This window comes from Anomaloglossus baeobatrachus, chromosome 10, assembly GCF_048569485.1.
Source record: "Anomaloglossus baeobatrachus isolate aAnoBae1 chromosome 10, aAnoBae1.hap1, whole genome shotgun sequence".
NCBI lineage: Eukaryota > Metazoa > Chordata > Amphibia > Anura > Aromobatidae > Anomaloglossus > Anomaloglossus baeobatrachus.
This window is the reverse complement of record NC_134362.1, coordinates 169,950,542-170,022,630: the sequence shown is the minus strand read 5'-3', so window position 1 is coordinate 170,022,630 and position 72,089 is coordinate 169,950,542. Positions and strand designations below refer to the sequence as shown.

General features: G+C 45.8%; 2 protein-coding genes across 3 annotated transcripts in view; both read left to right on the top strand.

Annotated features, from left to right (window-relative positions):
• NUP93 (nucleoporin 93) overlaps window positions 1–4,467 on the top strand; it is a 124,188-nt gene extending 119,721 nt beyond the window's left edge. The window contains exons 20-22 of the mRNA XM_075326897.1: window positions 3,492–3,575; window positions 4,085–4,213; window positions 4,291–4,467. Of these exons, the coding sequence (XP_075183012.1) occupies window positions 3,492–3,575; window positions 4,085–4,213; window positions 4,291–4,401 (324 nt within the window). The 3' untranslated portion in view covers window positions 4,402–4,467. The remainder of the gene's footprint in view (window positions 1–3,491; window positions 3,576–4,084; window positions 4,214–4,290) is intronic.
• A 23,524-nt stretch (window positions 4,468–27,991) lies between these two features.
• On the top strand, window positions 27,992–71,842 carry SLC12A3 (solute carrier family 12 member 3). Of its 2 annotated transcripts, XM_075326892.1 has the most exons (26): window positions 27,992–28,358; window positions 35,522–35,644; window positions 35,749–35,824; window positions 35,901–35,996; window positions 37,606–37,745; window positions 37,825–37,935; window positions 40,903–41,014; window positions 41,101–41,231; window positions 42,567–42,651; window positions 42,835–42,989; window positions 43,211–43,318; window positions 45,455–45,578; window positions 47,117–47,218; window positions 47,471–47,626; window positions 48,754–48,853; window positions 49,159–49,270; window positions 54,040–54,174; window positions 54,606–54,712; window positions 60,901–60,983; window positions 61,063–61,146; window positions 61,679–61,780; window positions 63,058–63,169; window positions 64,437–64,523; window positions 65,063–65,198; window positions 66,836–66,903; window positions 71,423–71,842. In XM_075326892.1, the coding sequence occupies exons 1-26, from the start codon at window positions 28,062–28,064 to the stop codon at window positions 71,562–71,564; spliced, it is 3,084 nt and encodes a 1,027-aa protein (XP_075183007.1). In that variant the 5' UTR covers window positions 27,992–28,061; the 3' UTR covers window positions 71,565–71,842. The 2 variants fall into 2 exon arrangements, with proteins under 2 accessions (XP_075183007.1, XP_075183008.1); XM_075326893.1 differs by lacking the exon at window positions 61,063–61,146.
• Window positions 71,843–72,089: the final 247 nt, after the last annotated feature.

Below are 72,089 nucleotides of genomic sequence, written 5' to 3'. Positions count from 1 at the left end.
CTCCTCATGACTCTCAGCTCTCTCATCTCTCCGCATCCGCAGTTGATGGCAGACTCGCTCGCCTTTGGCGACATTTAGCTGCCACAGGTCACAGACCGGTGGGTGAGGGACATTGTGCCCACGTGCACAGGACAGAGTTCTGTTCTCGTCCTCCGACTCGATTCTTCAGAACGTCCCCACCTCCCCACCGAGCCGATGCTCTTCTGCAGGCAGAAGGAGTGGTAATCCCTGTTCCTCTTCAGGAACAAGACACGGTTTTCCTCCAATCTGGTTGTGGTGCCAAAAAAGGATGGCTCTTTCCGTTCCGTTCTGGACCTAAAACTGCTCAACAAGCACGTGGAGGCCAGGCGGTTCCGGATGAAACCCTCCGCTCCGTCATTGCCTCAATGTCTCAAGGATATTTCCTAGCATCAATAGACATCAAAGATGCCTATCTCCACGTGCCGCTTGCTACAGAGCACCAATGTTTTCTACGTTTCGTGATGGGAGACGACCATCTTCAGTTCGTAGCTCTGCCATTCGGTCTGGCGACAACCCCACGGGTGTTCACCAAGGTCATGGCGGCAGTGGTAGCAGTCTTGCACTCACAGGGACACTCTGTGATCCCTTACTTGGACGATCTACTTGTCAAGGCACCCTCTCAAGAGGCATGCCAACTCAGCCTGAATGTTGCGCTGGAGACTCTCCAGACGTTCGGGTGGATCATCGACTTCTCAAAGTCAAACCTGTCACCGACCCAATCACTAACGTATCTTGGCATGGAGTTTCATACCCTGTCAGCGCTAGTGAAGCTTCCGCTGGACAAGCAGCGGTCACTACAGACTGGGGTGCAGACTCTCCGTCAAGGTCAGTCGCACTCCTTAAGACGCCTCATGCACTTCCTCGGGAAGATGGTGGCGGCAATGGAGGCGGTTCCGTTTGCGCAGTTTCATCTGCGTCCTCTTATTGGGACATTCTCCGCCAATGGGACGGGAAGTCAACATCCCTGAACAGGAAAGTATCCTTTTCGGAAGGACTCTCTGCAATGGTGGCTTCTTCCCACCTCATTATCACAGGGAAGATCCTTCCAACCACCGTCTTGGGCGGTAGTCACGACAGACGCGAGTCTGTCAGGGTGGGGAGCAGTTTTTCTCCACCACAGGGCTCAGGGTACGTGGACTCAGCAGGAGTCCACCCTTCAGATCCATGTTCTGGAAATCAGAGCAGTGTATCTTGCCCTACTAGCCTTCCAGCAGTGGCTGGAAGGAAAGCAGATCCGAATTCAGTCGGACAACTCCACAGCGGTGGCATACATCAATCACCAAGGAGGGACACGCAGTCGGCAAGCCTTCCAGGCAGTCCGGCGGATTCTGACGTGGGTGGAAGCCACGGCCTCCACCGTATCCGCAGTTCACATCCCCGGCGTAGAAAACTGGGAAGCAGACTTCCTCAGCCGCCAGGGCATGGACGCAGGGGAATGGTCCCTTCACCCGGACATGTTTCAGGAAATCTGTAGCCGCTGGGGAAGGCCGGACGTCGACCTAATGGCGTCCAGGCACAAAAACAAGGTCCCAACCTTCATAGCACGGTCTCGCGATCACAGAACTCTGGCGGCAGACGCCTTAGTGCAAGATTGGTCGCAGTTCCGGCTCCCTTATGTGTTTCCACCTCTGGCACTCTTGCCCAGAGTGCTACGCAAGATCAGATCCGACTGCAGCCGCGTCATACTCGTCGCCCCAGACTGGCCAAGGAGGGCGTGGTATCCGGATCTGTGGCATCTCACGGTCGGCCAACCGTCGGCACTACCAGACCGACCAGACTTACTGTCCCAAGGGCCGTTTTTCCATCGGAATTCTGCGGCCCTGAACCTGACTGTGTGGCCATTGAGTCCTGGATCCTAGGGTCTTCAGGATTATCCCAAGGGGTCGTTGCCACCATGAGACAGGCTAGGAAGCCCACGTCCGCTAAGATCTACCACAGAACGTGGAAGATATTCTTATCCTGGTGCTCTGCTCAGGGAGTGTCTCCCTGGCCTTTTGCATTGCCTACCTTTCTTTCTTTCCTGCAATCTGGGTTAGAAAAAGGTTTGTCGCTCGGCTCCCTTAAAGGGCAAGTCTCGGCGCTATCCGTCTTTTTTCAAAAGCGTCTAGCACGGCTTCCTAAGGTGCGCACGTTCCTGCAGGGGGTTTGTCATATTGTACCCCCATACAAGCGGCCGTTAGATCCATGGGATCTGAACAGGGTACTAGTTGCCCTCCAGAAGCCGCCCTTCGAGCCTCTGAGGGAGGTTTCACTTTCTAGACTATCACAGAAAGTGGCTTTTCTGGTAGCGATCACATCTCTTCGGAGAGTGTCTGAGCTAGCAGCGCTGTCATCCAAGGCTCCTTTCCTGGTCTTCCACCAGGACAAGGTAGTGCTGCGCCCCATTCAGGAGTTTCTCCCGAAGGTGGTATCCTCTTTTCATCTTAATCAGGATATCTCTTTGCCTTCTTTTTGTCCTCATGCAGTTCATCGGTATGAGAAGAATTTACATTTGTTAGATCTGGTGAGAGCACTCAGAATCTACATTTCCCGCACGGCGCCCCTGCGCCGCTCCGATGCACTCTTTGTCCTTGTCGCTGGTAAGCGCAAAGGGTCGCAGGCTTCCAAAGCCACCCTGGCTCGATGGATCAAAGAACCAATTCTTGAAGCCTACCGTTCTGCTGGGCTTCCGGTTCCATCAGGGCTGAAGGCCCATTCTACCAGAGCCGTGGGTGCGTCCTGGGCATTGCGACACCAGGCTACGGCTCAACAGGTGTGCCAGGCAGCTACCTGGTCGAGTCTGCACACTTTCACCAAACATTATCAGGTGCATACCTACGCTTCGGCGGACGCCAGCCTAGGTAGAAGAGTCCTGCAGGCGGCGGTTGCCTCCTCGTAGGGGAGAGCTGTTTTGCAGCTCTAACTTGAGGTATTAATTTACCCACCCAGGGACAGCTTTTGGACGTCCCAATCGTCTGGGTCTCCCAATGGAGCGACGAAGAAGAAGGGAATTTTGTTACTTACCGTAAATTCCTTTTCTTCTAGCTCCTATTGGGAGACCCAGCACCCGCCCTGTTGTCCTTCGGGATTTTTGGGTTTTTTCGGGTACACATGTTGTTCATGTTGAACGGTTTTTCAGTTCTCCGATGTTACTCGGAGTGAATTTGTTTAACCGAGTTATTGGCTTTCCTCCTTCTTGCTTTTGCACTAAAACTGGTGAGCCAGTGATCCCACTGGGGGTGTATAGCCAGAAGGGGAGGGGCCTTACACTTTTTAGTGTAATGCTTTGTGTGGCCTCCGGAGGCAGTAGCTATACACCCAATCGTCTGGGTCTCCCAATAGGAGCTAGAAGAAAAGGAATTTACGGTAAGTAACAAAATTCCCTTCTTTTCCCTGTCCGTCTCTCTGAGCGTTCTTCAGTGCCGATTCAGAGCTTTGTCCTCTTTATTAACCTATACTTTTGGATCCTAATATCTTTATCTCATTCATAGATTATTGAGAGATTGAAAATTGTGCCCCTGAGCCAGGAGACGGTGGAAGAGAGAGTGGCTGCATTCAGGAACTTTAACGATGAGGTAAGAAAGCTCAGACTGGAGATTATAGCTTTTTTTTTTTCTTTTCAGTTCCTTCAAGCAAATGTTTTACTTTTCAAGTGGTTTTCCTGAAATCTAGAGTGATGACTAGGGATGAGCGAACTGCTCTGTGCTCAGTATGCCTAACGAGCATCTTGGTGCTCAGTACAGAGTATAATGCAAGTCGATGGGGAATTTGACCATTTTTCCTGAAGTATTCCAGAGATGCTCAAATTCCCCATTGACTTCCATTACATGAGTACCGAACAAGTTCGCTCATCCCTAGCGATGACCCTTTTGTCTAGACCTCCCACCGACACAGCAGCTCCTGTGTTCTCTATGAGAAAGCCATCACTGCTGACGACTTGTCTCTGGGAAGACGGACATGCGTGATCGACCCTCTCGACAATCAGTCTGCCGGCGCCCCCATACACATTGAGCCCGTTGATATCCATGGATGCGGCTAACATTAGTGTATTGAGGGTCTTTACGCCTGCACGTTCTCTCTCCAGGTTAGACATAATCTGTCCGAAGTTCTTCTTGCGACTATGAACATATTATACACCAAATACAAGAGGCTGAAGAGCAGCGGCCCCTCCGGTCTTGGAAAACTGCAGCGAGTATTGGAGGAAAAGGACTCGGTGGGTTTCGCCTGGTTATCCTATATGGGATGGTCTACCTTGTCTACCTGTGTCACTAATTATCCTGTCTCCTGTAGGTGCTACGCAGTCAGGCCAGAGCGCTCATCACCTTTGCTGGAATGATCCCATTCAGAATGTCCGGAGACACAAACGCTCGACTTGTACAGATGGAAGTCTTAATGAACTGACGCAGACACCTGCTTAAACATCCTATTAGTACCAATGTCCCAAATACAACTTGTTTTGTTTGTTTATTCAAGGTCCTGACTGATTTATTTAATGGGTACATTTTTTTGAAGCTATAACCATGGATCTGCAAGATTCCGTCTGTGTAGACTCCGTAGGCTTCTTCATCTGACTAGATAATAGCCTTGGACAACCACAAAGAAAAGCAAAACCTTTAAGCTAGCCATCACAGAAGCTTAAAGGGAACCTGTCAGGTGCAATATGTACCAGGACCACGAGCAGTTCTGGGTGTATATTGCTAATCCCTGCCTAACCGTCCCTATATACACTAGTATAGATAAAGAGATCTTTAGAAAAAGTATTTCTAAAGATCCTTTATGATATGCTAATGAGGCCTGGGACTAGTCACAAGGGCGTTAGTTCCTGTGCTCATTCCACAGGGGCATGCTAACATGTTATTCATTGCCCAGTGTCGTCAGCGGTTATGTCGTATGTCACCGCCTCAGAGGACGGGTTTAGGGTCAGTGCGCATAATCAGAAGTCTCGGCACTTCCAGTCATGTGCACTATGAAGCCAGATGTACATGTCCAGACTTCAGCGAGGTCTTGTGCGCATGACCGGAAATGCCGGAACTCCTAATCATGTGCACTGACCCTAAACCTGGCGTCTAAGGCGGTGATAACAGGCACAGAGATGCGCGTCACCGCTGATTGACGCTGGGCAATGAATAGCACGTTGGCACACCCCTGTGGGTATGCTACCATGCTAAGAGGGCTGACTAGTCGGAGGAAAAAAACACCCTTGTGACTAGTCCCTGGCCTCATTATCATATCATAAAGGATCTTTAGAAATACTTTTTCTATAGATCGTTTTATCTATACTACTAAATACAGGCACAGTTAGGCAGGGATTAGCAATATACACCCAGAACTGCTCATAATCCTGGGTGCATATTGCACCTGACAGGTTAATTTTAACCCTTTCCCGACATAAGACGTTATAGTACTTCTCATTTGGTCCAGTCCCCATGTGTAGAATGGGCTGAGGAGCTGAGCCAGCGCCGTACCAGGCAGTTCCCGGCTGTAGTACACAGCTGGCATCTGCTTGTAACTACAGTGGCAGAGAACGCTCCGATCTCTGTCGTTTAATCACTTAGACGTCACTGTCAGTTTCTTGGTACAACTACTACCTGCTGACAGTTTATTTTTTATTACTTTTTTTTTTCTTTGCCGTGGGGTATATTCGTTGACCGTTTCGGCCAGTTAATGTTCCGATTTTTATCTACCCTTCATCTCTGTAAACAATTCCACATCTAGGTTTAATGCGAGTTTTTCGGAGCTGCAGAGAAGCATTCCTTGACCAGCAAGCGTGATTTCCAGACCTGCAAGTAGATTTGTGATTAAGTACAAAGTGCACAGGTCATTGGTTTTCTATTAGGAGTCCAAGACTTTGCAAAAATAAAAAAAAGCATCAAAATGCTGTCTTGTAAATTGTCTTTTACCTTCAGTCCTGGGGTAAGGATATAATCAACTTCAAGATGCAAAATACAACCCTGGCTACATAACATTCACATTCAAATAAAGTAAAGTTTAATTCCTTCTTTCCCCATACACATTGTATTGGGGCCCTGGAGTATAAATTGTTGAGTGTGTTAAAGGGGTATTCCCATTTCGAAGATCCTATCCCAATATATAGTAGGTGTAGTAATAATAATATTAGCAAATACCTCCAATTAGAAATGTTGTATAATACTGTTATCAAATAGAATATTTTTCGCTTTATAAGACGCACCTGATTATAAGACGCACCCCAAATTTGGTGAAGGAAAAGAGGAAAAAATGTTTGTTTTTTTTAATGTTAAATGGGGTCCGTCTTATGCCAATGTACGTCTAACAAATCATATAGAGTATATGTCCCTCATAGCCCCCCCATCCTAAAATTAGCCCACTTAATCTGGATATGGCCCCCTTATATTGAATATAGCCCCCTTGTGCTGGCACACGTCCCCCATTGATGGCACATGTCCCCTTTTGATGGCACACGTCCCTTATTTATGGCATACGTCCCCCTGTGCTGGCACACGTCCCCTACAGCTGGCACACGTCCCCTACAGCTGGCACAGGTCTCCTATGGATGGCACAGGTCTACAGCTGGCACAGGTCTCCTATAGATGGCACAGGTCTCCTATGGATGGCACAGGTCTACAGCTGGCACACGTCCCCCTGTGCTGCCCATGGCCCTCTATGGATGGCACACGTCCCCCTGTGCTGCCCATGGCCCTCTATGGATGGCACACGTCCCCTTGTGCTGCCCATGGCCCTCTACGGATGGCACACGTCCCCTTGTACTGCCCATGGCCCTCTATGGTTGGCACACGTCCCCCTGTGCTGCCCATGGCCCCATATGGATGGCACACATCTCTCTGCTGCCCATGGCCCCCTATGGATGGCACACGTCCCCCGGTGCTGCCCATGGCCCCCTATGGATGGCACACGGCCCCCTGTGTTTGATATGGCCCCCCAGCAGGGAGACATCGGGAGATCAGCGCTGGAGGCGGTTAGTAAAGCTTTTTTATTTAAGGACTGGCAGCAGTATGGGGGCCATATTTTACACAGGGGGGTCATGTGCCAACAAAGGGCGGGGGGGGGGGGGGTGCAGGCACATATAATATTCACCGCTCCCCCAGCCCATGACCGCGGAGCGATTTTAGCACCTCGGTGATGGACAGCGGCAGTGCATATTATATGAGTGGGAGCAGGAGATCTCCTGCAGCCTGCCTCAGCCCCTAGCACCGCTCCAGAGCTGCGCCCACCTCCCCTGGGCCCTGCAGTATGTAATCCGTATATTAGGATTATAAGATGCACCCCTTACTCCCCCCCCCCCCCCCCAAAAAAAAACTTGGGGGAACAAAAGTGCATCTTATAATGCAAAAAATACGGTAACTCTGTAGATTTATATATAGAGAATGTGAGCCGAAAATAAATGTAATGTCGTAATGTCGCCATTTCCCCCTACTCCCTCCCCTCATAATAATGTGCTGATCGTTAAGAATTTATTGTCAATATGATGTAATATTTGACACATTTTGTAAATAAAAATCTTATGGTTTAAAAAAAAAAAAAAAAAATGTAGTATAGTTCTCCTGATTAGGTATGTCTTGGCATTGCAGCTTAGTTATCCTAGGTTATGTGCACTCATATAGAGATAGTTAGTTCTAGTTTATAACCATAAATACCTCCAATGAGAAATGTAGTATAGTTCTCCTGCTATAGCCACGTCTCTTACCTCATGTGCAGGGCTTTGCAGCTTAGACATCCCTGGTTATGACCACTCATAATGACAGTCAGTTAGTTGCTCGTGGTTACGACCCAGAACAACTAACTGTCACTATATGAGTGGATGTAACCATTTTAAAAAAAGACTTAAAGGGGTATTCCCATCTCAATGATCCTAATACAATGTGTAGTGGGTATAATAATAATAATAATATTAGCAAATATCTCCAATTACAAATGTAGTATAGCTCTCCTGATTAGCTATGACTTAACTCATGTGCAGGGCATTGCAGCTTAGGTATTTATGGTTACGACCACGCACAACTAACTGTCACTATATGAATGGATGTAACCATGGATACCGAAGCTGCAATGCCCTGCACATGAGGTAAGAGACATGGCTTTAGCAGGAGAACTATACTACATTTCTTATTGGAGGTATTCATGGTTATGATGACCTAGAACAGTGATGGCGAACCTATGGCACGCTAAGCCCATTCTGGTGGCACGCGTGCTGTCGCCCGATGCTGCAGGTTTGATCTGCTAGTGCAGTGGCGCCGGCAGATCAAATCTGTGTTGGAGCGGAGACATTTCTCCTCCGCTCTGACACTCCTCCCCCCCAGGCTGCAGTGTGTTGCCTAGGAGACGGAGGAGCGTCAGAGAGCAGCGCCGTCTGCTGGCCGTGTGGGAATTGAGGACCCAGCAGCGCGCAGCGGGGGAGCGTGTGCAGGTAAGTTGTGTGTTGCTTTTTTTTTTTTTTTTTTTTTTTATAACTCGTGTGTGGCAGCGCCAGCATGGGGTGGGAGAGGGGGAACGCACATGGCAGCGTGGGGTGGGGTGGGAGAGGGGGAACGCACATGGCAGCGTGGGGTGGGGTGGGAGAGGGGGAACGCACATGGCAGCGTGGGGTGGGAGAGGGGGAACGCACATGGCAGCGTGGGGTGGGAGAGGGGGAACGCACATGGCAGCGTGGGGTGGGGGTGGGGGAATGCACATGGCAGGGTGGGGGAACGCACATGCCAGCGTGGGGTGGAGGTGGGGGAACACAAATGCCAGCATGGGGGGGAGAACATGCATGCCAGCATGGGGGGATGACATGCATGCCAGGATGGGGGGGGAAACATGCATGGCAGGATAGAGGAAACATGCATGGCAGGATAGAGGAAACATGCATGGCAGGATAGAGGAAACATGCATGGCAGGATAGAGGAAACATGCATGGCAGGATGGAGGAAACATGCATGGCAGGATGGAGGAAACATGCATGGCAGGATGGAGGAAACATGCATGCCAGGATGGAGGAAACATGCATGGCAGGATGGAGGAAACATGCATGGCAGGATGGAGGAAACATGCATGGCAGGATGGAGGAAACATGCATGGCAGGATGGAGGAAACATGCATGGCAGGATGGAGGAAACATGCATGGCAGGATGGGGAAACATGCATGCCAGGATGGAGGAAACATGCATGCCAGGATGGAGGAAACATGCATGGCAGGATGGAGGAAACATGCATGGCAGGATGGAGGAAACATGCATGCCAAGATGGAGGAAACATGCATGCCAGGATGGGGAAAACATGCATGGCAGGATGGAGGAAACATGCATGGCAGGATGGAGGAAACATGCATGGCAGGATGGAGGAAACATGCATGGCAGGATGGGGAAACATGCATGCCAGGATGGGGGAAACATGCATGGCAGGATGGGGAAACATGCATGCCAGGATGGAGGAAACATGCATGCCAGGATGGAGGAAACATGCATGCCAGGATGGGGGAAACATGCATGCCAGGATGGGGGGAAACATGCATGCCAGGATGGAGGAAACATGCATGCCAGGATGGGGGAAACATGCATGCCAGGATGGGGGAAACATGCATGCCAGGATGGGGAAACATGCATGCAAGGATGGGGAAACATGCATGCCAGGATGGGGGGGAAACATGCATGCCAGGATAGAGGAAACATGCATGGCAGGATGGAGGAAACATGCATGGCAGGATGGAGGAAACATGCATGGCAGGATGGAGGAAACATGCATGCCAGGATGGAGGAAACATGCATGGCAGGATGGAGGAAACATGCATGGCAGGATGGAGGAAACATGCATGGCAGGATGGAGGAAACATGCATGGCAGGATGGAGGAAACATGCATGGCAGGATGGAGGAAACATGCATGGCAGGATGGGGAAACATGCATGCCAGGATGGAGGAAACATGCATGCCAGGATGGAGGAAACATGCATGGCAGGATGGAGGAAACATGCATGGCAGGATGGAGGAAACATGCATGCCAAGATGGAGGAAACATGCATGCCAGGATGGGGAAAACATGCATGGCAGGATGGAGGAAACATGCATGGCAGGATGGAGGAAACATGCATGGCAGGATGGAGGAAACATGCATGGCAGGATGGGGAAACATGCATGCCAGGATGGGGGAAACATGCATGGCAGGATGGGGAAACATGCATGCCAGGATGGAGGAAACATGCATGCCAGGATGGAGGAAACATGCATGCCAGGATGGGGGAAACATGCATGCCAGGATGGGGGAAACATGCATGCCAGGATGGAGGAAACATGCATGCCAGGATGGGGGAAACATGCATGCCAGGATGGGGGAAACATGCATGCCAGGATGGGGAAACATGCATGCAAGGATGGGGAAACATGCATGCCAGGATGGGGGGGAAACATGCATGCCAGGATGGAGGAAACATGCATGCCAGGATGGGGAAACATGCATGCCAGGATGGGGGGGAAACATGCATGCCAGGATGGGGGGGAAACATGCATGCCAGGATGGAGGAAACATGCATGCCAGGATGGGGAAACATGCATGCCAGGATGGGGGGGAAACATGCATGCCAGGATGGGGAAACATGCATGCCAGGATGGGGGGGAAACATGCATGCCAGGATGGGGAAACATGCATGGCAGGATGGAGGAAACATGCATGCCAGGATGGGGGAAACATGCATGGGAGGATGGGGAAACATGCATGGCAGGATGGGGGAAACCTGCATGCCAGGATGGGGGAAACCTGCATGCCAGGATGGAGGAAACATGCATGCCAGGATGGAGGAAACATGCATGCCAGGATGGGGGAAACATGCATGCCAGGATGGGGGAAACATGCATGCCAGGATGGAGGAAACATGCATGCCAGGATGGGGGAAACATGCATGCCAGGATGGGGGAAACATGCATGCCAGGATGGGGGAAACATGCATGCCAGGATGGGGAAACATGCATGCCAGGATGGGGAAACATGCATGCCAGGATGGGGGGGGAAACATGCATGCCAGGATGGGGAAACATGCATGCCAGGATGGGGGGGAAACATGCATGCCAGGATGGGGAAACATGCATGCCAGGATGGGGGGGAAACATGCATGCCAGGATGGGGAAACATGCATGGCAGGATGGAGGAAACATGCATGCCAGGATGGGGGAAACATGCATGGCAGGATGGGGAAACATGCATGGCAGGATGGGGGAAACCTGCATGCCAGGATGGGGGAAACCTGCATGCCAGGATGGAGGAAACATGCATGCCAGGATGGAGGAAACATGCATGGCAGGATGGAGGAAACATGCATGCCAGGATGGGGGAAACATGCATGCCAGGATGGGGGGAAACATGCATGCCAGGATGGAGGAAACATGCATGCCAGGATGGGGGAAACATGCATGGCAGGATGGAGGAAACATGCATGCCAGGATGGGGGAAACATGCATGCCAGGATGGGGGAAACATGCATGCCAGGATGGGGGAAACATGCATGCCAGGATGGGGGAAACATGCATGCCAGGATGGAGGAAACATGCATGCCAGGATGGGGGAAACATGCATGCCAGGATGGGGGAAACATGCATGCCAGGATGGGGGAAACATGCATGCCAGGATGGAGGAAACCTGCATGCCAGGATGGGGGAAACATGCATGGCAGGATGGAGGAAACATGCATGCCAGGATGGGGGAAACATGCATGCCAGGATGGGGGAAACATGCATGCCAGGATGGAGGAAACATGCATGCCAGGATGGGGGAAACATGCATGCCAGGATGGGGGAAACATGCATGCCAGGATGGGGGAAACATGCATGCCAGGATGGGGAAACATGCATGCCAGGATGGAGGAAACATACATGTCAGGATGGATGGAGGAAACATGCATGCCAGGATGGGGGAAACATGCATGCCAGGATGGGGGAAACATGCATGCCAGGATGGGGAAACATGCATGGCAGGATGGAGGAAACATGCATGCCAGGATGGGGGAAACATGCATGCCAGGATGGGGGAAACATGCATGCCAGGATGGGGGAAACATGCATGCCAGGATGGGGGAAACATGCATGCCAGGATGGAGGAAACATACATGTCAGGATGGATGGAGGAAACATGCATGCCAGGATGGGGGAAACATGCATGCCAGGATGGGGGAAACATGCATGCCAGGATGGAGGAAACATGCATGCCAGGATGGGGGAAACATGCATGCCAGGATGGGGGAAACATGCATGCCAGGATGGGGAAACATGCATGCCAGGATGGAGGAAACATACATGTCAGGATGGATGGAGGAAACATGCATGCCAGGATGGGGAAACATGCATGGCAGGATGGGGAAACCTGCATGCCAGGATGGAGGAAACATGCATGCCAGGATGGGGGAAACATGCATGCCAGGATGGAGGAAACATGCATGCCAGGATGGGGGAAACATGCATGCCAGGATGGGGGAAACATGCATGCCAGGATGGGGGAAACATGCATGCCAGGATGGGGAAACATGCATGCCAGGATGGAGGAAACATACATGTCAGGATGGATGGAGGAAACATGCATGCCAGGATGGGGGAAACATGCATGCCAGGATGGGGAAACATGCATGGCAGGATGGAGGAAACATGCATGCCAGGATGGGGGAAACATGCATGCCAGGATGGGGGAAACATGCATGCCAGGATGGGGGAAACATGCATGCCAGGATGGGGGAAACATGCATGCCAGGATGGAGGAAACATACATGTCAGGATGGATGGAGGAAACATGCATGCCAGGATGGGGGAAACATGCATGCCAGGATGGGGGAAACATGCATGCCAGGATGGAGGAAACATGCATGCCAGGATGGGGGAAACATGCATGCCAGGATGGGGGAAACATGCATGCCAGGATGGGGAAACATGCATGCCAGGATGGAGGAAACATACATGTCAGGATGGATGGAGGAAACATGCATGCCAGGATGGGGAAACATGCATGGCAGGATGGGGAAACCTGCATGCCAGGATGGAGGAAACATACATGTCAGGATGGGGGAAACATAGATGCCAGGATGGAGGAAACCTGCCACGATAGGGTACATTTACCTGGATGGGGTAAATTAACCAGGATTGGGAACATTTACCAGGAATGGGGTACATGCCGGGATGGGGGAACATTTACAAGGATGGGCAATATGTCAGGATGGGGTACATTTACCAGCATGGGGGAACATGCAAGAATGGGTAACATTTACCAGGATGGAGGACATTTACCAGGATGGGGCCATGATGTGGACAAATATACCAGAATGTAGGAAATCTATATCAGGCTGGGGGACATGTATACCAGGAAGTGGCCGAGGAAGGGGACAGAACTACACAATGAAGGGGAGGGGAGCCACTCGTGCGTCTTTATGGGATTTCGAGATGTTCAGACTTTGAAATGTAGATGTTGATTACAGGGTGACATCTGATTGCATTCCAGGCTAAAATCTCTGTCTAATATGCCTCAATTTTTTTCCAGAAAGATCAATCCAACTGCTGTGTCTGGAAAGGGCAGGGGCTCAGCTTCAATGTGTGGTAAGCATGAGCGTGATGCCCCCTGCTGAAGAGAAGACGGCAAAGGTAAGGTTACAATCAATTCTTTACATAATAGGATTGGTTGGCACTTCGGAAAAAAAAATGGGTTTAGGGCTACAGTTTGGGCACTCGGCCTGTAAAAGGTTCACCATGACTGACCTAGAACAACTAATTGTCACTATATTAGTGTACATAACCATGGATACCTACGCTGCAATGCCCTGCACATGAGGTAAGAGACATGGCTAATCAGGAGAACTATACCACATTCTTAACTGGAGGTATTCATGGTTATGACCAAGAACAACTGTCACTATATGAGTGGATGTAACCATGGATACCTACGCTGCAATGCCCTGCACATAATGTAAGAGATGTTGCTATAGCAGGAGAACTATACTACATTCCTAATTGGAGGTTTTTATGGTTATGACCAAGAACAACTAACTATCATTATATGAGTGTACATAACCATGGATAACTAAGCTGCAATGCCCTGCACATGAGGTAAGAGACATGGCTAATCAGATGAACTATACTACATTCTTAACTGGAGGTATTTATAGTTCTGACCGAGAACAACTAAATGTCACTTTATGAGTGGATGTAACTATGGATACCTAAAAGGCAATGTCCTGCACATAAGGTAAGAGACATGGCTAATCAGGAGACCTGTACTACATTCTTAACTGGAGGTATTTATGGTTATGACCACAAACAACTAGCTGTCACTATATGAGTGTACATAACCATGGATAACTAAGCTGCAATGCCCTGCACATGAGGTAAGAGACATAGCTTATCAGGAGAACTATACTACATTTGTTATTGGAGGCATCCATGGTTATGACAAAGAACAACTAACTGTCACTATATGAGTGGACAAAACCATGGGTACCTAAGGTCCTGCAATGCCCTGCACATGAGGTAAGAGACATGGCTAATCAGGAGAACTATACTACATTTCTAACTGTAGCTATTTACTAATATTATTATTACACCAACCACATATTGGGATAGGCTCTTAGAGATGGGGATACCCCCTTTAATGATCAGCCATGTCCAATTTTGGACTGCCAATCTATTTGTTTACCCAGATATAAGCTTCTACCAGACATGTCAGCCATTGGTTTTCGCATATAGAAAACAGGAGCGCCTGGCCAAACAAGCGCACTTGTGTATGGGAGACATGGCTGCCATGTAATGTATATGGCCGACTTCACTCTGTAAGCTGTATTTTTTTATTGCTAGAATGGAAATTGAAAAATGTTGCCAATCTCCTTGATTAGCCTCTAATTTCCGTGCGGTGGAAATCGGAGGTTGTATGTAGTGGACTTGGCACCTGATCTCTCGCCATCCCCGGACGGTGCTTGCAATATTATTCATTTGACACCTGCTGCAGCGCTGTTTGCAGCCTTTTGATACGTTTAGATGCTTTGGACAATGGCGACCACAGCATCTAAGCAGTTAGAGGCAATCGCAGGGTGCAGGTGGGTTGTAATGGCCGCTGGGTGCCATGATATCATTCACACGGCTGAACAGATTGCTCAGATAATACACTGCACTACATATTTGATATGGCAAAGTTAAAAAAAACTACAAATTGCATTTATTCTGCAAAAAAATAGAATAAAAATTGTCAAAAAGCTCTTTGTAGTCCAAAATACTACAATTTTCCCCCTGAAAAAAGCAAATAAACTCCATTGATATAAAAATTAATTTGTTCTGGGTCTCCAAATGAGATGTCATAACCCAATGATGATGGGGAAAAATAAAATGGGATTAAAAGGGAAAAAAAAATCCTATTTTTTTTGTAGACAACTAATATATAGACCTTATGGTAACGGATCACAAATAAAGACTAGTCTGATCTTCCAGTTTCACTTCTTCCATTTGACTCATACTTGCGCACTTACCTGAGGACGTAAAAGGAATCGGTCACCAGGTTTTTGCTATGTAATTTGATGTCAGCATGATTTAGGGACAGAGATCCTGATTCCAATGATGTGTCACTTACTGAGCTGTTTGCTCTCATTTTGATAAAAGCACGGTTTTCTCTGCTGCAGATCTAGCAGAGATTGGAATGCTGAGCTGTGTATAACCCCGCCCACACCACTGATTGGCGGAGGCAGAAAGCTGCCAATCAATGGTGGGGGTGTGGTTATCCAGAGTTAATGAATATGCTGGACTACCTGCCAGCACACCAAGTAGTCCTCTAATGATGATTTACTACTGATTATACAGTGATTTTATCAAAACTACACTAAGCAGCCCAGCAAGTGACACATCACTGAAATCAGGATCTCTTCCGCTGCTGATAAAACAATGATTATATGAAAACTGCAGCAAGCAGCCCAGTAAGTGACATATTGCTGGAATGAGGATACCTGCCCCTACAGTATGCTGCTCTCAGATCAGGTGGCAAAAACCTGATAACAAAGGGAATCTGTCACCATCTTTTTACTATGCAATCTGATGACAGGGACTCTCATTCCAGTGATGTCACTTACTGAGCTGTTTGTTGTCATTTTCGTAAAATCGCTGTTTTCTGTGCTGCAGATCTAGCAGTTATACAGAGCTCATTAATATGCTGGACTACCTGACAGCAAGACGAGTAGTACTGTAATGATAGTCTCCTGCTGATTAAACAATGATTATCAAAACTCCAGCAAGCTGCCCAGTAAGTGATATATCACTGGAATCAGGATCTCTGTACCTACATTATGCTGCTCTTAGATTATTTGGCAAAAACTTTGTAACAGATTCCCTTTAAAGGGAATCTGTCGATAGCTTTGTACTATGCAATCTGATGGCAGAATCATGTAGGGGCTGAGATCCTGATTCCAGTGATGTCACTTACTGGGCTGCTTGCTGCAGCTTTGATAAAATCACTGTTTTATCAACAGGAGATTATCACTAAAGGACTAGTAAACCTGCCATGTAGTCCTCCATAAGAAAGACATGTCTTTCTTCCTGTTACAATTATTCTCTGCATTAGTGGCACCCATTTAGGTATTTACTATATATCATTATTCTTTTGGTATTGCGTGCGCCCTGTTTATCTCTAGTTATGTAGTCCTCCATAGTCCTAATCTCTGTATAGTCACGCCCCCACCACTGATTGGCAGCTTTCTGTTTACTGTGTATAAAGCTGCCAATCAGTGGTGTGGGCGGGGTTATACACAGCTCAGCATTCCGAGCTCTGCTAGATCTGCAGCAGAAAAAACTGTGATTTTATCTAAAGTGCATCAAGCAGCCCAGTAAGTGATACATTCCCGAAATCAGGGTCTCTGCCTCTACTTTTTGGGTTGTACTGATGCATTAATATTTGCTTCTTTCTTTAACTTCTTTTCCAGCGTTCATCGTATCGTTGTACTACATTTTTCTCCCCGGCATAAGTAAAGTTAATTCCACCCACCATAAATTTTCCTCTCACCCTCAGGGCGGACAATCCACTTTTTTTCCATTAACTTTTCAGGATACCGCAAGGGTCATTGTCGTCTTATTAATTTGACTGCCGTCTGAAAGGCTCTCGGGAAAGATTTCGATCTGTCGGGCAAATTACTGCTACATGTGACCTGAGACCTGTAATCTGATGCATTGCAAAGCAAAGGGGGTTGTTGGGGTTTGTTTTTTTTTTGTTTTTTGACCCTTTGTAGAAAGTTTCACAACAGATCTGTTCTTGCAGGATAGTAATTTGGGCAAAATTTGAAAATTTCACATATTGATAGGATGATGATCGTTCGGCAGACACCTCTCGCTCCTGCCCCCATATACAAGTGCTCTCCTCCTAAAAATAAAAGGAAATGTCCACATGATCTTTTCACCCCTCAAATCTGTCGTGAGACCCCCTCTACATCAGATGTTTGACCCTTAGAAGGTTCCCCATAATAAACAATGGTCCTGCTGTCGAAATCCCCCAGTGATCAGTTGTAGGGGACCCAGAAAAAAAGTGTTTAATTTCCATACAGCGCCTCCGGAGGGGAAGCAAGGTACTACACCGTTCTCGTATAAATTCAATGGACTGCCTGAGTCCTCCAGATTAAAGGGGCAACCTTCCTAGTTGGATTGCCACAACTACCAACGGGCTGTGGGTCTCTGCCTATGAGCTATTCATTTTGGGTCATGAGACCCGTGACTAATTTGTGGATCCCGGTCCGTATTCTGATCATGATTCACATGTGTGAAGCCTCCATTAAAAAAAATGATCACACCAGTCCACCCATTTCATGCAGCCATACAGTATAACGAGCGGTGACTGCAACCACTCTATGCACTGCTTCTATGACTGAAAGCTGGCGGCTCCCAGGAGAAAAGCTAATTCATTTTCTCCTGGTAGCCGCATATTTAGTAAGACTGGCTGGCAGCATAATAACACTACCGCTATATGCTTTACAGAAGCCACATAATCCAGAGGAAATAATAGAATGAAGATGTTGATTGACTTCTATGAATGAGTGTTTTGGGCATGCTCTGTGACCTGTGAAGAGAGGGGGGGAGGTGACCTGTGACCATCACATTGTGAATGGTGGATCCTGTTTGATCAATACACAAGGCTTAAGTGCACAAAGTGTGTGTGTGTTTACCCTACAGTGTACTTACTCCTAACATAAATTGAAACATTTCCTTAATCCTCCGTTCATCAGACGGAAGCCAACGATGTGCGGTTTTCTTCAGCCTCCATCTGGCAGGTATGTGTCTGTAATACAGTTTTTGTAAATGTCTAATGAGCTTTTCTACACAAAGAGGGAGGGCAAAGAAACATACAGTACCTTGCAATATAATCTGATCATTTTCCCTGTCTTGCTCCTGAAAAACATCTCCCCAGTATGATGCTGCCACCACCATGTTTCACTGTGGGGATGGTGTTCTTGGGGTGATAAGCTATGTGGGTTTTGTCAGACATAGCGTTTACCTTAGTGGCCAAAAAGTTACATTTTAGTCTCATCTGATTCCAGCCCCTTCCTCCATACATTTGGGGTGCCTCCCTCATGTCTTTTTGAAAAATCAAAACGAACCTTCAAATGTTTGGCTGTAAGTAAAGGCTTTTTTTCTGGCCACATCTATACAGGCCACCTCTATGGAGTGTACGGCTTATTGTCGTCGTATGGACAGATACTCTAGTCTCTCCTTGGGAGTTCTGCAGCTCCTTCAGGGTTACCTTTGGTCTGTGTGCTGCCTCTGTGATTAATGCCCTACTTGCCCGGTTAGACAGTTTTGGTGGACAGCCCTCTCTTGCCAGGTTTGTTGTGGTACCATGTTCTTTCCATTTGTCTATAATTGATTTGATGTTGCTCCGGGGACCATCAGAGATTGGGATATTTTTTTTTTTTTTTTTTAGAACTCAACCTTGACTTGTACTTTTCAACACTTTGTCTCTGATTTGTTTGGACATTTTCTTGGTCTTCATGGTGATGTTTTGAGCTGTCCTTGGTCTTCATGGTGATGTTTTGAGCTGTCCTTGGTCTTCATGGTGATGTTTTGAGCTGTCCTTGGTCTTCATGGTGATGTTTTGAGCTGTCCTTGGTCTTCGTGGTGATGTTTGGAGATGTCCTTGGTCTTCGTGGTGATGTTTGGAGATGTCCTTGGTCTTTGTGGTGATGTTTGGAGATGTCCTTGGTCTTCGTGGTGATGTTTGGAGATGTCCTTGGTCTTTGTGGTGATGTTTGGAGATGTCCTTGGTCTTCGTGGTGATGTTTGGAGATGTCCTTGGTCTTTGTGGTGATGTTTGGGGATCTGCTTGGTCTTCGTGGTGTTGTTTGGACAACTTCTTGATCATCTTGGTGTTGTTTGGAGATCTCCTTGGTCTTCTTCGTGTTGTTTGGAGATCTTCTTGGTCTTCATGTTGTGGTTTGGAGATCTCCTTGGTCTTCATGTTGTGGTTTGGAGATCTCCTTGGTCTTCAAGGTGTTTGGTCTGTGGTGTTTCAGAAAAGGTGTGTATATACTGACAGACTCCAGGACACTTAGATTACGTAGGTGGACGTCCTTTCACTAAGCATGTGACTTATAAAGTTAATTGCTTGCACGAGAAATTTTTAGGGACTTCATAGCAAAAGGGGTGAATACATATGCACATTGCAATTTTTATTTATTTTATCCCAGAAATTAAATTTTTGCCTACATTTTTTTCACTTCACTTCCCAACTTGGACTATTTTAATGCTGATTCATCACACACAAAAATATTTAAACACCGGTTGTAATGTAGCAAAATAGGTAAAAAGCCAATGGAGGGGTGAATACATTCGCAAGGCACTGCATATCGTGATTTTTTTTTTTAATGGATTATGAATCCTAATCGTTGGGCTCATACCTCCAGGTTAATTGTGTGGGCCTCGCTGAAGTGATACCTGTCAATTGTGATCTTGTCTGTGACGATAATGCGATGCCTGCTAAGAACTGATCTCTACAGAATTGGCTTATAATAAGTTAAAAGCTGCAAGATTTCAATATTATTTTTCCCTTTAATATTGACAGCAGCAACGATTTTAATTTTTGAAAAACGAATAATGTAAAAATTTGAAGACATTTTCTGTACGGACTTCGTGCGTATATCAGTTGTATTAATAGAGCTTGTATGGCGGCACACGGAATCCCTACAGTTCTGTATTAGAGGTTGTGATGAACGTTTATGGTGCATACCTGTCATTTACAGACATGAACTTTAATAAGAAAGAAAAAAAAAAGCAATTTTTTCAAAATGACATAGAATTACAGACACCAGCACTGTCATTTTACTCCTCTAATAATACACAAGTGCTTTGATCAATACAGACGTGTATTGTGCTGGAGTAGAAGGAAAAATCCGTGGAACTTTACAGGAAAGAAATGCAATTTATTATTGCATATTTGTATTTTTTGCTGACCCTGAAGGGGGAGGGATCAACAACAACCCACTCCGGGATCATCGACATCCAATACTGACGTATGAGCGCAGACGGCTCCGTTTTGTCAAAAGGTAAGAGGATAATAACTTCAGTTTCCTAGTCCTGTGTGAGTCTGAATAGTTCTCATGATGTTGGAGCCTGTCTAATTTTAGGTCAGGCTGTGTTTAGCGTTTTGGTTTTTTTAGTTGTGTTATTTTTTTAAATTTTTTGTTTTGTTTTTGTGTGTTGTATTTTGTTGCTTTGTTAGTTGTGTTTTGTTTTGTTTTTTTTTAACTGTTGTGTTTTGTTTTTTTCTTAGTTGTGTTTTGTTTTTGTTTTTTTAGTTGTGTTTTTTTATTATTTGTGGGGTTTTTTTTGTTATGTTTTATTTTCTTTTTTTGTTGTGTTTTTTTTAGTTGTGTTTTGTTCTTTTTAGCTATTGTGATTTTGGGTTTTTTTTTTAGTTGTTGTGTTTTGGTTTTTTTTTTTAGCTGTTTTGGATTTTTTTAGTTGTGTTTTTTCTGTTTTCTTTAGTTGTGTTTTTTGTTTTTTTTAGTCGTTGTGTTTTGGTTTTTTTTAGTTGTTTTGTTTAGATGTGTTTTGTTTTTTTAGTTGTGTTTTGGGGTTTTTTTAGTTGTGTTTTGTTCTTTTTAGCTGTTGTGTTGGTTTTTATTTAGTTGATGTGTTTTGGTTTTTTTTAGCTGTTTTGTTGTTGGTTTTTTTTTAGTTGTGTTTTGTTTGTTTTTTTCTTTGTTTTTTTAGGTGTTTTTTTTAGCTGTGGTGTTTTGGGTTTTTTTTAGTTGTTGTGTTTTTTTTTTGGGGTTTTGTGTTTTTTTTTAGTTGTGTTTTGGGTTTTTTTTAGTTGTGGTTTTTTTTGGGGTTTTTGTGTTTTTTTTTAGTTGTGTTTTGGGGTTTTTTTTAGCTGTTTTTGTTTTTTTAGTTGTGTTTTGTTCTTTTTAGCTGTTGTGATTTTGGGTTTTTTTAGTTGTGTTTTGTTCTTTTTAGCTGTTGTGTTGGTTTTTATTTAGTTGATGTGTTTTGGGTTTTTTTAGCTGTTTTGGATTTTTTTAGTTGTGTTTTTTTTGTTTTCTTTAGTTGTGTTTTTTATTTTTTTTAGCCGTTGCGTTTTGGGTTTTTTTTATTTGTTTTGTTTAGATGTGTTTTGTTTTTTTAGTTGTGTTTTTGGGTTTTTTTAGTTGTGTTTTGTTCTTTTTAGCTGTTGTGTTGGTTTTGATTTAGTTGATGTGTTTTGGTTTTTTTTAGCTGTTTTATTGTTGGGGTTTTTTTTAGTTGTGTTTTGTTTGTTTTTTTCTTTGTTTTTTTAGGTGTGTTTTTTTAGTTGTTTTTGTTAGCTGTGGTGTTTTGGGGTTTTTTGTTTTGTTTTTTTAGTTGTGTTTTGGGTTTTTTATTTGTTTTTTTTTAGTTGTGTTTTCTTTTTAGCTATTTTGTTTTTTGGGGTTTTTTAGTTTTTGTGTTTTTGATTTTCTTTTTAGCTGTTTTGGGTTTTTTTAGTTGTTTTTTTTAGCCGTTGTGTTTTGGGTTTTTTTAGTTGTTTTGTTTAGCTGTGTTTTGGTTTTTATTAGTTGTGTTTTGTTTTTTTAGTTGTGATTTGTTTTATTTTCTTTAGCCGTTGTGTTTTGTTTTTGTTTGTTTTATTTTGGGTAATCTGCCAGTTTTGCTATTGTTACTGTGATGCGGTTTTTAATACACTCAGTTTTTGGAACATCTAGAGAATGTAAGAGATGATGCAAAGAACACTTAAACAGTTCAATAGTATAAATAAAAATAAGAACCTTTGTAATATACCTTATTAAGAGAAATCTGCTACTTTTGCCTCCTGAAGTGAAGTTTCATTCTCAAAATTCCTAGATGTTCCCATTACTGAAATAGGAGATGAGACAATTGCTGCTTATAAATTTCTATGGAGAAATGTAACTCATTCTATCTCCTCCTCTAGCTCCTCCCTCTCCACAGAATGTTATAGGCACCAACTGCCATCTCCCAACTGCCATCTCCCAACTGCCATCTCCCAACTGCTATCTCCGATCTCAGTAGTGGAAATATCTGTCTTCACTGAATACGGATTTTACCCATGAATTCAGAGTACAAGATCAGTCTTAGAGGAGAAAGAAGCAGGTTTATAAGATATATTACAAGATCTATTATTTTCATATATAATGTTGATTTATGGAATGAAAATTTAAATGATAGTTCCTCTTAAACTAGTTCTATACTGGGCCATTTACGTGTTTATTTTGTTTTTGTTTTCATGATACAAGGGTCTTTTTTCTATGTTATTTTTATTGTTTTTGTTTTTTTATTGGCCATCAGTGAATAAAGCAAATATGTTGTCTTTTTTTCTTTTTTTTCCAAATGATATTTCACTTTTAACCACAAAGAACCTCTAAATTTTTAAATTTTGACCTTTTGTTCCCCATTCTGTAACAATTACCTTTCTATATCAAACACTTTACTCTAGTAAAAACAATGTGGATTGTCATTTAGCTTTTTTTTATTATTTATTTTGTATATTATGACTCTCATATTGGGCATTTCTGCATTTAAAGCCTTTTTTTCTCTTCTCCACCTGATTTTTCCCTTCAACTTGGGCTGGCATATTTGCCTCAGTTACAGTGGAAATATAATTATATCGTAAATTCAAATTATGGCACTTTTCAAAGATGGAAAGTCGATGTAAAACTTTTTATTGCATAATAAATTGATTTCCGATTTCCAGCAATATGTGCAGAAAATATAAGTAAAGTGACAAGAGGACTGAGTGATGGTATATTGTTACACAGTGGAAGTATAGATTCCTGGCTGCATAGCAGAGCTGACTGGGTCTCCTATTAGCTCCCTAGACCCGGAGATCAAATGACCGCCTGGTCCGGAGAAGGAAGCGCCATTAGCGCTTTCTATTACTGTACATACAGCACTAGTTCAGCATTGTATGCAGAAAGCAAGAAGGCAGAGACATTGATAAACGATGTCTGCCTTCTATATGGGAAGCTCGGCTGTGTTTGACATCTTGATATTATTGTATGCAGCTCCTCTACCATGCAGTAACATTTTAGAAAGTCATTGTAGAGTAAAACAAGGACATTTTAGATATTTAAAGTCCACAAATAGTTAAACCCCCCCCCTGGATAAACAATGGTTCAGCCAATAGCTATCTCTTCATTGCTCCACCACACACGGAAGCTTTTGGCCGAGTGCTTCTGTGTTCTTGTAAGAGTGCTGAAATAGGATAACTGAAGTGAGCACTAATATATATATATATATGAGTGCAAGCCAAAAATACATACTATATATAAGAATAAGGCTGCACATCAAACTTAGATAATGGTATAATGCCTCAAGCATATGGAAAAATATTGGAATATACAATGAAAAATGCTACTTGCTAATTTGAACATGTGAATAATGAATTGCATACCTGCTATGAATATTAGGAAAAAGGAGATATTTAGCAATCGCATTGATCAATGTAACTGAGCCCCAAAACCTCGTCAAGGTATATCTCTATATTGGGGTCCCTAGCTCTGTGACCCTAACTGTGTGTCATCTCATTGCAATTAAAAACTGCTATGGGTGGAGAGGGGTAACTAAGGACTTTCTTATATAGGAGATGGAAAAAACATGGCCGAAAGGGGCGGAGCTGTGTTCACATTCAGAAAAAAAACTACATATAACTGAATAGGATAACTGAAGTGAGCACTAATATATATATATGAGTGCAAGCCAAAAATACATACTATATATAAGAATAAGGCTGCACATCAACTTAGATAATGGTATAATGCCTCAAGCATATGGAAAAATATTGGAATATACAATGAAAAATGCTACTTGCTAATTTGAACATGTGAATAATGAATTGCATACCTGCAGGGTCACAGAGCTAGGGACCCCAATATAGAGATATACCTTGACGAGGTTTTGGGGCTCAGTTACATTGATCAATGCGATTGCTAAATATCTCCTTTTTCCTAATATTCATAGCAGGTATGCAATTCATTATTCACATGTTCAAATTAGCAAGTAGCATTTTTCATTGTATATTCCAATATTTTTCCATATGCTTGAGGCATTATACCATTATCTAAGTTTGATGTGCAGCCTTATTCTTATATATAGTATGTATTTTTGGCTTGCACACATAATATATATATTAGTGCTCACTTCAGTTATCCTATTCAGTTATATGTAGTTTTTTTTCTGAATGTGAACACAGCTCCGCCCCTTTCGGCCATGTTTTTTCCATCTCCTATATAAGAAAGTCCTTAGTTACCCCTCTCCACCCATAGCAGTTTTTAATTGCAATGAGATGACACACAGTTAGGGTCACAGAGCTAGGGACCCCAATATAGAGATATACCTTGACGAGGTTTTGGGGCTCAGTTACATTGATCAATGCGATTGCTAAATATCTCCTTTTTCCTAATATTCATAGCAGGTATGCAATTCATTATTCACATGTTCAAATTAGCAAGTAGCATTTTTCATTGTATATTCCAATATTTTTCCATATGCTTGTAAGAGAGCTGGCTTATCTTGGAGAATAAATGGAAAGGAAGTATGAAATCGGAATAGCCGGATCCTTACTCCACCCAATATGATCTGCAAGGGGAAGAGTCAAGAACTCCCATACACATTAGATTGTTGGCTGATCCCTCCAACATGAACATGAGTCGCCTAAATAGGAAAGGGTTCTGCTAAATAGGAAAGGGTTCTGCTAAATAGGAAAGGGTTCTGCTAAATAGGAAAGGGTTCTGCTAAATAGGAAAGGGTTCTGCTAAATAGGAAAGAGTTCTGCTAAATAGGAAAGGGTTCTGCTAAATAGGAAAGGGTTCTGCTAAATAGGAAAGGGTTCTGCTAAATAGGAAAGGGTTCTGCTAAATAGGAAAGGGTTCTGCTAAATAGGAAAGGGTTCTGCTAAATAGGAAAGGGTTCTGCTAAATAGGAAAGGGTTCTGCTAAATAGGAAAGAGTTCTGCTAAATAGGAAAGGGTTCTGCTAAATAGGAAAGGGTTCTGCTAAATAGGAAAGGGTTCTGCTAAATAGGAAAGGGTTCTGCTAAATAGGAAAGGGTTCTGCTAAATAGGAAAGAGTTCTGCTAAATAGGAAAGAGTTCTGCTAAATAGGAAAGGGTTCTGCTAAATAGGAAAGGGTTCTGCTAAATAGGAAAGGGTTCTGCTAAATAGGAAAGGGTTCTGCTAAATAGGAAAGGGTTCTTTACAGTTAGAGCAGTCAGACTGTGGAATGCCGACCACAAGAGGTAGTAATGGCAGATGCTAGAACAGCTTTTATATCAGGGCTGGATGATTTCCTCAGTACACAAAGCATTGTTGGTTATAAGTGACTTAGGGACAAAATGTAGAACTGGTGGGGGAAGGTTGAACTAGATGGACCTAGGTCTTTTTTTCAACCTACGTAACTATATGTTTGGGGGGTATGAAAGGGAATCAGTCACCAGGTTTTGCCACCTAATCTGAGAGCAGAGTGATGAAGGAAAAGAGACCCTGATTTCAGCGATGTGTCACTTACTGGGCTGCTTGGTATAGTTTTGCTAATCTATTTCTGATTAAACAGTGATTTTATCATTATAGGACTACTTGATAGTCCAGCATATTCATCAGCTCTGTATAACTGCTAGATCTGCAGCAGAGAAAACAGTGATTTTATCAAAATGACAGCAAACAGCTCAGTAAGTGACACATTGCTAGAATCCCGGTCTCTGTCTCTATATTATACTGCTCTCAGATGGGGGAGCCAAAACCTGGTGACAGATTCCCTTTAAGGGTTCCCACTAAACAGTCCCTACACCTCCACACACATTCGGTGCGTGCACCATGCTCCTGGCATCTTTATCTATTCATTTAATATGTGTTACTTCCTGTTTGTGGCTGCTGTATCCTCATTATATTTATAGAACCATCTGTTTTTTATCATGAAACACTGAATCGTACGTATAGGTAGTGGAGGAGGTAAAAAAATTTCTTATTTAATTTATATGTTTTTATATTTGTGCACTCTTTAGTTTATTCTAGAGCGTCCAATTCTGTAATAACTATACTACACATGGCCTCTGATGTATTAAAGGGGTTGTCCAGGAGTAGAAAAAATGGGTCTACCAATAAAGAGAATCCGTCAACAAGTTTTTGCTATGTATGCCAAAGCCAGCATGCTGCAAGGGTTAACACAGAAAATTCAGGGATGCCTGTATTGTCACGATCCCATCTGTTGTTTATTTGCTATGTTTGGTTAAGCAACAGGACTTCATTGCTCAGACTACAATGTCACCTGTGCTCCCCCTCCTCTAATTGACACATCATTGTTAATGCTCATTCTCTATAGAGAGCCTGGTGTGGGCGGGGATAACTCTCTCAGCTCTGCTACATGGCTAAAGCTAAAAATTCTGATTGTGTCAGAATAGCTGCAGCCAGTAATCTAAGTGATACATCGTTGGATTCAGGATCTCTTTGCCTACATCATGCTGCTCTCAGATGAGTAGTAAAAACCTGCTGACAGATTCCCTTTAATACTGAAACAGCACCATCTCTGTCCATGGGTTGTATCTGTATTACAGCACATCACTATATAAGTGAATAGAAGTGTTTAAGAGGACCTCTCACTGGATCTTTTTTTTTCAACTGTTCTGCCTCCAATTACTGCTGCTCTATTGATTCCAGAGCAGTTTTTCTTTTTTTTTCTGTGCCCCTCTGTTCCAAAGATATGGTGCAAATTTTCTCTTTATCCAACTGGGCGTGTACCACAGAACTTATTCGTGGGCGTTGGCTTTTGCTCCTCTGATGTCGGCCAATCAAAACACAAGGAGTTCTATGGTACACTCCCAATTGGTTAAAGTGAACATTTTACTCTTTATTACCAGGGCGCATAATTTTAGAATGGAGGGGGCCCAGAAAAAAAAGAGAAACTGTTCCAGATTTCACAAAGCAGCCCTAATTGGAGGAGGTAGGGCGGTGGGAACCTTCAGCTGTGCCCGCAATTTACCTGAGTGATGTCACCGCTCATCGTGTGGCTCATTCTCTGCCTGAAGTCCACAGCGGGCAGCCATGTTCCATATCAAGCTCTCTGATTTTATATGTAGCTGAACTGGAATCGTAATGGGACCTCGTGTGGAATACGTTGGACCTGCAGAGGTGTTTGTGGGGTTAAAAAAAAGTTCTTTTCGAGCAATTAAAAAGTATTTTGATGTTGTCATAAAAATCCATAATCATTAAAGCCTCAAGAACAATTTCATAAGAAGCCAAATAGGTGACCCTATATTGATTACCAAATTTCTTTGACCTCCAGAATACTAATCCAAAAACGAGGTCTTCAAAAACATCATGTTCTTCTGTTCCATTCTTACGGCGGTGAAGCAGAAGTTGTACTTGATGTCTACCCAACCCCTTCCGCAATGTGTGGTTTCCTATCAGCTCTCACATCTCAATGTGTTCTCGGCTCACTAAGCAATTTTTTTTTCTGGCCCGAGGCTGTGACATTTGGAGTTGAAGCATCTAATCGTCTCTTATTCTGGTTAGTGATTTTTTTTTTTTTTGTAGGTTTGGTTCTGACCGGTTCCACGAAGTATAAAACCCATGTCCTCAATTTAGTGGAACAAGTTCTCTGAAGGACCAGTGAGGTGATGAAATGGCTGAAAGCAGAGAGGAGACCTCGGCAGAGAGCGTGCCATCCAGTGGCCGCTTCACCATCCGCTCCCTAATCAGCACCGACGACGGCGCCAAATCCCAGTATGGACAGCAAGAACCCGCGTACGATACCTTCAACCCCAACAATCTTACCCATACCAATACCTTTTACATGAGGACGTTTGGATATAATACCCTTGATGCCGTCCCAAATTATGACCACTATGCCAATACCGAGGTATCCGGAGAAGTCAAAAAAGTCAGACCAACTTTGGAGGATCTTCACTCCATCTTAAAGGTGAGATGCAAACACTAACGTTCCTTAGACTGGGGCTGCAAATGTCACGTCGTAGCAGGTTTGCCAGAAATAGTGCTGTAAAAAGTTAGACAACTTTTGGAAACAACTTTTTGCAGTTGTGGCAGGTCATAGGTCACAATGTGGCACCGTAGATCAGATATCGGTGTTGCACAAAACATGGCGCTGTGTAATCTTAGCCTAATGGAATAATCAGGGAATACAGGAGCACTAAACCCCCTCCACTCCTGCAAAAACTCTGGTTTTAATATTTTAAAACAAAATAAAAAAATGTATTTTTTTTTTATTGCTAACCCTGGCGCCGCCCCCCACAACTTGCTGCCCTAGGCACCAGCCTGCCTAATGTTATGTACGGCCCTGAACTTACAACTACAAGTTTACGATTATTTTGTTTAGAAAGAAGAAAACCTTTCCCCTTTTTTTGTTTTATCAAATTAAAAATATATATATTTTTTTATTGTTGACCCTGGTGCCACCCCCCCACAACCTGCCGCCCTAGGCACCAGCCTGCCTAATGGAAAATACGGCCCTGAACTTACAACTACATGGTTTTGATTACTTTCTTTATAAAGAAAGAAAACCTTTCCCCTTTTTTGTTTTATTATATTACAAAAATATATTTTTTTTATTGTTGACCCTGGCGCCACCCTCCACAACCCGCCGCCCTAGGCACCAGCCCACCTAGTGGAAAATATGGACCTTAACTTACAACTACAAGGTTTTAGATTATGTTCTTTAGAAAGAAAACCTTTCCCCTTTTTTTGTTTTAACACTTATTAGTGCCTTAAGGTGACATTTTTGTGCCCCCCCATGAGGTGTTGTCTTTTTTTGGGGGAGGGAGGCTGGCATTAATCACTTTAATCCACAAAAAGAAATCCAGCACTTCTAAAAAACAAAGTGGTTACGATTATGAGGCATTGAGACTTGAAACGCACCAGCTCTATTTTTTTAATTCGAACAATTAAAACTTCATTTTTTAGCAGTGGTGGATTTCTTTTTGGAACTTTTATCTTACGGACAGGTGAGCAGGACTTTTTACTCATTTATTTGATTCATTACTTTGCTGCCCCTGCTTTTATAACAAACCCTTACGTCTTTATTCTCGTAGCACCCAAATGTAAAGTCGGTCCTACTAGTGGAAACTTTTTGGTCTCTTACGGCCCAATCCTACTTCATGCAGATTTCAGCACCGAAATCCCCATCAAATCTACTAACGTTCCTCCTCCATTGCTGATGAATGGATCCTCTTGCAAAATCTCCACCTTGCCATCATTTTTTCTTTCTTCTCCTGTGATGAAAAAATTGAGGAACTCTTAGAACTAATTATATTTTGATGGATAAACCCCAAGCAGTGTCCTTATCTCATAGTTATTTTGTAATATTTTTTTCACTCTGCACTAAATTGTAATTTTTTGACTACAGGAGTGCAGTGGTAGGTGTTTTGTATGTTCCATGAAATGGCTCGGTTTCAGTCTGAATGTGGTCAATTTCTCATTTTTGGAGCCCACATTCATGAATCATTGAATCTGACATTTACCACCAGCGCCCAACAGACCTCTTAGGGACACAGTTTTGCCTGGGGAAAATAGCCCTAGCACCGCATGCAATGTAATTAAAGTGAGTCTGTCCCCAGATTTTTGCTATGAAACGATAAAGCACATGATGCAGGGGCTGAGACTCTGATTCCAGCAATATATCACTTGCTGAACTGCTTGCTGCAGTTTTGATAAAATCCCTGTTTTCTCTAGCACAGCTCAGAACACGGAGTTGTGTATAACCCCGCCCACACGACTGATTGGTGGCTTTCTGTGTACATTATGCATAGGGGCGGGGTTATACAGAGCAGGAGGACTTAGGCTATGTGCGCACTAGAAATGTGAAGTTTCTCAAGAAAATTTCTTGAGAAACTTCTGCCAGTGAAAGATTTCCGGACCTGCGGAAAAAATCCGCACCAAATCCGCATGCGTTTTTGCCGCGGATTTGCCGCGGATTTGCCGCGAATTTGCCGCGGATTTACCGCGGATTTACCGCAGGTTTGTCCCTGCAATAAATAATAAAGATAATCCATAGACAGATAGTGGATAGAGGGAAAGATGGATAGATGAATAGATAGATAGATAGAGGGATAGATAGATAGATGAATAGATAGATAGAGGGATAGATAGATAGAGGGATAGATGGATAGATAGATAGATAGATAGAGGGATAGATAGATAGATAGATAGAGGGATAGATAGATAGATAGATAGATAGATAGATAGATAGATAGATAGATAGAGGGATAGATAGATAGATAGATAGATAGATAGATAGAGGGATAGATAGATAGATAGATAGATAGATAGAGGGATAGATAGATAGATAGATAGATAGAGGGATAGATAGATAGATAGAGGGATAGATAGATAGATAGATAGATAGATAGAGGGATAGATAGAGGGATAGATAGATAGATAGATAGATAGATAGATAGATCGATAGATAGATAGAGGGATAGATAGATAGATAGATAGATAGATAGAGGGATAGATAGATAGATAGATGAGAAAAACCTATATAATGTTCCACCTCCCTGCATTTTCTAAGCTGGCACCCTTTAGTGACTTTCATGTGGCACTTAGGCTACTTTCACACCTCCGGTTTTTGCTATGCGGCACAATCCGGCACTTTGCATGAAAATCGCAACCGGTTTTTTTTGCTGCCGGTTGCGATTTTCCTGCATAGACTTTAATTAGTGCCGCATTGTGCCGCATGGCCTTGCGTTCCGTCCGTTTTTTGCCGCATGCGGCAGATGTAGCCGATGCGGCGGCCGGATGGAAAGTTGCCTGGCACGTTTTTTCGTGCGGCAAAAAAAACCGCATCGCGCCGCATTCGGCCGATGCGGCACATTTTTCAATACATGCCTATGGCGGCCGGATGCGGCGCGATGCGGCAATAACCGCATCCGGCCGCCGCATGCGGTTTTTGCCACTGCGCATGCTCAGTAGCATGCCGCAAGCGGCAAAAACCGGACTGGCCGCAAAGGAAAAACCTATGCAAAGGATGCGGTGTTTTCACCGCATCCGTTGCATAGCTTGCACAGCCGGATTGAGCCGCAGAGCTCAAGCCGGATGTGTGAAAGTAGCCTAAAGGGTGCTTAGCCTTGTATTTAGCCATAAAATAAATAAATAATTAAAAAAAAATGACGTGAGGTCCCCCTATTTTTTGTAGCCAGCTAGGGTAAAGCAGACGGCTGCAGCCTGCAGACCACCGCTGGCAGCTTCACCTTGGCTGATAATCCAAAACAGTGGGCACCCCACGCTGTTATTTTAAATTATATAAATAATTTAAAACAAAAAACGTGGGGTCCCCCCCATATTGGATCACCAGCCAAGGTAAAGCGGACAGCTGGGGTCTGATATTCTCAGACTAGGGAGGTCCACTGTTATTGGACACTCCCCAGCCTAAAAATAGCAGGCCGCAGCCGCCCCAGAAGTGGCGCATCCATTAGACGTGCCAATCCTGGCGCTTTGCCCCAGCTCATCCCGCGCCCTGGTGCGTTGGCAAACGGGGTAATATATGGGGTTGATGCCAGATGTGTAATGTCACCTGGCATCAAGCCCTGGGGTTGGTGAGGTCAGGCGTCTATCAGATACCCGACATCACCAACCCAGTCAGTAATAATTAAAAAATAGACAACAAAAAAAGTTTTATTTGAAAAAACACTCCCCAAAACATTCCCTCTTTAACCAATTTATTGAAAAGAGCACAATCAATTCCACGTCCGGCGTAATCCAATAAGGGGGGGGGGGGGCACGGCGATCCATACCATAGTCGCTGTCCCAGTCAATGAAAAACAGAATGTTCCCCATTGGCTGGGAGAGCAATGCAGTGACCTGAGCTAACATCAATAGGTCAGCTCAGGTCACTGCAGGGGATGACGAGCGCTGCCATCAGGAGCATAGATGAGATCATTACCTTCTGTGATCATCTCCTGCACTGCTGACGTCAGCGCTGTCACTGACTTATCGCGAGAGCCCGTGACGTCACCGCTAGTGACAGTCTCGGGCCGCTCGCGAGACGGGCATAGACAGCAGTGACCGCGGTGACGTCAGGAGGCAGGAGATCGTCACAGCAGGTAATGATCTCACCTCCTGACAGCAGCGATCGTCATCCCCGCGGCTCCCAGCACTGCAGGATGTCCGTGTCTGCCTGCGCTGCAGCGTGACAGGCTGCTGACACTGCGGGCAGACACTGACACTGCAGTGCAGGCAGCCGCGAGGCCGGAGCAGGACACACACTGCACGGGCACCTGGAGGTCGCACGGAAGTGCTTCTGTGCGGCGTCCAGGGAGTGTGACGTGTGTTTCCTCTGCTCCTCTTCCTGGCATAATGACATCGCTTCCTGCAAAACCGCAGGCAGCGATGGGCATTACCGCAGGTAAATCGCGGCTATTCCGGTGGTATACCGCACATCATTGCTACCTGCGGAATACCCCCGGTACCTGCGGAAATTAATGGACATGCACATTTTCTCAAGAAAGTTTCTCGAGAAAATTTTCTCAAGAAATTTTCTTGAGAAAAATCCGCACAGTGCGCACAGCTATTTTTTTTTCTCATTGAATTTCATGGGAAATGTCTGCACAAAGATTGCAGACATTTCTCAAGAAATTTCCGGGGCAAATCCGCGGGTAAATCCGCGGGAAAAACGGTCTAGTGCGCACATAGCCTAAATGGCACGAGACACCCAGTCATGTAGTGATAATCTCCTGTTGATAAAACACTGATTTTATTGAAATAACAACACACTTTTCTGGAATCTGGGTATCTGCCTCTATATTATGCGGCTTTCAGATTTTATAGCAAAAACCTGCTGACTGAGGCTCCGTGCAGAAAATAGTTGTACTTATCATCCTCTTTTGTCTTGAGCTGGTCCATTTTTGATCTTTGTAAGTCACATCTTCTGGCCCATTGTATAGAAACATATTATAACATTTTGAAATGTTTTATACAAACATTATTTTTTTTTTTTTTGCATGAATTTGTTGAAAAAACTTTAGTTGGCAGAGATGGGGATCTTCCCTTTAACTGGTGGTGATATAGATGGGTGATATGGTGCCAGAGCTCTAGCGCTTTGTTGCTGGAGGCTCCTGTCACCGGTCCTGTGTTAGGAGGGAGCCCGGTGTGACAAGATGTGATGCAAAGGTTATTGGTTGTATAAGGATCAGTAATCGGCCTTGAGGGTTTGGGTATGAGCCTGTAACCAAAACGTCACGCCACGGGTCACCCACCTTGTTAATGGAAGCCATGAATTGTGCCTGAGCTTCCATCACTCGACTACACTAGTGGCCGAGAAATAATATTGTCCTTAAAACGAGCAGGGTCCCTGCACAAGGAGTCTCAAGAAAGTAGAGAACAGAGTCTCCCCACATTATAGAGAGTGTGGCCTGAGAGAGCGTCAATAAGCATTATCCTGGTGATCAGAGCTCTACCGGCTAAAACCTAATCACATCAAAGGGAAAACCGCTACTGTGGAGATCACCTATTGTACTGTCCAAACTAAAGGACCTTTCAGATTTGTGCCGCTGTCTGTACCACCATCGCTGAGTGCCTCACTGGAGTATAAATGTGCCTCACTGGAGTATAACTGCCATGCATGTGTGCCTCACTGGAGTGTAACTGCCATGCATGTGTGCCTCACTGGAGTATAACTGCCATGCATGTGTGCCTCACTGGAGTGTAACTGCCATGCATGTGTGCCTCACTGGAGTGTAACTGCCATGCATGTGTGCCTCACTGGAGTGTAACTGCCATGCATGTGTGCCTCACTGGAGTGTAACCGCCATGCGTGTGTGCCTCACTGGAGTGTGACCACCATGCGTGTGTGCCTCACTGGACTGTGACCACCATGCGTGTGTGCCTCACTGGAGTGTGACCACCATGCGTGTGTGCCTCACTGGAGTGTGACCACCATGCGTGTTTGCCTCACTGGAGTGTGACCACCATGCGTGTGTGCCTCACTGGAGTGTGACCACCATGCGTGTGTGCCTCTCTGGAGTGTAACCACCATGCGTGTGTGCCTCACTGAAGTGTAACTGCCAAGCATGTGTACCTCACTGGAGTGTAACCATCGCTGAGTGCCTCACTGGAGTGTAACTACCATGCGTGTGTGCCTCACTGGAGTGTAACTACCATGCATGTGTGCCTCACTGAAGTGTAACCACCATGCGTGTGTGCCTCACTGGAGTGTAACCACCATGCGTGTGTGCCTCACTGGAGTGTAACCACCATGCGTGTGTGCCTCACTGGAGTGTAACTACCATGCGTGTGTGCCTCACTAGAGTGTAACTACCATGCATGTGTGCCTCACTGGAGTGTAACGACCATGCGTGTGTGCCTCACTGGAGTGTAACTACCATGCGTGTGTGCCTCACTGGAGTGTAACTACCATGCGTGTGTGCCTCACTGGAGTGTAACTACCATGCGTGTGTGCCTCACTGTAGTTTAGCCACCATGCGTGTGTGCCTCACTGGAGTGTAACTACCATGCGTGTGTGCCTCACTGGAGTGTAACTACCATGCGTGTGTGCCTCACTGGAGTGTAACCGCCATGCGTGTGTGCCTCACTGGAGTGTAACCACCATGCGTGTGTGCCTCACTGGAGTGTAACTACCATGCGTGTGTGCCTCACTGGAGTGTAACTACCATGCGTGTGTGCCTCACTGGAGTGTAACTACCATGCGTGTGTGCCTCACTGTAGTTTAGCCACCATGCGTGTGTGCCTCACTGTAGTTTAGCCACCATGTGTATATGCCCATTGGAGGGTAACCATAAGTGTGTGCCTCACTGGAGTGTCATCATTATACTTGTGTGCTTTATTGGTGTGTAACCACCATATGTGTGCTTCATTAGCCATTATGCTTGCATGCCCATTGGAGTGTAACCACCATATGTGTGCTTCATTAGCCATTATGCTTGCATGCCCATTGGAGTGTAACCGCCATGTGTGTCTTCAAAAAATCAGGACAAATGTGCAGCATTTCCATCCTGTGTGAGTTTCCCTATTTGCCGCTGTTTATCGCTCTGGCCAATACATGTGGTCAGGAATATCCCGATCCCACAATGATGTATATGGAATGGTATAACCTCCCGCGTTCCGTCTCCACAGCAGGACCACCTGCAGGCCCCGGTGTATGAGCCCAGAACTGACTCTCCCGATGGAGAAGCCGAGATCGAGGTGGAGAAACCCACAGGGGAACCCGTCAGATTTGGGTGGATAAAAGGTGTAATGGTGAGTCCTGAATGTGGACGGTATTAATCATGGTGAACAGCTAGAGATAGATGCTGAGGAATTCTGGACACGTATGCTCCTTGCCAGTTATTTTACATTTTCAGATCCGCTGCATGCTGAATATCTGGGGCGTGATCCTCTATCTCCGTCTGCCTTGGATAACGGCTCAGGCCGGCATAGGTCAGTACCACGCTCCACACCCAAATTACCCAAATGTGACATTTTCCGCAGTAATTTATCCCCTTTTTTCCCTTAGCGCTCACCTGGCTCATCATCTTTATGTCTATAACGGTCACCAGCATCACAGGATTGTCCATCTCTGCCATTTCCACCAATGGGAAAGTCAAATCGGGTAATCAGATCGCTTCTAAATCCTCAGATATCATTGTGGTTGACAACAGCCAACACTAGAGAGAACCTATTTAAAGGGGTTGACCACTAGTTCAGCCTTTACAGTAGTCCCCTACCAGCCCTGCAGTGATGGCATCCAGCCCCAAATTCACATTATTGCAGCAGGAAATCACTATGGTCAGGTGCCATGCATGCACATGTCACTGCTGCGGTCAGTGATTGCTTGCAGCTGTCTCATGAATGATGTCGTCATCATTGCAGGACATGGGGGGTTGTTGAATAGGTAAGAACACATTTTTTGCTTTCCGTTCAGTGTAAAAAAAAACCCCCATATTGGACAACTCCTTTAACCCTAGAACGCATACCTGGGGCCTCGCAGGCCTGCTAGGTCATTTGTTTTCTATGGTAGATTGTTATGCTTGCGCGTTCTAGGGTTAAAAAGTAACTAAACTTTTATTGTTTTTCTTTAAAAAATTTGGACTAGTATGGAAGGTTTGCAAATATTTTTATTAGAGGATTTGTCTTCCTTCTTGCAAAAAAAAAAATTCATTTAAGTGGCTTTCAAATTCCGGTTTCTCCCCAGTCTGTTTTCTTGGTTTCAGCTGAGATATCAGAACATACTGATGTGGAGTACAGCTGATGGCAGTGATGGGTGAGCACCTGTCTCCTCCTCTGAGTGTTGAACGTGCTCATGTGGACTACAGGTGATGGCAGTGATTCGCCAGCTCCTGTCTCCTCCTCTGAGTCTTGAGCATGCTCATTTGGAGTACAGCTGGAGTACAGCTGATGGCAGTAATGGGTCAGTACCTATCTTCTCCTCTGAGCATTGAGCATGCTCATTTGGAGTACAACTGATGGCAGTGATGGGTCAGCTCCTGTCTCTTCCTCTGACTGTTGAGCATGCTTATTTGCAGTAGAGTTGACCCATCACGGCCATCGGCTGCTGTCTCCTTTGAGTGTTGAGCATGCTCATTTGGAGTACAGCTGATGGCAGTGATGGATCAGCTCCTGTCTTCTCCTGAGTGTTGAGCATGCTCATTTGGAGTACAGCTGATGGCAGTGATGGATCAGCTCCTGTCTTCTCCTGAGTGTTGAGCATGCTCATCTGGAGTACATCTGATGGCAGTGATGGATCAGCTCCTGTATCCTCCTCTTTGTGTTCTGCTTATCAGAACAATCACCTGCGGCAGCTTATCCCCAGAGTTTGTGACACAGGAGCTGAGCCATAACTGCCATCAGCTGTACTCCAAATGAGCATGATCTGATATCAATGTGGCTGAAAACAAGAATATAGACTGGGGAAAAGCCACTTATATCCAATTATTTTTACAGAAATGAAGACAAATCCCTTAATAAAGAGATTTGGAAAGTTTCATAACTTTCCAAACTGGACAAAATGATAAAAAAAATAAATAAAAGGTTTGTTACTCCTTTAATTGTGTACACTGTTTTTGTAACTTCCATAGAAGTAAATGGGAGTTACGGAAACAATGTAGCACAACGATCCTCACCTAAGTCCAAATACAGTCCCTGAAGTGCTGGTATAATAGGTCTGTATGTTGTGCCTAGTTTTTGCAGACTTAACAAGTGTTTTTTTGCACAAAATTTAGGCGGCACATATTTCCTTATATCTAGAAGTCTGGGACCTGAGCTGGGTGGATCCATTGGACTCATATTTGCATTTGCCAACGCGGTTGCAGTCGCCATGCACACCGTTGGTTTTGCAGAGACCGTCCGTGATCTGTTGCAGGTATGGAAAACCGGGGCATCTACCATTTGTAGCTGGTAAATATCCGGTGTCACAAATAACAACAGTTTCTCAACCGCAGGAAAACGAAGCAACCATTGTGGATCCTACTAATGACATAAGAATTATCGGCGTCATCACTGTCGCTGTCCTATTGGGGATCTCACTAGCCGGCATGGAGTGGGAGGCCAAGGTAAGAAGGACGCCACCAAAAACTGATACATTTCTCATAAGCGCCTTCCTCGTGATCTTGGGGTTCATCACAGTCTTATGTAGGACATATTGGGTTTTCTAGTTTCGTAAAACTCCTTTCCCCCAATCAACAAAAAAAAAAACATTCTTTCAGCACCGAGTCTCCACCACTACTCCCAACGTCTATCAGGTCAGTACCACTGCAGCCAATCAGTGAGCTCCTCTGAATGTTGAGCATGATCATATGAAGAACAGCTGATGGCAGTGATTAGTCTGCTCCTGTCTCCTCCTGTGAGTGTTGAACATGCTCATGTGGAGTACAGCTGATGGCAGTGATGGGTCAGCTCCTGTCTCCTCCTGTGAGTGTTGAGCATGCTCATTTGGGGTACAGCTGATGGCAGTGATGGGTCAGCTCCTGTCTCCTCCTCTGAGCATTGAGCATGCTCATTTGGAGTACAGATGATGGCAGTGATGAGTCAGCGCCTATCTTTTCTGAGTATTGAGCATGCTCATTTGGAGTACAGATGATGGCAGTGATGAGTCAGCGCCTATCTTTTCTGAGTATTGAGCATGCTCATTTGGAGTACAGATGATGGCAGTGATGAGTCAGCTCCTATTTCCTCCTCTGAATGTTGAGCATATCTATTTGGAGTACAGCTGATGGCAGTGATGGGTAGGCTCCTATCTCCTCCTCTTAGTATTGAGCATACTCATTTGGAGTACAGATGATGTCAGTGATGGGAGGCCAAAGTAAGAAGGATACCTCCAAAAACCGACTCATTTCTCATAAGAGTCTTCCTCGTGATCTTGGGGTTTATCACAGTCTTATGTAGGACATGTTGGGATTTCCAGTTACGAAAAATCCCTTTCCCCCAGCAACAAAAAAAATTGTTCAAGCACCATGTCTCCACCGCTACTCCCAATGTCTAACACGTCGATCAGTGAGGTCACTGATTGTCTGCAGCGCTGTCGACATAACAAACAGTTACACACAATGGTAGCAGTGATGGAGAATCGTCGCTTGGACCCAGAGAGGATGGGTAAAGCACAGTTTGTTTTTGTAAAAACCGGCTGCAGCTGTGGGAGATGTATGTTCCCAAACTGGAAAACTCCTTTTAAAGATTGTCCACGTCGGTATTTCGTGGCAACAAGATCGGGGAAGTTCAAAATCGTCGGCCCTGGACTCCAATATCGTCATCATATATGTCTCTTTCGATTATGGGGCCCCATATGATTTTGTGATGCCCAGTAGGCCGGCATTTGAGGGCAGGCAAAGGACTTTTGTACCTATGAATGCATATGAAACAGAACTGTAAAACCACATCTGTGTTTCCAATAGACTGCACATGGATGTCATTTCAATCACAAACCCTATAAGTAGAATTATTGAGATTAGTCCACATATCATTTGAAGCTTGCATTTTTCTCCATCTTTTTCTTGCAAGCCGAAGTCAAAATTCTGTGAGATTGGGTGATTTCAGTACATGCGGTCACATGCCAACTAGACGTGCTAGGCTTCTCTCAATTGTATTGAGAGAAGCCAGACATGTCTAGTTGGCATGTGACCGCATATATTCAAATCACATACTTGGGAGTCATGAGACTGCCCGCTCTCACCAGCAGTATCGGTGAATCATAACAATGTGTATTGAGAGAAGCCAGGCATGTCTAGTTGGCATGTGACTGTATGTATTCAAATCTTATACTTGGGGTCATGTGACAGCCCGCTATTACCACCAGTATCGGTGAATCATAACAATGTGTATTGAGAGAAGCCAGGCATGTCTAGTTGGCATGTGACTGTAAGTATTCAAATCTTATACTTGCGGTCATGTGACGGCCCGCTCTTCCCACCAGTATCGGTGAATCATAACAATGTGTATTGAGAGAAGCCAGGCATGTCTAGTTGGCATGTGACTGTATGTATTCAAATCTTATACTGGGGTTCATGTGACAGCCCGCTATTACCACCAGTATCGGTGAATCATAACAATGTGTATTGAGAGAAGCCAGGCATGTCTAGTTGGCATGTGACTGTAAGTATTCAAAACTTATACTTGGGGTCATGTGACGGCCCGCTCTTCCCACCAGTATCGGTGAATCATAACAATGTGTATTGAGAGAAGCCAGGCATGTCTAGTTGGCATGTGACTGTATGTATTCAAATCTTATACTTGGGGTCATGTGACAGCCCGCTATTACCACCAGTATCGGTGAATCATAACAATGTGTATTGAGAGAAGCCAGGCATGTCTAGTTGGCATGTGACTGCACGGATTCCAATCTTATACTTGGGGTCATGAGACGACCCGCTCTTACCACCAGTATCGGTGAACCGTGACAATATGTATTGAGAGAAGCCAGGCATGTCTAGTTGGCATGTGACTGTACATATTCAAATCTTATACTTGCGGTCATGTGATGGCCCGCTCTTACCACCAGTTTCGGTGAATCGTGACAATGTGTATTGAGAGAAGCCAGGCATGTCTAGTTGGCATGTGACCGTACGTATTCAGATCTTATACTTCGGGTTGTGAGACGGCCCGCTCTTACCACCAGTTTCGGTGAATCGTGACAATGTTTGTTGAGAGAAGCCAGGCATGTCTAGTTGGCATGTGACTGTACGTGTTCAAATCTTATACTTGGGGTCATATGATGGCCCGCTATTACCACCAGTTTCGGTGAATCGTGACAATATGTATTGAGAGAAGCCAGGAGGCATGTCTAGTTGGCATGTGACTGTACGTATTCAAATCTTATACTTGGGGTCATGTGACGGCCCACTCTTACCAGCAGTATCGGTGAATCATAACAAAGTGTATTGAGAGAAGCCAGGCATGTCTAGTTGGCATGTGACTGTATGTATTCCTGCATGAATAACGTTGGTCTTGTTTTGGAAATTGGGGAACCAAGTTCTCAAAACTTTTTTTGCAATAATTGTCATGTAATATCCGTCTCTATTCCCCAGGCTCAGATTCTCTTCTTCATAGTAATTATGATCTCATTTGCAAACTATTTGGTTGGGACGGTGATTCCAGCCTCCGATGAGAAAAAAGCCAAAGGTTTCTTCAGCTACAGAGGTGAGTGCTGGGACGTCATACGATCCCTTCTCTGCTCAGCTGGGAAGTCTCACTATATAATGCTGGATATACTCCTTTACATACAGCGGATATCTTTGCTGATAATTTTGTGCCACGATGGAGGGGTCCGGATGGCAGCTTCTTTGGGATGTTCTCCATTTTCTTTCCATCAGCTACTGGGATTCTGGCAGGAGCGAATATCTCTGGAGATCTAAAGGTACGACGGATAAAGGAGTTTTGGGTAAATTTAGAGTTGGTAGGGATCAATCCGCATGACCGGGTCATCTGCCAGGTCAGTAACGTAGAGTTATCTACTGTATATAGAAGTCTTATCAGTCACCGGCCTCCCACCTCCCAGAATGTCATTTGAATCACTAATCGTATATTTAGAATTGCCAAGATTTGTCCACAAATCATTTGAAGCTTGCACTTTTCTCCATTTTTTTCTTGCCAACCAATGCACACGCTATCAAAATTCACCAGTATTACCTTTAAGAGTGGGCGATATTAATACGTGCAGCCACATGCCAACTAGACGTGCTCAACTTCTCTCAGCTGACTTGTATTGAGAGAAGCCAGGTATGTCTAGTTGGCATGTCACCGTACATATTAAAAAAAAACACATCTGTGTTTCCAATGGACTGCACACAGATGTCATTTCAATCACAAACCCTATAAGTAGAATTACCGAGATTAGTCCACAAATCATTTGAAGCTTGCACTTTTCTACATCTTTCTTGCAAAGCAGCTTCAGAAATCACAAGTATTGTCAGTGAGAGTGGGCAATTTCAATACATGCGGTCACATGCCAACTAGACGTGCTCGACTTCTCTCAGTTGATTTGTATTGAGAGAAAGCAGGCATGTCTAGTTGGCATGTCACCGTACGTATTCAAAAAAATCACATCTGTGTTTCCAATGAACTGCACACAGATGTAATTTCAATCACAAACCCTAGAAGTAGAATTACCGAGATTAGTCCACAAATAAATTGAAGCTTGTACTTTTCTACATCTTTTTCTTGCAAATTGATATCAGAAATCACCAGTCTTGTTGCTTAGAGTGGGTGATTTTAATACATGCGGCCACATGACAACTAGTTCGCACTTTTCTCCATTTTTGTCTTGCCAACCAATGCACACACTGTCAAAATTCACCAGTATTGTCTTTAAGAGTGGGCGATTTTAATACATGCGGCCACATGCCAACTAGACGTTCCCAATTTCTCTCAATTGACTTGTATTGAGAGAAGCCAGGCATGTCTAGTTGGCATGTGACTGTACATATTCAAATCTTATACTTGGGGGTCATGTGATTGCCCGCTCTCACCAGCAGTACCAGTGAGTCATGACAATGTGCACACTGCACGCAGTCAGGATTCTGACTCTTCTTGTGATTGGCCAGCTTGGCGTGGCGGACATGTGACATTTAATCACAAGAAGAGCCATGGGATGCTGGCAGATAAAAGGCGTCTCTCACTGCTTCTGTCCAGCAGCCAAAAATTACAGTGTCGGTCATATGGATAACAGTATATTCATTTTTTCCTCATTTAGGACCCGGCAGTGGCTATTCCCAAAGGCACGCTCATGGCCATCTTCTGGACGACCTTCTCTTATCTGGTTATATCTGCAACTATTGGTAAAGATTAATAAATAATCAATATCTACAGTAAAATACAGGAAGGGATATCCAGTAAAAACCTCAAATGACTTTATATATGTACTTCCCTATAGATAAAAGCAATATCTTAACATGAACACCCTATTATAGGCTCAATTAGTCAGATGTGTGCAGATAACATATCCCTTTTGCTTGTTGCAGGCTCCTGCGTGGTCCGAGATGCCTCTGGCAGTCTAAATGACACCATTATTGATGGCGGCACAAACTGCGTCGGGTTGGCTTGTGGTTACGGATGGAACTTCACCAACTGTGCCCTGAAACAGAACTGTAAATACGGGCTGATAAACCATTACCAGGTGATGCCACTAAAGTGTACACATTCATTGCTGCCTAATATATCCCAACCGTAATCCCGCAATCAATTTACCAGTCCATGATTTTCATGGCTGATCAGCCATACACCCTTAAGGTCCTAGGAAGATTATGATCATGCCTGTTGTGCATCCTCGTTACTCATCAGCCCATGTATTGCCTCCTATCGGCAGTGTAAGACATTGACTTTGTGTGTGTTTTCCAGTCTTTGAGCATGGTGTCCGGATTTGCCCCTCTTGTCACCGCTGGTATTTTTGGCGCCACTCTGTCATCTGCTTTGGCTTGTCTTGTCTCTGCTCCCAAAGTATTTCAGGTACAGTACAATTGTATATGTATGAAGTGAGATTAATATTATTATTTTTATATTGTATTTTCTAAGAAAATTAATATAAGAACCCACATATAGCAGTCAAGGATGTGTAACCCCATTGTGTGACTTAAAGGGGTTGTCCACTACTAGTACAACCCCTTCTGATTCCACGTTTCCCCCAGGTAAAATAATAATAGCCTATACTCGCCTACCATGCCAGTGCTGTTCCAGCTCATGTGGGGTTGTCTTGCGAGCCTCGCGTCCAATCAGCACCGGCTTCCTTCTCCCCACCTTCTGACCAAACAAGTTAGTCAACAGGAAGTGAGCCCTCACTTCCTGTTGACCTTCGGACCAAACAAGCTAGTCAACAGGAAGTGAGCCCTCACTTACTGTTGACCTTCGGACCAAACAAGTTAGTCAACAGTAAGTGAGCCCTCACTTCCTGTTGACCTTCAGACCAAACAAGTAAATCAACAGAAAGTGAGCGCTCACTTTCTGTTGATTGCTCGTTTGGTCCAAAGGTGGAGAGAAGGAAGCTAGCGCTGATTGGCTGTGGGGCTCATGTGATATCACAACCCCACATGAGCCCTGATACTGCTGGAACAGCGCAAGAATGGAGGTGAATATAGGCTTTATTATTTTATCTCGTGGAAACCTGTGGTTATGTGACGCCCCTGGACTACTCAGGTCATCACAGGGTACTGCACAAACTGCCCTCCCCGTACAGTATTCAACCCCCCATGGTTCTGGGTCTCTATCCTGCAGTGCTGCCTCCATCAGCATACACAAATCCTAGATACACTTTGCACCACACCTGTCAGGCACACCAGTGGGCTGCTTAAGCAGTAATAGGGCCGCCCACCTAGGAGTCAGACAGGGAGGTGGGAGGTGTCAAGGTCAGGCAGTTGAGTAGTGACCCTCGAGCTGTGAGGAGCTCTGAGGAAGCTGGGAGTTGGAGCTCCTAGGGGAGAGGAAAACTGGGTCGCAGACGGTGGTCTGGACCTAGAGTAGTCAGACCCCCGGTCGCAGGAGATTGAGGCTAGGTGCCTAGAACCCATCGAGGAGGACAGCCTGCATCCTGGTCCTATCACCGATCCAGGACCGAAGGCACGACTGGGTACATGGACTCTAGGTCGGGGAGAAGCTTCAGGCAACCCGGCAATTAACCTGAAAACGGGGCCTTTATGGACTGTTCCCACCAGCTCAGAGATCGGGAGCACTAGTGCAACGAGGGGGATAGGGCTTTCCTAGCAAGAAGCCCACTGAAATCCCAAGTGTGAGCTCCTGAGAGCAGGCTCCTTCACTTAGCTACAGTGGGGAGAGGGGCCTGAATAGCTCCAAGGTACCGGACCACAACGGACACTCTAAAACTTAGTGCCAGGAGGCAGGTTACGGACCACCAGCAGCACTGCAGGGGCTGGGACCCGGACGAGCTCCCCTCGAGAGGCAACGGTTTACCCTGTTGTCAGCATCTGCTTCATTGCTGAGTGAGTACTCGACTGACCCCTGCACTGCGTCCTAGTACCTCCAAACAGAGTCCCGGAGCTGGTCCCTACTTGTGGAGGGCAACGTCACCTAGCTGTCCCACTCCATCACCCTGGGTACTCCCAACGGCAGCGGCGGTACTCCCAATTACCATACACCACGGGTGGTGTCAAGAACTATACCAAATCCCCTGTAAATATCCCCCCTTTTACATTTGAGTGTGGCTCCTAAGCCCCCAAGTCCGGAGACCCTTGAGCCACGAACGGACACCACCCCCGGATCTGAGCAGTTCGATCTGCTGCTGGGGCGGCACAGTTATTCTAATAGTGGACAACCCCTTTAAGGTGCCCATGTACCTTGGAAAACTGTCAGCCAAACAGTTCACCCAACAGCGATCTCTCTTGACTCCCCCTTAATGAACACTCTACTCCGCTGACCACAGTACTATCTATAGTGGAGTGAGCCGCTGCTAAACTCCTTGGTGGGAGACCCCCATACACATTACATGGTTACCCGATCCCATCAAAATCAGCACCTCCCTTTTCCTTCTTAACCTCACCCCTTTTTCTCATCCCTTATAAAATGAGCTGTAGAAATTGTCTAAATACAATAACAATGTTACTGAAATCTTATTTTGCATTTTTGTCATAATAGTGCCTCTGTAAGGACAATCTGTACCCATTGATTGGCTTTTTCGGTAAAGGATATGGGCAGAACAATGAGCCGATTCGCGGATACCTCCTAACCTTTGTCATCGCATGCGCCTTCATCCTGATTGGTACGTCAAGCACATCGTATGGTCACATTAGGGAATGTAGTTTTGTAAACCTGACGTCAATAGTGACAATTAGAGATGGGCAAAAATATTCAGAGGACCCTGGTCCAGTGGCTGCATCAGTGGTCTGTGGCCACCGGATGGAAGCTCTGCACACCGCCTCCTAACTTTAGCCATCCCTGTTTCCTCTTTAGACATGGAGCGTCATGATTGTTGCGGTGTGATGTCGTGCCGGGCTGGGAAATCACAAGAGGAGCTGCGCAGATAGACATTTTACAGGGCTCCCATTAGTAGTACGTGGATATGAGACTAGGGCTCTGTAAATTGATTTGCTTATCTCTAGTGCCAATCTCTGGACAGCGCTGCAGAATATGTTGGTGTTATATAAGCAATAGGGTGTTATATCCAGTGGCGTAACTAAAGTCCGATGGGCCCCAGTGTAAAGTTTAAGCCTGGGCCCCCCCTCTCCCCCCCCATATATTGATATATTGGTCAGATGTATGGGCCGCTGTAGCCTTGTAAATCATATAAAGACATATGAGTTGCCCCCCCCGACCCTGCATTGTGTAGTACTGTCCCCCCATCCTGTACTAATATCCCTCATCCTGGGCCACTTCCTGGTAAATATGTTCCTCATCCTGTTGTATGACTTCATCATGGCTATATCCTGCAATATATGGCCCCATCCTGGTATACATGTCACCATCCTGGCCCATATGGCCTCATCTTGGTATATATATCTCCATCATGGCCCCATCCTGGTATATGTCCCAATCATAACCACATCCTGGTGTATAACCACATCATGGCTATATCCTAGTATATGCATACCCCATCCTGGCCCCATTCTGGTATATATGTCTCCATCGTGGCCCCATCCTGGTATATATGTTCCCATTATGGCCCCATCCCAATATATATGTCTCCATCCTGGTATATATGTATCCATCCTGACCCCATCCCAGTATATATGTCTCCATCCTGGTATACGTGGCCCCATCCTGGTATAGATGTCCCCATCCTGGCCCATCCAGGTATATATGGCCTCATCCTGGTATATATATCTCCATCATGGCCCCATCCTGGTATATGTCCCAATCATAACCACATCCTGTTGTATAACCCCATCATGGCTATATCCTGGTATATATGTACCCCATCCTCGCCCCATCCCAGTATATATGTCTCCATCCTGGTATACGTGGCCCCATCCTGGTATTTATGTCCCCATCCTGGTATATATGTCACCATCATGGCCCCAATCCTGGTATATATGAACCACGATTGTTACACCCCTGGTTATATCATCTCTTTGCACATTTAGGTAAAAAGGAGTCAGACAGCTGCTATTACGTACTATCAGCAGCTATTACTCAGCGTAGATTCCTGCCATAGATTCTCGGTATACCAGATTTGGTAGAGTATATGCCGAATATGTTCCTCTCCAATGTATGTAGTTAATCCGCAGCAGTAGGCGGGGGCTGCAGGATATATCGGCATACTATATACATATATGACACGCTGCTCCTTTTTTCCTGCAGGTGAACTGAACACCATCGCTCCCATCATCTCCAATTTCTTCCTGTGCTCCTATGCTTTGATCAATTTCAGTTGTTTCCATGCATCTATAACTAACTCTCCAGGTACGTGTTCACACTTGGGTATAATAGCTGCATATTATTAAAGGGATTGGTCTATAATGAATGGATCCTTCCAAACATCAATTCCTAAAGAATAGACCCTGCACAATGAGGAAAGCGGCCATGTTTTTCCAATTCTCTAAAACCCCTTTAAAAGTGTTTGCACTCAATAGAGTTTGTAGACTTTCTGATACCTCACTATTCTATATGATGGTGCCATAGTAATTATTATAGCAAACCAATATTTCCCGCCAGGCTGGAGACCTTCATTTAGGTATTACAATAAATGGGCATCGTTGTTTGGAGCGGTGATATCCGTGGTCATCATGTTCCTCCTGGCTTGGCAGTCCGCTATTATCGCTATTGGCATTGTCATCTTTCTCTTGGCCTACGTCCTGTACAAGAAGCCCGGTAAGTACGGATTTCTCAATGTGGACCTCTGCTCTCTATATATACCAATGGGGGAGATTTTTTTCTATTAAGGGTCTCTGGTTTTCTCCCACACTCCAAACATGATACTGATAGGGAATTTACATTGTGAGTGATGGGGACAGTGATGATGGAAATCAATAACACTAGATCACGCAAAATAATATAAATAATAAAACATTTATTAATATATTTATCAGAATTATTTTCCTATTGATAAAATAAATAAAACATTTATTAACACATTTATCAGAATTATTTTTCTATTGATAAAATAAATAAAATATTTATTAACACATTTATAACATTTATTTTCCTATTGATAGAATAAATAAAACATTTATTAACACATTTATCAGAATTATTTTCCTATTGATAAAATAAATAAAACATTTATTAACACATTTATCAGAATTATTTTCCTATTGATAAAATAAATAAAACATTTATTAACATATTTATCAGAATTATTTTCCTATTGATAAAACAAATAAAACATTTATTAACACATTTATCAGAATTATTTTCCTATTGATAGAATAAATAAAACATTTATTAACACATTTATCAGAATTATTTTTCTATTGATAGAATAAATAATAAAAGATTTATTAATATATTTATCAGAATTATTTTCCTATTGATAAAATACATAATAAAACATGTAATAGATTTATCAATAGGAAAATGTTTTATTATTTATTATATCTATAGGACAATAATTTTGATAAATATATTAATACATCTTTTATTATTTATTCTATCAATAGGAAAATAATTCTGATAAATGTGTTAATAAATGTTTTATTTATTTTATTAATAGGAAAATAATTCCTATAACTGTCTTTATAAATGTTTTATTTATTTTATTGATAAGAAAATAATTCCTAGAAATATATTAATAAATATTTATTTTATCATTAGGAAAATAATTCCAATAAATTTCTTAGTAAATGTTTTAATATTCTATCAATAGGCAAATAAATTTTATAAAATTAAAAATAAAACATTTAATAAGACATTTATCAATGAAAAAATAATTTTGATAAATATATTAAATGTTTTATTATTTATTTTATCAAAATTATTTTATATTATTTTTTTTTCAGAGGCAAACTGGGGCTCCTCTGTGCAGGCCGGATCCTATAACATGGCGCTTTCTTACTGTGTTGGGCTTAACCAAGTGGAGGATCACATCAAAAATTTCCGGTGAATATTATTTTATTATTATTAGTTTTGGAAACATTTATATAAGATAGTCATAGAAGCTGTGGCCTTGGTCCTGGGGGCTGGGTTCCTAAAAAAAAAAAAGGCATCAACAACCATCTGTGCCTCGGCTAAGCCAGGGAAGCTAACTAGCGCCAGAGTATTTTCAGTGCAGGGGATACACCAATCATCCATAGCCCCTGGACTAGCCTGAAGATGGGCACCATGCTAAACACTAACACTATACATTAGATAATGTCTGTTCCGCGTGTAATATGTTGAATTTCTCTTCGTTCTTCTCCGTACAGACCACAGTGTTTAGTCCTCACCGGACCGCCAAACTTCCGGCCAGCTCTGGTGGATTTTGTAGGAACATTCACTAAAAAGCAAAGCCTGATGATCTGTGGGAACATAATCATTGTAAGTACGGAGCCCCCCAATAAAAAAAGGATATCTTTTATGTAGAGGTCCGATGTGCCGATGACAAATTGAGCGTAGAAGCTGTATGCAAATTAGTCTTGGAAGTGCACTGGGGGCGTGTCTGAGCACTTGGAAGTGCATTGGAGGCATGTCTGAGTACTTGGAAGTGCACTAATACATATCTGAGCACTTGGAAGTGCACTGGGGGCGTGTCTGAGCAGTTGGAAGTGCACTAGGGGCATGTCTGAGCCCTTGGAAGTGCACTGGGGGGCGTGTCTGAGCCCTTGGAAGTGCACTGGGGGCGTGTCTGAGCCCTTGGAAGTGCACTGGGGGGCGTGTCTGAGCCCTTGGAAGTGCACTGGGGGCATGTCTGAGCCCTTGGAAGTGCACTGGGGGCGTGTCTGAGCCCTTGGAAGTGCACTGGGGGGCGTGTCTGAGCCCTTGGAAGTGCACTGGGGGCGTGTCTGTGTGTCGCCCTGGGCAAGCCAGGGGTCACAGGTCATTACACCACCACACCCTACATCCCAGTTAGGAACACCAAGGCTAACCTAAAATCCTTGTTGCCTTCCTCCAGAGGCTGATGATTCACACCAGGGGGTGGGCCAGGCGGTTGGCTCCGCCCACCGAGGAGTTCACAGCTCTGGAGGCGGGAGAAACCAGGCAGATCAGTTAGGGAAGTGAAGGAGTAAACATGAGTTGACTTAAGGAAGTGAAAGTAGAAGGAAGTAAAGTGGTAAAGGAGGAAAGCAAGAGTGGTGACAGGAAAGAAAGAGAGTGAAAAGCCTGAAGTTGGTCCAGCTGTGTGTAGGACCGGGTCAGCAAGGTCAGCAACGACGGTGACTGTCCAGAGGGGTGACTGTTCGGGAGTTCCTGGAAGGACCGCGGACGGGTAGTGACCCAGCGGTCTGGAGCAGCGTGCAAAGGACAGTCAGCACCAGGGCAGGGGCCTCTCGGACCCCGGCAAGGCTAGGAGTCGCCATAATTTGCCGAATCCGTCAGTGAAGGGGACGTAGATCCCCCAACAACCAAGTCCCGATTGAAGGAAACAGTCCAACCATTAAGGAGGAACACCGCCACCGCCAAGGCACCAGTTCCTCAGGGCCAGCGTCTGCGGGCAAAGTAGAGCTCCTCCGGTCCAGCTTGAAGCCGGGGAGCGGGTTACCGGTGGGAACCCATCGCTACCAACTTAGAAACATCAGGTGCAGGTCAGAGGGACATCACCGTTACCTACTGGGAGAGCAAGTGCAGCCGTCCGTGGGAACCGTCTTTCCAGCCGTGTGGTTTATCGTAAAACTGTGTCAACGTCTCAGGCTGAGTGAGTACCACAGTGCCGCAAGGCACAGCGCTGTCCCTGCGCCCACCAGGCCCTGCACCTCCCTCACCATCACCGGGCCCCGGGATCACCAAACCCCTACCCACGGAGGGGCAACGCAACATCTCGCTGCTACACACCATCGTCCCCGGGCCTATAGAGCAGCGGTGGTGAAATAACCACAACCGTGGGTGGCGTCACGGACAATAAACAATTCCCACACCCAACAAACCCCCTTTCACTCACGGGCGAGGAGTGTCGCTCGAGAACCCCCGGGATCCGGCCCACCGCTCGAGCCACCACTGAGCAGCAGCCGCCGGACCCGAGCAGAAGGGGTGAGCGTAGTGTGCTGACACCCTCCTCCCCTCCCGCGACAACTTGGCGTCACGAACAGGATCTTACCGCTCTGCCATCTGGTAGAGGTGCGCCTTGTTACCGCCGGAGGTATCCGGCAGAAAAATTTCAGAAGTCGCCATCTTTGGCGCGAAAAGTTCCCGCTCGAGCGTCTTCTCGAGTAGTAGAGGCGCGAAGGCCAAAACCCCGCCCCGAGAGAGGAGGGGCCGGAAAGAGCTAAGGGGGACGCGATGGTGGCTGGACGCATGTGAGTGTGGCGGTGCAAGCAAACACACTGGGACCCCTCCGGTCCACCGACCCTAACGGGAAATGTCCGCCCCACCTAGTTCTGCAGAGACTACCGAGCTGGTGTCTGGAACAGCGGCATGGCTGAGGGCCCGGGCGGCGGAGATCTGCCGTCACTATCGGAGTCAGATCGGCGGCCTGATGGAGCAGTGGGCCGCGGAGGTGGAGGCGCTAGTTGCTGTGGCACGAGTGTATGGAGTGGAGGCCGTGATGGAGGAGCTAGAGAGTGACCCACGCCCCTGTGTCCCCGAGGGACCGGCCGCTGCGGCTGAGGGACCCGGTCTGCCCCTGGCTCCTGTGTTACCTCCGTCCTACTCACTCGCGTGCTGCACCGCACCTGGCCCGTCGGGTGTGCCTCTCTCTGTGACTGCGGCGGAGGCAGAAGATAGCGACTCCGGGCCTGACACTGAGCCTGTGTCAGAAGAAGAGGAGGGGGTCGTTGTCCTGCCTGGCATGGAGGCCACTTATGTTCCCCGAACCGGGGGCAACGGGTATCGGGCGGCCCTTCCACGCCGTGCTTGCTACGCACTGGAGGGGCTGGTGCCCGTGTCCTTCCACCCCGAGCCGGGTGAGGAGGACGAAAATACCCAGTAGGGCAGCGGATGCCCGCTGCACGGTCCCCGTTGGGACCACCATTTTGTTTGTTTGTTTGAAAGTTCTGCTAATGATGAAAATGATTACCGAGTACTTCACCTGATTGTCTGCGTGATTTGCAACCGGCTGGAGCCGGCACCGTTGTCCCCGTGGGGACTGTTTAAAAGTTGTTTTGCATGAGAACTATCCATGGACAAGCCCGTGAACTTGCAGGGCAACCACAAACGTTAGTGGCTTGTAAATAAGTTGTTTGCCGTTACCGTTTCCGCAATGCCGCCTCCGGAGAGGCAGGTTGGAGGGAGGGCCCTCAGCAGAGCAGGCTGGGGCCCAGCCACCAAAGGAACCGGTGGCTACCCTCTGGAGGGGAAGGACAGATCCCGCTCGGGTACCGTGTGCTGGACTGTGGGTCAAGGGGTGCTGCCTGGGTTTTAGGGGCAGCATCAGGGCCAGGTTGCTTGGGTGGGAGAGAGCGGAAACCGTGACCGTAAACCGTTATGCAATGTTTAAGAAATGTGCCTCCAGCTATGGGAAGATTCATTAAAAATGTTTACATGTTTTTGTTCTACCATGTTATCTTTTGCAGAAAAATAAAACCGGTGTTGGACGGCAGCCCGCGGACGGTCTGCATTTTGCTAAGGGGGAATGTGTCGCCCTGGGCAAGCCAGGGGTCACAGGTCATTACACCACCACACCCTACATCCCAGTTAGGAACACCAAGGCTAACCTAAAATCCTTGTTGCCTTCCTCCAGAGGCTGATGATTCACACCAGGGGGTGGGCCAGGCGGTTGGCTCCGCCCACCGAGGAGTTCACAGCTCTGGAGGCAGGAGAAACCAGGCAGATCAGTTAGGGAAGTGAAGGAGTAAACATGAGTTGACTTAAGGAAGTGAAAGTAGAAGGAAGTAAAGTGGTAAAGGAGGAAAGCAAGAGTGGTGACAGGAAAGAAAGAGAGTGAAAAGCCTGAAGTTGGTCCAGCTGTGTGTAGGACCGGGTCAGCAACGACGGTGACTGTCCAGAGGGGTGACTGTTCGGGAGTTCCTGGAAGGACCGCGGACGGGTAGTGACCCGGCGGTGTGGAGCAGCGTGCAAAGGACAGTCAGCACCAGGGCAGGGGCCTCTCGGACCCCGGCAAGGCTAGGAGTCGCCATAATTTGCCGAATCCGTCAGTGAAGGGGACGTAGATCCCCCAACAACCAAGTCCCGATTGAAGGCAACAGTCCAACCATTAAGGAGGAACACCGCCACCGCCAAGGCACCAGTTCCTCAGGGCCAGCGTCTGCGGGCAAAGTAGAGCTCCTCCGGTCCAGCTTGAAGCCGGGGAGCGGGTTACCGGTGGGAACCCATCGCTACCAACTTAGAAACATCAGGTGCAGGTCAGAGGGACATCACCGTTACCTACTGGGAGAGCAAGTGCAGCCGTCCGTGGGAACCGTCTTTCCAGCCGTGTGGTTTACCGTAAAACTGTGTCAACGTCTCAGGCTGAGTGAGTACCACAGTGCCGCAAGGCACAGCGCTGCCCTCGCGTCCCTGCGCCCACCAGGCCCTGCACCTCCCTCACCATCACCGGGCCCCGGGATCACCAAACCCCTACCCATGGAGGGGCAACGCAACATCTCGCTGCTACACACCATCGTCCCCGGGCCTATAGAGCAGCGGTGGTGAAATCACCACAACCGTGGGTGGCGTCACGGACAATAAACAATTCCCACACCCAACAAACCCCCTTTCACTCACGGGTGAGGAGTGTCGCTCGAGAACCCCCGGGATCCGGCCCACCGCTCGAGCCACCACTGAGCAGCAGCCGCCGGACCCGAGCAGAAGGGGTGAGCGTAGTGTGCTGACACCCTCCTCCCCGCCCGCGACATCTGAGCCCTTGGAAGTGCACTGGGGGCGTGTCTGAGCCCTTGGAACTGCACTGGGGGGCGTGTCTGAGCCCTTGGAACTGCACTGGGGGGCGTGTCTGAGCCCTTGGAAGTGCACTGGGGGGCGTGTCTGAGCCCTTGGAAGTGCACTGGGGGGCGTGTCTGAGCCCTTGGAAGTGCACTGGGGGCGTGTCTGAGCCCTTGGAAGTGCACTGGGGCCGTGTCAGAGCCCTTGGAAGTGCACTGGGGGCGTGTCTGAGCCCTTGGAAGTGCACTGGGGGCATCTCCGAGCACTTGGAAGAAGCCACACATTGTATATTGGACCGTATCGAAAAATACTTTCACAGTATTTTTCTTTCACAGGGCCCACGCAAGCAAAAACTCCAAGAGTTGAATCCAGACGGCCATATTAAGTGGCTAAATAAGAGAAAAATTAGAAGCTTTTATACGGGACTTATTGCAGACGACCTGCGGAGCGGAGCCCAGATGCTAATTCAGGTAATGATGGTAGATCCTTCATATAGAGAATAAGAACATTGAATTACTCCGACTGTAAATTAGCGATTAACAATATTAATTAGAACTATTTAAAGGGGCAGTCCACTACTATAAAAGTTATTCTTAATAGGCCCGTGAAAGTAAAAGAGAAGAGATCCCGCTGATCTCCTGGTGGAACCGGCTAATTGGCTGCAGCCAAACAGTTTCTTCCTGTTTGACTGTAGCCTTTACATTCTGTCCAATCAACAGCTACTGATTGGTTGCAGCAGTCACATGGCAGGCGACACTGTGCGGAGGAAAAGTACGGGTCTGGGAGATGTCAGCAGAGGCTCCCTTGTCTATCAGCAGGATCAGAGGAGACATCTTATCTAAGGGTCCATCTATTTTGTATTGTTCTTCTCCATCTATTGTGTCTTCTCTCCATTATTTAGGCTTCTGGGCTCGGGCACATGAAGCCAAATGTCCTGTTTTTAGGATATAAGAAGAACTGGCAGTCGTCTCACCCGAGAAACGTTGACAGTTATGTGGCAATACTACAGTACGTATGGACATCCCATAATTCACCATAGATTATTCTAAACAACACTGGTAAATTATGGCATAAGAAAGCCAAGTCCTGTATATTCCTAGTTGTAGGTCCTATGATGGGGTCACTCTGCCTGCGAGGTGAGGTAGCACTCAGGAACACTTGCTCTTAAAAGTCCAGCAGGTATATTGACACATGCATAAACCACACTCCTGGTATAATACACATAGACGTGAACCCCCTCTTCCTTCAGAGGATCCCTTCGAGAGGCGTCACAACCTCTATCCACCATCCCGGTCAGGGCAAGCGAATTCTCCCTTCTCACAGAGAATTCCTGGAAACATCACAGTCTCCCCATACTGACCATGTGTAAAATACTCAGTCTCCATTTTGACACATGAGACACACCCATGGTATGTAGATAGCCAGACCTGCCAGAAGATAGAAGAGGGGGCAAAGCTCTGCCGATAGCTCCTCTCTCTGCCAATAGCTCTTCCCTCTGCCTCTAGATCCCCCCTGTGCCTCTAGCTTTCCCCTCTGCCTCTAGCTCTTCCCCCTGCCTCTAGCTCTTCCCTCCGGCTCTAGCTCTACTTTCTGCCTCTAGCTCCTCCCTCTGCCTCTAGCTCCTCCCTCTGCCTCTAGCTCTCCTCCCTCTGCCTCTAGCTCTCCTCCCTCTGCCTCTAGCTCCTCTCTCTGCTTCTAGCTCCTCTCTCTGCCTCTAGCTCCTCTCTCTGCTTCTAGCTCCTCTCTCTGCCTCTAGCTCCTCTCTCTGCCTCTAGCTCCTCTCTCTGCTTCTAGCTCCTCTCTCTGCTTCTAGCTCCTCTCTCTGCTTCTAGCTCCTCTCTCTGCCTCTAGCTCCTCTCTCTGCCTCTAGCTCCTCTCTCTGCTTCTAGCTCCTCTCTCTGCTTCTAGCTCCTCTCTCTGCTTCTAGCTCCTCTCTCTGCCTCTAGCTCCTCTCTCTGCTTCTAGCTCCTCTCTCTGCTTCTAGCTCCTCTCTCTGCCTCTAGCTCCTCTCTCTGCTTCTAGCTCCTCTCTCTGCCTCTAGCTCCTCTCTCTCCCTCTAGCTCCCCCTGTGCCTCTAGCTCTTCCCCCTGCCTCTAGCTCCTCCATCTGTCTCTAGCTCTTCCCTCTGTCTCTAGCTCTTCTTTCTGCCTTTACCCCTTCCCTGTGCCTCCTCTCTCTGCCTCTAGGTCTTCCTTTTGCCTCTAGCTCCTCCCTCTAGCTTCTCCCTCTGCCTTTAGCTCCCCTCTCTGCCTCTAGATCCCCCCTCTGCCTCTAGCTCCCCCTCTGCCTCTAGCTTACCCCCCTATCCCTAGGTCTTCTTTCTGCCTCTAGCTCTTATTTCTGATTTTAGCTCTTCTTTCTGCCTTTAGCTCTTCCCTCTGCCTCTAGCTCCTCGCTCTGCCTCTAGCTCCTCGCTCTGCCTCTAGCTCCTCGCTCTGCCTCTAGCTCCCCTCTGCCTCTAGCTCTTCCCTCTGCCTCTAGCTCTTCCCTCTGCCTCTAGCTCTTCCCTCTGCCTCTAGCTCTTCCCTCTGCCTCTAGCTCTTCCCTCTGCCTCTAGCTCTTCCCTCTGCCTCTAGCTCCTCTCTCTGCTCTAGCTCTTCCTTCTGCCTCTAGGTCTTCCTTCTGCCTCTAGCTCCTCCCTCTAGCTCCCCTCTCTGCCTCTAGCTCCCCTCTCTGCCTCTAGCTCCCCTCTCTGCCACTAGTTCCTCGCTCTGCCTCTAGCTCTTCCTTCTGCCTCTAGCTCTTCCTTCTGCCTCTAGCTCCTCCTTCTAGCTCCCCTCTCTGCCTCTAGCTCCCCTCTCTGCCTCTAGCTCCCCTCTGCCTCTAGCTCCTCCCTCTGCCTCTAGCTCCTCCCTCTGCCTCTAGCTCCTCCCTCTGCCTCTAGCTCTTCCCTCTGCCTCTAGCTCTTCCCTCTGCCTCTAGCTCTTCCCTCTGCCTCTAGCTCTTCCCTCTGCCTCTAGCTCTTCCCTCTGCCTCTAGCTCTTCTCTCTACCTCTAGCTCCTCTTTCTGCCTCTAGCTCTTCCTTTTGCCTCTAGCTTCTCCCTCTGCCTTTAGCTCCTCTCTCTCTACCTCTAGCTTCTCCCTCTGCCTTTAGCTCTTCTCTCTCTACCTCTAGCTCTTCCCTCTGCCTCTATCTCCTCTCTCTGCCTGTAGGTCTTCCTTCTGGCTCTAGCTCCTCCCTCTGCATCTAGCTCCTCCTAGCTCCTCCCTTTGCATCTAGCTCCTCCCTCTGCCTCTAGCTCCTCCCTCTGCCTCTAGCTCCTCCCTTTGCATCTAGCTCCTCCCTCTGCCTTTAGCTCCTCCATCTGCATTTAGCGCCTCCTTCTAGCTCCTCTTTCTAACTATAGCTCCTCCCTCTGCCTTTAGTTCTTCCCTCTGTCTATCTCCTCCTTCTAGCTCCTCTCTGACTATAGCTCCTCCCTCTAGCACCTTCTTCTGCCTCTAGCTCCTTCCTCTGCCTGTAGCTCCTCCCCCATCATCAGAATTTCATCAGCACCATCTGTCATCTCCTATCTTAGTAACGGGAAAGTCTTTGCTGAATACAGATTTTATCTCCGCATTGTTGATTGATCGATTCTGGCGGAGAAAGAAGTAAATGTGTCTGATAAGATTATTACAAAGTGGCTTGTCCTCTTGATTAATGAAATAAAAATTAAAACAACAGTTATGTTTTAATGCATTTGGCATTTACTACAATTAAATGTCGCAATTTTTACACACCGATTTTGGTTCTATTGTTGATACAAGTATGTACTTCACCATCTCTGACCACTAGGTGGCAGATAGCTCACTACAATGACCTCTGCATACATTACGTGGCAGATCTTATTTATTAATATTATTATAGCACCATTTATTTCATGGCGTTTAACATATGAAATGGGGCATATGTAGACATTGAGGCTGTGAAACTGGGGAGGATCATGGAGAACCTTGGAACCACTGTATGGTATTAATGAATATAATCTGGAAAGGTGCTATCTGTAACATATCCCAGATAAGGGATTTTTTTTTTTTTGTCTTACCATTACGGAAGTAATTTTGTCCCACAAATCCCCATTGAATAGGAAGGGAAATTAGGGACAGTATATCAGGGAAAGCCACCGATAAATGGGGGCACCAATGTAATTTAGGGTGCGTGTGACGCAAGTCATATCTCCATTGATAGGTAGTGGAAAAGGATAGATTGAGGGCTATCTTAATAAATTATTGCCCTTCTTTGAACAGTACAAATTGATTTTCTGTGGATGTGATCTTTCCATACAGGTAGTGGTCACAGTGTGGAATGGTTTTTGTCTTGTGAATTTTAATGAAATTTAGAATAAAAGGTTTTTTAGTATAAAATTTGAATTGAGGTAGCTCTTCTGACAAAATATATGTAGACATAGATAATCATGAACAATACAGAGGCACAGAGAGGTACAGGAGGAGAGAAGACCCTGCCCATGAGGGCTCACACTCTACAGGAGGAGAGAGGACCCTGACATCGAGGGCTCACAGTCTATAGGTATTAGTGGATGGAGAAGGAGAGAGGACCCTGCCCACAAGGGCTCACAATCTATAGGTATTAGTGGATGGAGAAGGAGAGAGGACCCTGCCCACGAGGGCTCACAATCTATAGGTATTAGTGGATGGAGAAGGAGAGAGGACCCTGCCCACGAGGGCTCACATTCTACAGGAGGAGAGAGGATCCTGCCTACGAGGGCTCACAGTCTACAGGAGGAAAGAGGACCCTGCCCATGAGGTCTCAAGTGTACAGGAGGAGAGAGCACCCTGCCCACGAAGGCTCACATTCTACATGAGGAGGGAGGACCCTGCCCTCGATGGCTTACAGTCTACAGGAGGATAGATGGCCCTGCCCACGAGGGCTCACACTCTACAGGAAGAGAGAGGACCCTGCCCACGAGGGCTTACACTCTACAGGAGGAGAGAGGACCCTGCCCACGAGAGCTTACACTCTACAGGAGGAGAGAGGACCCTGCCCATGAGGGCTCAAGTGTACAGGAGGAGAGAGCACCCTGCCCACGAAGGCTCACATTCTACATGAGGAGTGAGGACCCTGCCCACGAGGGCTCACAGTCTACAGGAGGATAGATGACCCTGCCCACGAGGGCTCACAGTCTATAGGTATTCGTAGATGCAGAATTTAAAGGGGACCTCCATAGAGGAATTCATCTTTTAAGTATGTTTAGTCAGGAGTCTTTGGGGTACTTTGCACGCTACAACATCACTAGCCAATGCTTGCGATGCCAAGCGCGATAGTCCCCGCCCCCGTCGCACATGCGATATCTTGTGATAGCTGCCATAGCGAATATTATCGCTACAGCAGCTTCACATGCACTTACCTGCCCTGCGACGTCGCTCTGGCCGGCGACCCGCCTCCTTCCTAAGGGGGCTTGTCGTGCGGCGTCACAGCGACGTCACACGGCAGGCGGCCAATAGAAGCAGAGGGGCGGATTAGAGGGACGTAACATCCCGCCCACCTCCTTCCTTCCGCATAGCCGGTGGAGGCAGGTAAGGAGATGTTCCTCGCTCCTGCGGCTTCACACACAGCGATGTGTGCTGCCGCAGGAACGAGGAACAACATCGTATCTCCTATTGGTGCGACATTATGAAAATGACCGACACTACACAGATCACCGATTTACGACGCTTTTACGATCGTTTATCGACGCATCTAGGCTTTACACGTTGCGACGTCGTTACCGGCGCCGGATGTGCGTCACTTTTGATTTGACGAAGAGATCGCAGTAGCGATGGCGCAGCGTGCAAAGTACCCCTTTCTGTCATCCATAAGACAGATTGACTACAAAAAGCTTTTTTTCTCTGGGGATATTTATACATACCCGCAAATATCCCGTTGCTTTCCATAGGCTCCATGTATTGCCTTATTTTAATGTTGGTAATGCTGCAGGGAAATTTGACCATTGAACAACAAATGTGCATAAAATGGACCTGAACCGCTCATCCGTGGCTAAAGCAAAACATTTTTGGGTCTATATAGAGCCCATTTTATGTGCTCTTTAAATGGGTCCCTAAAATGGCTAATTGTCAATGTCTAATATTCAGGAGCGCACTGCTCCACCGGCCTCCCGGGTTCCTGTTTGTCATGGGACAGTGTGCTCCTGATTGACACATGGCTGTGAAAATGGCCGATCTGTGCGCTCTCCGATGCGGCGAGTAAAGGAGGCTTTGAGAAGTGCAGGGGCACAGATGCTTCAAAGCTGTGAATCCAAGCAGTAGAGCAAAGGGCTTCTAAGACTGTGCTCATTACCTAGGACACCGGCCACCATTGATACTGTGCCACTAACCTATTCAGCAGGCAGTAAACTCTAAAATGAAAAATATCTGGGGGGGTTATGAGAAAAGAGAGGTTTTTTCACTGAAAAATTGCCCGACAGCGCCCCTTTGGCAAAGCCCTTTTGGCTTTAGGCCACAACCTCCGCCACCTGGCACCATCACGAAGTGAACTGATCTCACCATTAGGCCGGTTTCACACATTCGACATTCATGGTCTGATTATGATTGGCGACATCAAGACCAGCCGCGAGTCTCCGGACTATTGCTTTGGGGTCAGGAGCCCTGCGGCCAGTCTGGATAATGCAGCCTTTACTCACACCATGGATGACTTTGCGTAGTCTCCGACAGTTCATTGGACTCCTAAGTCTAAATTGCCCAAAACAGACAAGCCCTCAATAATAAAGAATTATAATAATGTTGTTCCTTATTTTGTATCAGTCAGACTGTGGAATGCCCTACCACAAGAGGTAGTAATGGCAGTCAGACTGTGGAATGCCCTACCACAAGAGGTAGTAATGGCAGTTAGACTGTGGAATGCCCTACCACAAAAGGTAGTAATAGTAGTTAGACTGTGGAATGCCCTACCACAAAAGGTAGTAATAGTAGTCAGACTGTGGCATGCCCTACCACAAAAGGCAGTAATGGCAGTCAGACAGTGGAATGCCCTACCCCAAGAGGTAGTAATGGCAGGTACTATAACATTTTTGAAAAGGCCTGGATGATTTCCTCAGTACACACAGCATTGTTGGTTATAAATGACTTAATGACAAAAGGTATAATTAGTGGAGGAAGGGTGAACTAGATGGACAGGGGGCTTTTTTCAACCTATGTAATTATGAAGAACGCCATGACAGCGCTCTCTGTCAGTCTCTCAGTTTCCTCCTCTGTCTTGTAGTGATGCTTTTGACTTCAACTGTGGCCTGTGCCTGCTGAGGATGAAGGAAGGTCTGAACATGTCCCGTGTCATGCAAGCTCACAGTAAGTGCACGCTCCGAAAACGTCTGCCGCTCTATGACATTACCCAGATGTCGTAACGAGCCGGTATTATTCTATGTAGTAAATCCTGTGTTCCAACACATGGAGGAATCGAATCTGAAAACTGGGGCTGAAAACGGAGCAGACGGCATGTGTCCAGGAACATGTAAGTGACCGCTGTGGAGTGGACTCTCCTGCTGTCATGGAATGAATCAGCACACCTCTGCGAAAACCGGGAAATCAAGGGTGCGCCAAGCAGCTGTGACCTCACGTGTCTCCTTTGTCTCAAGCTTTATGATGACATCATATCGACACCGCTGCAGCCAGTCATTAAACTCAGCGGCTCATGCTGACCACATCGATGGAGCTGTTCAGCTCAGTGATTGGTTGCAGCACCGTTGATGTGATGTTGCTGCTCTCAAACAACAGAGACCGAGGCAGCAGCGTCTCAAGCTTTGAACCCGGAGCACAATTGTTTTGTTTGTTTTTTTATATCAAATTTTGCATGTTCGGAAAAATTTCGGAAAGGGGACAACTATAAAAATCTAACCATCTGATTTTGGTGTCTACCACTCACCGCATGTTTATGATGATTCCTATTATGGAGAACGCCCTATGTTCCCCTTTAAATTTGGCACATACCTCTATATATATAAATGGAAGCTACAATGGTAACTAGTACTTTTTGTGAATTTCAGTGGACCCAGAAGCGGTTACAGTCGAGCAGCAGGCCAGCACCATTTTCCAGGTCAACCAAGCAAAAAAGACCATAGATATTTACTGGCTCTTTGATGATGGAGGTGTGTATATATGGGGGGGGGATTACTTGCCTTTTTTTAACTTCTTAAAGGAGAAATTGAAATCTTCACAATGGCCATGTAGCATGTGACGGGTCAGAACTGAGTATGGCCATATCCCGACCGAGTGTCACCCGCTCCCCTACTTCATTCAATGTGTATGTCCGTGTGATGCTCCTGATGGGGCATGCGGCACTTACAATAATGTCTGAACCACCTCTATCTTTACTTTTTGGTCTTCGTCGTGAAGGCATACACAATCAGGAGCCAGTTTATTGCAGGTCACCACCTCTTCCTTGCTTCTGACACACAGGGCCGCCCGTGCTGTGCTACTCTTCCGGGGGAGGGTATTTGCCTTGCTGCCACTTGCCCTGGGAACTATCCTCCAGCAATGGAGCCCAATACATGTATGCCCCCCCTCCGTAACCTTTCCTTGCAGCTGCCGTGTCTCACTCGGGCCCTCGAACGGCTTAGCAGCTTTCGACCAGTTCAGGATCCCGCCGGTGATCTCTCTACCCTGACATCCCACCGATCTTAGGTCACTCTACAGCCTGTCCGTAGGATGAGGTCTTGAGACATGAGAGGATTCCTCCCATCCTAGACAGGCTCTCACTTCTGGCCCTGTCCACTCACTTGAACTTCATCTGCTTCACTGACTTCTCGCTTCCCTGCCTTTCTGATCCTACTCTGCTCACTTCTTGTCTCCTTCTCCCTGACAACTACTCCATTACTTGCCTCTGTTCCTGCTCTATCCTATAAAACTAACTACCACTGCACCCCACTCCTGCACACTTGGTCCCTAGTTACACTATGCTAAACATTTTATCTATCCTTAACCATTTATCTACCATGCTCCTGGCTCCCTACACTAGCTACTAAAGCATGTTACATTACACATTACTTACAGTATACAAAAACATACTTACCATCAAATACATTATTAGATATAAGACATATGACACCTGCAGTCGCTAGGGGGCACCGAACGCCACACCTGTCCAGCTCTGCTACATCCTACATTAAATACTTTACGCTCTGACATACATTATATACTGTATATAATACAATAGCACATCTATGTAGGAGGGGACGTAGTTCGCCACCTCCTACATCAGTATTAACTAAGAGAGTTTTCATATTTCAGGGGCCAAAAGGGGTCCCTGTTCCCTATGGGTGATGTGAACCAGGGCTCAGAAGGCACAGGGGACCGGTCGTAGGGTCAGGCTGCCCTCTTCTCCTAGCCCATGCATGGTATAACCCCGAACTTCTCTTCTTGGCAGGACTGACTCTGCTCATCCCCTACCTTCTGACCCGCAAGAAGAGATGGGAGAAAGTTAAAATCCGGGTTTTTGTGGGAGGACAGATCAATCGGATGGACGAAGAGCGCAAAGCGTAAGAATTTTATTGTATATCGCACCACACGACGGCTCCAGATACACCAGCAAGCATCACTTACACAAGCTGAATAGATTGCACCTACCATTGATGAATTGAAATTTGCATTCTTTTCAAATAAATGGGAAATAATATGAATAAATCATGTGCGTAGTGTTATCCGAATATAGAAAGTTACCCCTTATCTATAGGGTTAGGAACAGCATTCAATTCATTGATTACCAGTAGATGTTGTATCCGGTACTGTAGAGCGATGCAGCTCAAACCCATTCAAGTGCATAGGACTGTACAGTTATGATTAATCCTGATGAAGAACACACAGCCTCCGAAACGCGTAGAATAAAACTCACTGAACATTATCCTGTCTGATCCATGATTACGGTGGTGCGGTGTTAACGCCTTTTCACTCTGCCGTTAACGAATTAACAGAATGTGCTCTCATTCCCTTTGTCTCTGCGGCGGTCTCTTTTCAGCGGTGGTCTCTTTTCAGCGGTGGTCTCTTTTCAGCGGTGGTCTCTTTTCAGCGGTGGTATCTTTTCAGCGGTGGTATCTTTTCAGCGGTGGTATCTTTTCAGCGGCGGTATCTTTTCAGCGGCGGTCTCTTTTCAGCGGAGGTATCTTTTCAGCGGCGGTATCTTTTCAGCGGTGGTATCTTTTTAGCGGATGTATCTTTTCAGCGGTGGTCTCTTTTCAGCGGTGGTATCTTTTCAGCGGTGGTCTCTTTTCAGCGGTGGTCTCTTTTCAGCGGTGGTCTCTTTTCAGCGGTGGTATCTTTTCAGCGGCGGTCTCTTTTCAGCGGCGGTCTCTTTTCAGCGGCGGTCTCTTTTCAGCGGTGGTCTCTTTTCAGCGGTGGTCTCTTTTCTGCGGATGTATCTTTTCAGCGGTGGTATCTTTTCAGCGGTGGTATCTTTTCAGCGGCGGTCTCTTTTCAGCGGCGGTCTCTTTTCAGCGGCGGTCTCTTTTCAGCGGCGGTCTCTTTTCAGCCGTGGTCTCTTTTCAGCGGTGGCCTCTTTTCAGCTGTGGTTTCTTTTCAGCTGTGGTTTCTTTTCAGCTGTGGTCTCTTTTCAGCGGTGGTCTCTTTTCAGCGGTGGTCTCTTTTCAGCTGTGGTCTCTTTTCAGCGGTGGTCTCTTTTCTGCGGATGCATCTTTTCAGCGGCGGTATCTTTTCAGCGTCGGTATCTTTTCCGAGGCGGTCTCTTTTCTGCGGCGGCGTCTTTTCAGCGGCAGTCTCTTTTCAGCTGTGGTATCTCTTTCTTTCTTGCAGGATGATCTCTTTGTTGAGTAAGTTCAGAATTGGATTTCATGAGGTGCACGTTCTACCAGATATCAACCAGAAACCCCGGCCTGAACAGTAAGAACTTAAGGATTACGCCAACATATCATGACTGTGATATATCGACATAATATACTAGACTTAGTCGGGCAAGATAGCTGCAGACCCAACAATCGGCCGAACCATTCTCCAACCGATAACTACCTTGTTTCCCTAGCATGCCTGGCATAATTTTCCAGAGTTTTTGGAGTATGCTTGAACTCTAATCCCTACTCTAAAAAGAAGTCATAGTTACAGTCAGGGCCGGCTTTAGGGGAAGTCAAACTGCACAATTTCTCAGGGTCCTCCACTCTCTTAAGGACCTTATCGTTTGTATTCTGAGGTTAAGATGTTTAAGGACCTTTGGTGACTTCAGTCATGTGACCAAAGGTCTCTTAATAGCAGGAGTCTAAAAGAAGTGAACAGGAGACAGGCTGGTGTGCAGAATTTACATTAGGGGGAGGGCAAACTGGGCAATTTCATAGGGTATTCATTCTCCTAGGGCCCCCAGCATTTATATGGTAGGGTAAGGTTGCTTAAGGACCTTTGTGAAACAAACGACTGATATTTGTTGACAGCGTTAAGCGGTTTGAAGACCTCATTGCGCCATACATGCTGAATGACGGCTTTAAAGAAGAGTTCCTGGTAAACGAGATGAGACGGGACTGTCCATGGAAGATATCAGATGAGGAAATCAAGAAAAATAGGCCCAAGGTCTGAGTAATGATCACATTCTGTGTGTGTGTGTGTGTGTGTGTGTGTGTGTGTGTGTGTGTGTGTGTGTGTACAGTGATCAATCAAAACAAGGCAGGAGTTTTTTGTGGGCAAGCAGTTGTCGAGAAAAAAAATTGAAGTGTAGGCGACTCTTCTACTCACAACTAGTGATGGGCAGACCTGGACTGTAAACGTCCGGATCCGCGTAGGTTGCAAAGTACCCGACCACCGACCCCGGAGTTCCCTGATAACTTCGGGGTCAGTGCTCGGGTACTTTGGAACCCATGCGGATCCGGACTTATACAGTCCAGGTCTGCCCATCACTATTTGTGAGTAGAAGAGTCACCTAACGATCCAGGTCCAGCAACATGGGTAATTTAAAAAAATAAAATGGGGGAAAGCAGGTGCGTTACACTTACCAGTCTTTCACGCGGCTGTGCACTGTTTCCGGGCTGCTCAAGCCAGGGAAAATTCCAGGATTATTGCATCTAGAGGCTGCTATTCTTAGGCTGGGGGGGCCCAATAAGCATGGATCTCCCCAGCCTGAGAATACCAGCCCCTAGCTGTCGGCTTTATCATGGCTGGGTATCAAAATTGGAGGGACATCGTGCCAATTTTTTTAATTTATTAATTTAAATAATTTTTGAAAAGTCGCATGCGGTTCCTTCTATTTTTATACACAGCCAAGATAAGCACACAGCTGGGGGCTTCAACCTGTAGCTATTTGCTTTATCTGTGATGGGTATCATAATATGGGGGGACCCTGTGCCAATTTTTTTAGTTATTTACTTATTTTTACACCAATATAGACAGACAGGGTCTGTGATTGAAAGCAGTCAGACATGTTGCCACACAGGGTGGGGGTGTTACTGACTGCAAACAATCAGAGACATGGGGACTGCAGGTGGGCGGAGAATACAGTGCATATGCATGAGGGATAATGAGCTGCCCTGGAAGTAGTATTACAGCTGTGCGGTGACTGGTAAGTATAAAGTGCTTGCTCCTATCCCCATATCCCTTCAACCACCATTTGTAAGTGCCTAATTCAGGTCCCCATAGACTTATATGGGGACCGGCGTCCGGCCAGATATCCGGGATAAATTCTTGGAACCAGACCCGCCAATCCCAGGTATCTGCGAGTCCGCCCATCACTACTCTCAAGTAGTGAAATAATTACTCATAAGTTGCCCATTCATCTTAAATGGTACCTATAACTAAGGAGTCATGATGGAAACTTTACATCTTGGCTTCTATTTCTATATTGATGTTTGCAAGCTGGCCCTTGTCATCTTCTTGACTTACACAGAGCACCACATACTAAACCTAGGGATCATTGTTTTATTTTTACTTAAATGCATGCATTTAGGGCTTAAATAAAACATTTTTGCAAATAGGTTTCAATAACAATTTTTTGCCCCATGTTACACTGTTTATTGCTGACTCCAGGAGTTAACTGAGAAACTGTCAGTGAGTTAATTTGATTCGAATTAGTGTTTTTCTGAACTCCTCTCACCTGATTTATGACCACATCAAAGTAGAAAGTGCAGGGAAACAAAGAACGTGTAAAAGTCAAACAATGCAATTTTTTTTAATTAAACCCAAATGCAAAAATGATAACTTTTTTATGTTTTTTATAGTCTTTGAGACAAATCCGACTCAATGAGGTCCTGCTGGATTACTCCCGGGATGCTGCACTGATCGTTGTGTGAGTATAGACTTGGGATCCTTACACTTTCGTTCTTGTAAAAATGAGGGACCCCACAAAAGATCCTAATATAGGTCAGTACGGGACGTCAGGTGAGTTGTGCCGTCATGTGACAGATCCGCCACCCCTATAATGGAACAGAAAGCCCACAATGATTAAAACAGCGTGTATGAGGTAGATACCGTGTTTTACCGAAAATAAGGCAGGGTCTTATATTTTTTTTTTTGCTCCGAAAGATGCTCTAGGGCATATTTTCAGGGGATGTCTTAATTTTTCCCATAAACAACAATCCACATGTATTCTTAAACAATAAAAAAATATTATTAATAAAACATTTATTCAGATATAATCACATCATCGCATTCCGGAACATCCACATTGTGTGTTATCCTATTACTGGGTCAGATACATATTTTCTTATCTGATCTGCTGTTCTCATGGTGGAGAACCCGTCCTATAGTGGTGGGTACAGACCAGATTTACAAAGGGTTAAATTACCTGCTTGAATTTATTATTCTCTATGTACTGCTAATTTTACCCCCAAAAGAAAGCAGACACCCCCTTAAAGAATTGCACTTACGAGACCACAAACAATGAGAGTTGGGAAGTGAATGGGCTCTCACATACAAATCTGCATTGCTGAGAAAGAAGAACCAGCACGATCTGAGAGTGGCATGCATCATATAACAGTGCAAATTCACGCATTTATTCCAACTGTACTATAATAAAAAGAGATTTTTTAGCAAATAATTGATCAATTCTTTGAGCCACCCCTGCCACTTCACGGCAAATCTCGATAGGGGTCCTACTCTATATAATGTATTTCATTTGCCATGCGGCCTCCTAGATAAAAAAAATGTAAAAACAGAACCACACACTGAAGCACTCATACCTGTAACCTATATATAACACTTCCATGTCGCAGACGCCACACACGCTGGGACCTTGGCTGACCTTTTATCCGCAGTTGCCTCTTTTTGCGACATGGATGCGGTTATATATAGGTTACAGGTATGTGTGCTTCAATATGGTTCTGTTTTTAATTTTTTTTTTTATCTAGGAGGCCGCATGGCACATGAAAGATATAATATAGAGTAGGACCCCCCCTATTGAGATTTGCCGTGACGTTGGCAGGGGTGGCTCAAAGAATTGATCAATTATTTGCTAAAAATCTTATTTTATATTATAGTACAGTTGGAATAAATCCATGAATTTGCACTTTTATATGATGCATGCCACTCTCAGATCGTGCTAGCTCTTCTAAATCTGCGTTGCTGGCAGGTCCCTCTGTGTTCCACAGCGGTTGGCTCCCCCTGGTGACTGGAAGCAGTATCACTGGAGCAGAGTGATACAGGTACTCGATTTGCTTGTGAGAGCTGCAGTGCAATGGAGCTGGAATGGTGAGGTACCTGACAGCGACGCAGATCTCTGTGTGAGAGCCCATCCACCACCAACACTTGCCAACTGTAATTGTTTGGGGTCTGGTGAGTGCACTTTTTGTTTTTTTTGGAGGTACTGCTTTTTTTGGCCGTGTCTGTTTTCTTTTGGGGGTGTCTACTTTCTTTGATGAAGAGTCCTGCTGTATTCTCTATCGTTTTTTCAGCTGCTTGAACACTTCCCCATGGAACCGCAACTAGGGCTTATTTTTGGAGTAGGGCTTATGTTTTAAGCATACTTCAAAAGGCCTCCCAAAAAATCCTACTAGGGCTTATTTTTGGGGAAACAGGGTGGAATGATAGTGCTCATCACGGATTAATAGCAAAAGAGGTAAAAAGGCCAGATAAAAAAAGCAATGGAGTTGGTGTAATATGACCTGTGTGCCCACAAAAATGACATTGGAGGTGAGTATGCAAAATATATACATCCACATAGATCAAGAAGAATTAAATAGCAGAAATGTCATGATATATTCTGACTAGGTGGAATATGAACACAGATGCATTTACAATAGAAATTAGACTAATGACATGAATGAATACCAGACATAATAATCTGAGTACCACTGAGCCCAACAAACTCCAACAATTGTGGCACTGAAGTGCTGAATGTATTTACCCAGTGGTGATCAACTTCATGAGTGAAGTGTCCACCCAGAAACAGAAGGTGCGTCGAAACGCACGTCGGGATCATGCACTTCACATTGTTTTTCACAATTCCCTTGCATAAGTTCTATGTTGGTTCTCTTTTTGTGAATTTCATCCATTTTCACCGATTGGTCCTTTTGTTGTGCAGTCTGCAGTCCGCATGCTGTCTGATTAACATTGCAATGAAGCTTTGGAGGGAAAGGCAAGACTTCCACACTTTTCTAGCTTCTAGCTGTTCGTTCACTTATTTTCGAGATAATGCCCCCCCCCCCAATGGGGCAGCAGAACTCGACCCCATCCGAAACTGGCTATGTTAGAAGAATTAGCTCATTCCATACGGTGCCAAATAGAAACTGTGGTTTGAGAACGGGGACGTTAATGTCAGTGCTTATACCTGGAATACACCGCAAACAAAGAGGAAAGTCAAATAGAGCCACGTCAAACAGCGAAAAGGGAAATCAAACATCACTGCACATAGGATTCTGTGTGCCATTCATTATCCAAGGCCGGGCATAGACTGGAGACTTCTACATACTCCAAAAAGCAGGAACACTAAATACAGAAAGTGCAAACAAAAATGTTTTCAAATTAATGTAGCCTTTTATTACAGATCAGCAATGTCCCCTCTTCTCCTCCTGCGTGTGACTGTAAGACAAAAACCTGCAGCAGGAGCCTCCCCCCTCTGCCCTGTCTGCAGTAGGAACAAAAATTACTAAGCACCACCCCTTTGGCTTAGTAGGAAAGCTTTAGCCACCCAAAGATAGTACTAATCAACAGGAAATTAACTTTTTTGCTCTCTCGAGGATTTCCTCGTGTCTGATTGTTTCAGGATAATGCTTCAAAAGGGGAAGACAACTATTTTTTTTTTATATAGCATTAATTTACAAGCTTAGTGTTCCTTTAACTCCTTCAGTCATAGGACATGCGGGTGTTGATATAGGGAACAGGCTCAGTAGCTGAGCCTGTGACGGGCCCACGGGGTCTGGGGGGTTGCTAGTCACCGGGCCGGTGTAGGGGGTGGAATGTCACAGTGACCAGGCCCGGATCCGTGACCCTGATGGTGTCCATAAAGATGGACAGAGGGAATATTTACAGGGGAGAAGAGTTTGTATTCTTGACGCCACCTGTGATGTACAGCTAATATGGGAACCGCCGCTGCGGGAGGTATCCTCCGGGGTAGATGGTAGCGCAGCTTGGTTGGTGCAGCTCTCCACAGGCAGAGCTCAGGCCCCGAGGATGATGAGAGTGGTAGTCTCTGATGGTGGCGGGGCACGAGGGCGTCGACGCCGGCAGTGATGGGACGACACAGGGGTTGCCATCAAAGTTCTTTACTCACTGAGATGTCACCGCCTATGGAGTGAGGAGATCCACTGTTATGGGCTCCAGCTGATCCCGGATAGTTCGGTGATCAAGGCCGGTGTTCCTTCTGTGTGTCCTTTCTATTGGTAATCCCTCCACCCCAGCGCCTGGTCAGTGGAACGAGTCACGGGTGCCCTGGGATCCCCCTTCTTCCTAAGAACCCGGGCTGAGCTGCTCCAAGCCACGGGTCCCTTGCTCTTCCGTGTCCTCTCTTCCTTTTCTGTTGTTGCCTTTTCGAGGTCAAGGCGCAAACTCTTGATGTGTGTTGTTGCTCCTCACTTCCCCTGAAGGTGCCTCGCCTCCCGGGTTACCGAACTAGTGGGCAGGAGGTCCCATACCTCCTGATGGCCACCCCTAGCACCTACCCTAGCCCAGTCCCGGTTAGTAGGGCAGCTACCTGTACTTTGTATGAATTGTGGTGTGCACCGGTGAATGACCTCCTCCTTACCCGGGATGAATACTACACCTCGGCTGAGGTGTAGTACCCTGTGGCGCCTGAAGCCTCAGGGGTGCCACACTTGCACTATACATGGCAGGTGCCAGATGTTTTATACAGCCGACATCTACCAATATCCAGCTCTGTTTAATCAAATAAATGCTGCTGTTAATCTCCACCATTTAAAGTGGCAAAATACCGATGGGATGCCATGCCACCTGGGACCTACCTATTAATTCCACAGCACTTTACAGATGTGATCATCACTGTCCCCATTGGGGCTCACAATCTACATTCTTTATCCGGATGTCTTTGTAGTATAGGAGGAAACCCACATTCACATAATGCTTCTTTCTTCCATGTTCCTATACTGCTGTTTGTTGTTTTTAATTCTTTTAGCATTTTTTACTGCAATTTTTTACCCTTTGAGATCAAAATGGCTTCATACCAAAAACTCATCAAGAAATGCATAATACAAATGCACTAAAAACCTGAGTAATTGCCGCTGCTTTTTTCTGGCCTAATCTGTATTTATAAATATGCTACTTGTTAACATCCCTTACACTGCTCCTGTTTTCTATACTATATGACAAATTTGTAATGTTTTCGCCTTTTCTGTTTTGTTTTTTTTTATTATTAGAACAATGCCCATTGCCAGAAAAGATAAATGTCCGAGCTCCCTGTACATGGCCTGGCTGGAGACCCTGTCCCAAGACCTGAGACCACCAGTTCTACTAGTTAGAGGAAACCAGAAGAATGTGCTAACGATGTATTGCCAGTAAGAAGAGGTCCGGTACAAAACGCGCCCGGGACCCCAACATCGGCCCGTCATTGACCACCACATCTAATGGCTGTACCCCTCCCTGTACTTGCATAACCACCGCGAGGTTACATTGAGTGTCCATGATGAAAAAAATATATATAAAAATGTATAAAATAAATATATATATATAAAGAAACTATAACATACAAATTAGGTAATATATAACAAAGTAATAATATGTATATTAAATGAACACTAAATGCAAAAGCAAAGAAAAATACTAGCAACATATACCATAATATCCTCTTTTATAAAAACTAAAATATATATATATACGTTATATATATATATATATATATATATATATATATATATACAGTCATATGAAAAAGTTTTGGCACCCCTATTAATGTTAACCTTTTTTCTTTATAACAATTTGGGTTTTTTGCAGCAGCTATTTCAGTTTCATATATCTAATAACTGATGGACTGAGTAATATTTCTGGATTGAAATGAGGTTTATTGTACTAACAGAAAATGTGCAA

Bases quoted from the DNA above. Each gene is read 5' to 3' on its own strand.
- SLC12A3 (XM_075326892.1), top strand. From the start codon at position 28,062: ATGGCTGAAAGCAGAGAGGAGACCTCGGCAGAGAGCGTGCCATCCAGT. The intron at 47,627-48,753 runs GTAAGTACGGAT...TTTTTTTTTCAG, and splicing joins CGTCCTGTACAAGAAGCCCG to AGGCAAACTGGGGCTCCTCT. The intron at 49,271-54,039 runs GTAAGTACGGAG...TTTCTTTCACAG, and splicing joins TCTGTGGGAACATAATCATT to GGCCCACGCAAGCAAAAACT.